This window comes from Pseudophryne corroboree, chromosome 5 (assembly GCF_028390025.1).
Source record: "Pseudophryne corroboree isolate aPseCor3 chromosome 5, aPseCor3.hap2, whole genome shotgun sequence".
Classification (NCBI taxonomy): Eukaryota; Metazoa; Chordata; class Amphibia; order Anura; family Myobatrachidae; genus Pseudophryne; species Pseudophryne corroboree.
The window spans coordinates 498,541,157-498,613,245 of NC_086448.1; the positions used below are offsets into that span (position 1 = coordinate 498,541,157).

General features: G+C 46.7%; 1 long non-coding RNA gene across 3 annotated transcripts; it reads left to right on the top strand.

Moving 5' to 3' along the window:
- Positions 1-534: 534 nt before the first annotated feature.
- LOC134929156 (uncharacterized) lies at positions 535-54,514 on the top strand. 3 transcript variants are annotated; one of them, XR_010178336.1, is made up of 3 exons: positions 535-580; positions 2,753-2,954; positions 53,528-54,514. It is a non-coding gene; the product is annotated as an uncharacterized LOC134929156 (long non-coding RNA). The 3 variants fall into 3 exon arrangements; XR_010178337.1 differs by having other exon boundaries at positions 2,753-2,949; XR_010178335.1 differs by lacking the exon at positions 53,528-54,514 and adding an exon at positions 9,859-10,364.
- Positions 54,515-72,089: the final 17,575 nt, after the last annotated feature.

Below are 72,089 nucleotides of genomic sequence, written 5' to 3' on the forward strand. Positions count from 1 at the left end.
GGATGTGATAATGCATATGTGCAAAGTGCAGCCTTCTTTACAGTGTAGATGCATTGCTTTATAGATACAGAGGTCTATTCATGAAGCAGTGAAAAGCGTGGAGAAGTGAGCCAGTAGAGAAGTTGCCCATGGCAACCAATCAGCATTGAAGTAACATTGAGAATTTACTATACAATTGTGCAGTGCAGCTGATTGGTTCCCTATGGGCAACTTCTCCACAGGCCAACTTCTCCACTCTTTTCACTTCTTCATGAATAGACCCCACAGTATTTAATGCCTTAAGTGAGACACCTAATCCCTGCATTTACCACTGTTTGATACCACTGCTGCATTACCTTCAGAGGTGTAACTAAATGGGGTCGAGCAGGGCACGTGTCGTGGTAAGCCCAGCATGGCCAGGGCATCGTAACTGCTCTGCCTACTCGCCTCCATCATTGTGCTGCTGCCGCCCTCCCGCCCACATTGTGCCGCTGATCTTTACCCATGGACGTGGTGCTCGGCGGCGTTTGAGCACATGCGCGCGCACACAGTGTGGGGGGTGCAGCTCCTCCCAGGCTGCTCTCGCGATGTGCTGTAAAAGGTGAGAGGCGCTCCTCATAACTTCTGGCCAGCGGCATGTCACTGACTCCGAGGTTGACTCTGTGTCCGAGGCTGTCAGGAGCTTTGTCGTCCTGGTGAGTGAGTGACATGCCACTGCTCTTTGGGATTCTCCCCATCATAGAGGTGGTAACAGCAGCAGGTTATAGCCCGTTACTAGGAGCGATGGCAGTGTCACCACTATATGCAGCGCATGCTCTACAGCAGCATCTATTATTTGCCTCCCCCAGCTGCCGGGGCTGACATGCTACTGCAGGAAAATGCTGCTGCTGCGGTCACCACTAGCTGCGGGGAGTGAGAGCTCTTTGTCATGTGCTGCTCCGGCCGGGACTCAGGTCCCATTGTGGCTATATTGTGCAATAGTGCTGCTGCTGGTCAAGGGCTCTGTCCCTGTGTTGCAGCTGCTGGCTGGGGGCTCTGTCCCTGTGGTGTGTATGCTGCTGCTTTGGGCCAGACTCTCCTCCAGCATCCCCTGTAGCCGTATGATGGAGGCCACACCCTGGCTGAGACCTAGGCTCGGTGCTGGGGAGATGCCTGCACTCTGGTACTCTTAATAGCGGTGAGTCAGGACAAAGTTTGACCAGGGGGAATGATGGTCCCCATTTGCTATGCAGGGGGGGGGGGGGCAGGGTATGATGGTACTGTCTGTCCATGGGGAGGGGGAGAATGTTGGTACTATGGGGGACATTTACTAAGCAGTGATAAACGTGGAGAAGTGAGCCAGTGGAGAAGTTGCCCATGGCAACCGATCAGCATTGACGTAACATTTATAATTTGCATACTATAACAGTATACAGAGCAGCTGATTGGTTGACATGTGCAACTTCTCCGCTTTTATCACTGCTTAGTACATGTCCCCCTAAGTCTGTCTATGGAGGAAAGGGGGGTTGCTAGGGGGGAAAGATGGTGCTACTATGTCTAATGGGGGGGGGGGTTGATGGTGTTGTCCTGTCTGTCTATGAAGGGGGAGGGGTTTGCTGGGGGAAATGTTGGTGCTGTGTCTGTCTTTCTATGGGGTGCATGGTGTGCCCATGCTGCTCATCAGCGCAGGACCTCGCACACAGTGCCCAACTGCTCACTGTTCCTAGCTCCTGCCTCCCAGATGTTAAGGGGGTGAGGAATGGGAGAGGTGCCATAGTGATAGGATTACAAGGGGGGAGGTGACACAAAAGAAGGGGTTAGAAGTGTGTGTGGGGGGGATGGGACACAGACACAGAGGCCCTCATTCCGAGTTGTTCGCTCGCTAGCTGCTTTTAGCAGCCGTGCAAACGCTAGGTCGCCTCCCACTGGGAGTGTATTTTAGCTTAGCAGACGTGCGAACGAAAGGATCGCAGCGCTGCTACAAAAAAGAATTGTGCAGTTTCTGAGTAGCTGCAGACCTACTCCTAGCTTGCGATCACTTCAGACTGTTCAGTTCCTGTTTTGACGTCACAAACACGCCCTGCGTTCTGCCATCCACTCCCCCGTTTCTTCAGCTACTCCTGCGTTTTTCCGAACACTCCCTGAAAACTGTCAGTTACCACCCAGAAACACCCACTTCAATCACTCTGCGGTCAGCCGTGCGACTGAAAAGTGTCGCTAGACCTTGTGTAAAACTGCATCAGCTTTTGTGAAAGTACGTTGTGCGTGCGCACCATACGCATGCGCAGAAGTGCCGATATTTTGCCGGATCGCTGCGAACGAAAGCAGCTAGCAATCAACTCGGAATGACCCCCAGAGTGCGATGACGTGCTGAATGACAATGCAGGGGGAGGTGATGGTGTGCTGAGTGACGACGCAGGGTGGGAGATGATGTGCTGAGAGAACGCGCGGGGGAAGGTGATGGTGTGCTGAGAAATGTCGCAGGAGTAGGTGATGGTGTGACCCGAGAGATGATGCAGGGGGAGGTGATGGTGTGCTGAGTGACGATGCAGGGTTGGAGATGATGTGCTGAGAGAGAATGCGTGGGGGAAGGTGATGGGGTGCTGAGAAACGTCGCAGGAGGAGGTGATGGTGTGGCTGAGAGATGATGCAGGGGGAGGTGATAGTGTGACATAGAGATGACACGAGGGGAAGATGATAGTGTGCCAGGGGGCAGGATGTAAGTCTTGTTGAACCGCTGATGTATGATGCTGACCTTGTTAATATTCCTACACAAACATTTATTTATTAACAGTTTCTTATATAGCGCTGCAAATTCCGTTGCGCTTTACAACTGGACACAATTAGGAGACAAAACCGGGTCAAAACAAACAGTCTTGCATTTTCCCGATGATGTGATCTCCTCCATGAATAGTAAATAACTGAAGATGCCATTTGCCTTAGAGGATACAGTTCTTCTGAGGTTAAATATTGTGAGAAACCAACATACAGGTAAGGTGAGTGTTGAATTGAAAAAAAAGTTCCCAGTGTGACGTGAAACAGGTGACGTGTCATGTTGGCAGGCCCCATTTTCAGTGACCATGAAGCTTCTGGTATGTGACCACGCCCATTTTTTGGTGCGTGCCTCAGTTTCTTAATAGGCTTTTCTCTGACGTCCTAGTGGATGCTGGGAACTCCGAAAGGACCATGGGGAATAGCGGCTCCGCAGGAGACTGGGCACAACTAAAGAAAGCTTTTAGGTCACCTGGTGTGCACTGGCTCCTCCCACTATGACCCTCCTCCAAGCCTCAGTTAGATTCTGTGCCCGGCCGAGGTTGGATGCACACTAGGGGCTCTCCTGAGCTTCTAAAAAGAAAGTATATAATTAGGTTTTTTATTTTACAGTGAGACCTGCTGGCAACAGGCTCACTGCAGCGAGGGACTAAGGGGAGAAGAAGCGAACCTACCTGCTTGCAGCTAGCTTGGGCTTCTTAGGCTACTGGACACCATTAGCTCCAGAGGGATCGACCGCATGGAACTGGCCTTGGTGTTCGGTCCCGGAGCCGCGCCGCCGTCCCCCTTACAGAGCCAGAAGCAAGAAGAGGTCCGGAAAATCGGCGGCAGAAGACATCAGTCTTCACCAAGGTAGCGCACAGCACTGCAGCTGTGCGCCATTGCTCCTCATACACACTTCACACTCCGGTCACTGAGGGTGCAGGGCGCTAGGGGGGGGGGCACACTGAGCAGCAATAAAAACACCTTGGCTGGCAAAAATACCACAATATATAGCCCCAGAGGCTATATATGTGATAATTACCCCTGCCAGAATCCATAAAAAAGCGTGAGAAAAGTAAGCGAAAAAGGGGCGGAGCTATCCCCTTCAGCACACTGGCGCCATTTCTCCCTCACAGCTCCGCTGGAAGGAAGCGCCCTGGCTCTCCCCTGCAGTCTACACTACAGAAAAGGGTAAAAAAGAGAGGGGGGGCACTAAATTTAGGCGCAGTATATATAACAGCAGCTATAGGGGACATAATTCAGTTAGTCCCTGCATTATATAGCGCTCTGGTGTGTGCTGGCATACTCTCACTCTGTCTCCCCAAAGGGCTTTTTGTGGGTCCTGTCCTCTGTTAGAGCATTCCCTGTGTGTGTGCGGTGTGTCGGTACGGCTGTGTCGACATGTTTGATGAGGATAATGATGTGGAGGCGGAGCAGATGTCTATAGAAGGGATGTCACCCCCTGCGGGGCAGACACCTGAGTGGATGGACTTATGGAAGGAATTGCGTGCACGTGTCGACTCCTTACACAAAAAATTTGACGACATGCCAAATGCGGGACAGCCGGCTTCTCAGCTCGTGCCTGTCCAGGCGTCTCAAAGGCCATTGGGGGCTCTAAAACGCCCGCTACCTCAGATGGCAGACGCGGATACTGACACCAGTGTCGACGACGATGAGTCTAGTCTAATGTCCACTAAGGCCATTCGTTGCATGATTGAAGCAATGAAAGAGGTGTTACAAATTTCTGATATAAACCCAGGTACCACTAAAAAGGGTATTATGTTTGGGGAGAAAAAACTACCCGTAGTTTTCCCCCCATCAGAAGAATTAAATGAAGTGTGTGAAGAAGCGTGGGCTTTCCCTGATAAAAGATTGGTAATCTCTAAGAAGTTACTAATGGCGTTCCCTTTCCCGCCAGAGGATAGGTCACGTTGGGAGACACCCCCTAGGGTGGATAAAGCGCTCACACGTTTGTCTAAAAAGGTGGCACTACCGTCTCCGGATACGGCCGCCCTCAAGGAACCTGCTGATAGAAAGCAGGAGGCGATCCTGAAGTCTGTATATACACACTCAGGCATTATACTTAGACCAGCTATTGCGTCAGCATGGATGTGCAGTGCTGCCGCTGCGTGGTCAGATTCCCTGTCAGAAAATATTGACACCCTAGACAGGGACACTATTCTGCTAACCATAGAGCATATAAAAGACTCAGTCTTATACATGAGAGATGCACAGAGGGAGATCTGCCGGCTGGCATCTAAAATAAGTGCATTGTCCATTTCTGCTAGGAGAGGCTTATGGACTCGCCAGTGGACAGGGGATGCAGATTCAAAAAGGCACATGGAAGTTTTGCCTTATAAGGGTGAGGAGTTATTTGGGGATGGTCTCTCGGACCTAGTTTCCACAGCAACTGCTGGGAAGTCAGCATTTTTACCCCATGTTCCCTCACAGCCTAAAAAGGCGCCGTTTTATCAGGTACAGTCCTTTCGGACTCAGAAAAACAGGCGTGGAAAAGGCGGGTCCTTTCTGTCCAGAGGTAGGGGAAAAAGGCTGCAACAAACAGCAGGTTCCCAGGAGCAACAGTCCTCCCCCGCTTCTTCCAAGTCCGCCGCATGATGGTGGGGCTCCACAAGCAAAGCCAGGTACGGTGGGGGGCCGCCTCAAAAATGTCAGCGATCAGTGGGCTCGCTCACAGGTGGATCCCTGGATCCTGCAAATAGTATCTCAAGGGTACAAACTGGAATTCGAGGCGTCTCCACCCCACCGGTTCCTAAAATCTGCCTTGCCGATTACTCCTTCAGACAGGGAGGCTGTGCTAGCGGCAATTCACAAGCTGTATTCCCAGCAGGTGATAATCAAGGTGCCCCTACTTCAACAAGGACGGGGTTACTATTCCACACTGTTTGTGGTACCGAAACCGGACGGTTCGGTGAGACCCATTTTAAATTTGAAATCCTTGAACACATACATAAAAAAATTCAAGTTCAAGATGGAATCGCTCAGGGCGGTTATTGCAAGCCTGAACGAGGGGGATTACATGGTATCCCTGGACATCAAGGATGCTTACCTGCATGTCCCCATTTACTATCCTCACCAGGAGTACCTCAGATTTGTGGTACAGGATTGCCATTACCAATTCCAGACGCTGCCGTTTGGACTCTCCACGGCACCGAGGGTGTTTACCAAGGTAATGGCGGAAATGATGATACTCCTTCGAAGAAAGGGAGTTTTAATTATCCCGTACTTGGACGATCTCCTAATAAAGGCGAGGTCCAAGGAGCAGTTGTTGGTGGGAGTAGCACTATCTCAGGAGGTGCTACACCAGCACGGTTGGATTCTGAATATTCCAAAATCACAGCTGGTTCCGACGACACGTCTACTGTTCCTGGGTATGATTCTGGATACAGTCCAGAAAAAAGTGTTTCTCCCGGAGGAGAAAGCCAAGGAGCTGTCATCTCTAGTCAGAGACCTCCTGAAACCAAAACAGGTATCGGTGCATCACTGCACGCAGGTCCTGGGAAAGATGGTGGCTTCTTACGAAGCAATTCCTTTCGGCAGGTTCCATGCCAGAATCTTTCAGTGGGACCTGTTGGACCAATGGTCCGGATCGCATCTTCAGATGCATCGCCTAATAACCCTGTCACCAAGAACCAGGGTGTCTCTGCTGTGGTGGCTGCAGAGTGCTCATCTTCTAGAGGGCCGCAGATTCGGCATACAGGACTGCGTCCTGGTGACCACGGATGCCAGCCTTCGAGGCTGGGGGGCAGTCACACAGGGAAGAAACTTCCAAGGACTATGGTCGAGTCAGGAGACTTCCCTACACATAAATATTCTGGAACTAAGGGCCATTTACAATGCCCTAAGTCAGGCAAAATCCCTGCTTCTACACCAGCCGGTACTGATCCAGTCAGACAACATCACGGCAGTCGCCCATGTAAATCGACAGGGAGGCACAAGAAGCAGGATGGCAATGGCAGAAGCCACAAGGATTCTCCGATGGGCGGAAAATCACGTACTAGCACTGTCAGCAGTGTTCATTCCGGGAGTGGACAACTGGGAAGCAGACTTTCTCAGCAGGCACGACCTCCACCCGGGAGAGTGGGGACTTCATCCAGAAGTCTTCACGCTGATTGTAAATCGATGGGAACGGCCACAGGTGGACATGATGGCGTCCCGCCTAAACAAAAAACTAGAGAGATATTGCGCCAGGTCAAGGGACCCTCAGGCGATAGCTGTGGACGCTCTAGTGACACCGTGGGTGTACCAGTCAGTTTATGTGTTCCCTCCTCTGCCTCTCATACCAAGGGTACTGAGAATAATAAGAAAACGAGGAGTAAGAACAATACTCGTGGTTCCGGATTGGCCAAGACCAGCGTGGTACCCGGAACTTCAAGAGATGATCTCAGAGGACCCATGGCCTCTGCCGCTCAGACAGGACCTGCTGCAGCAGGGGCCCTGTCTGTTCCAAGACTTACCGCGGCTGCGTTTGACGGCATGGCGGTTGAACGCCGGATCCTGAAGGAAAAGGGCATTCCGGAGGAAGTCATTCCTACGCTGATTAAAGCCAGGAAAGATGTAACTGCAAAGCATTATCACCGCATATGGCGGAAATATGTTGCTTGGTGTGAGGCCAAAAAGGCCCCAACAGAGGAATTTCAACTAGGTCGATTTTCTGCATTTCCTACAAGCAGGAGTGACTATGGGCCTGAAATTAGGCTCCATTAAGATACAGATCTCGGCTCTGTCGATTTTCTTCCAGAAAGAACTAGCTTCACTACCTGAAGTTCAGACGTTTGTGAAAGGAGTGCTGCATATTCAGCCCCCGTTTGTGCCTCCAGTGGCACCTTGGGATCTCAACGTGGTGTTGAGTTTCTTAAAATCACATTGGTTTGAGCCACTTAAAACCGTGGATCTAAAATATCTCACGTGGAAAGTGGTCATGTTATTGGCCTTGGCTTCAGCCAGGCGTGTGTCAGAATTGGCAGCTTTGTCATGTAAAAGCCCTTATCTGATTTTCTATATGGATAGGGCGGAATTGAGGACTCGTCCCCAGTTTCTCCCTAAGGTGGTATCAGTTTTTCACTTGAACCAACCTATTGTGGTGCCTGCGGCTACTAGGGACTTGGAGGATTCCAAGTTACTGGACGTAGTCAGGGCCTTGAAAATTTATGTTTCCAGGACGGCTAGAGTCAGGAAAACTGACTCGCTATTTATCCTGTATGCACCCAACAAACTGGGTGCTCCTGCTTCTAAGCAGACTATTGCTCGCTGGATTTGTAGCACAATTCAGCTGGCGCATTCTGCGGCTGGACTGCCGCATCCTAAATCAGTAAAAGCCCATTCCACAAGGAAGGTGGGCTCATCTTGGGCGGCTGCCCGAGGGGTCTCGGCTTTACAACTTTGCCGAGCTGCTACTTGGTCAGGGGCAAACACGTTTGCAAAATTCTACAAATTTGATACCCTGGCTGAGGAGGACCTGGAGTTCTCTCATTCGGTGCTGCAGAGTCATCCGCACTCTCCCGCCCGTTTGGGAGCTTTGGTATAATCCCCATGGTCCTTTCGGAGTTCCCAGCATCCACTAGGACGTCAGAGAAAATAAGATTTTACTCACCGGTAAATCTATTTCTCGTAGTCCGTAGTGGATGCTGGGCGCCCATCCCAAGTGCGGATTGTCTGCAATACTTGTTCATAGTTATTGTTAACTAAAGGGTTATTGTTGAGCCATCTGTTGAGAGGCTCAGTTGTTTTCATACTGTTAAACTGGGTATAGTATCACGAGTTATACGGTGTGATTGGTGTGGCTGGTAAGAGTCTTACCCGGGATTCAAAATCCTTCCTTATTATGTCAGCTCGTCCGGGCACAGTGTCCTAACTGAGGCTTGGAGGAGGGTCATAGTGGGAGGAGCCAGTGCACACCAGGTGACCTAAAAGCTTTCTTTAGTTGTGCCCAGTCTCCTGCGGAGCCGCTATTCCCCATGGTCCTTTCGGAGTTCCCAGCATCCACTATGGACTACGAGAAATAGATTTACCGGTGAGTAAAATCTTATTTTTTTTGGGGGGGGAGGTGGGGCATTCCCAATCTTGCCCTGGGCTCCAAAAACCCTAGTTACGCCTCTGATTGCCTCTAGTTACTGTTGTTAACCATTGGACTACCACTGCGTTCCTGCATTATTTTTGTACTGTTATTTACTAATAAACGTAACATTACTTTCACATCCACTGTGCTGCGCACCTATTGTGACCACAGTCCCAATAGGCTACTTGGTCTTTTGATAACTTTCCTGATCACTGCTATTGGATTTAATAACTTTCCTGTTCACTGCTATTGGTATAGGCATTACTAAGGAATTTGTGTGTCAAGATATCTTATTCACATTACATCACACGATGGTGTCCCTTATTCCTGTCACATCACATAGTAGTGTCCCTTATTCATGTTATGCCACACAGTAATGTCCCTTTAACTTATATTTATTTATTGCCAGTTACTTATATAGCACACACATATTCCGCAGTGCTTTACGGAGAATACTTGTCCATTCACATCAGTCCCTGCCCCAGTGGAGCTAACAATCTATATTCCCTATCACATGTACACACACACACATTCACACTACGGTTAATTTTGTTGGAAGCCAATTAACCTACCAGTATATTTTTTGGGATTGTGGGAGGAAACCGGAGAACCCGGAGGAAACCCACGCAAGTACGGGGAGAATATACAAACTCCGCACAGTTAGGGCCATGGTGGGAATTGAGCCCATGACCTTAGTGCTGTAAGGCAGTAATGCCTTTCATTACACCATCCGTACTGCCCTTATACACATTACGCCAAACAGTAGTGCCTTTTATACACATTACATCCCACAGTAGTGTCCCTTATTCATATTACACCACACCATATTGCTCCTTATTCACATTATACCACACAGTATTACTATTTATACATGTTATGCCACAAAGTAGTGCACCTTATACACCTAATGCCACACAGTAGTAGCGCCACTTATACACATAATGCCACACTGAGTTTACCTCTTGACTGGTTTACCTCATTCACCTTTGAAAAAGTCACGTGGAGTGTGATGAAACACGTTAGGACCCTCTTTCCTTTACACACTTCTCACCGCTTGCTCCCCCAAACAGCTGACTACCGCCATTGGTTCCCTGCCTGCATCACATTGGTCTCCTTAGCCGGCTTGGAGACCATGCACATCTGCAATGGGACGGCCGTTTGAGTGCAACAGCCACACCATCCTCTCCCCGCTAAACCATTAGAATGGGCACTGCAGGAATTCACAACCGAGGATGCTCGGTGTTACCAGCCCACGGGAGAAGGTAAAGTGACTACACACAATACGACACTGACAGACGGCTGCAGGGCATATTGCTACAAACTTGTGGCATAGAAACATTGTATCCACTCTGCATTGAGAGAGTTGAACTGTTCACATTACCATCATTTATACAGCAAGTACCATGGTTAAGCTACTATGATGTTTTATCTACAGCCTAATTAACAATATTGTTACAGCTGCGAGAGTCACAGCAATATATTCCATCGGCTTGAGCATTTCAGGACAGCAATTCCTGGTGGATTTTTTCCAACTCGGGTGGATACTGATGATATAATCTTATATACGGTGCTATAGTGTTGCAAATTTATATATTTCAATATTGTGGCTCTTTTTGATGCTACTTTTAAATGTATTATACCAATAACCTATTTTAGAAACGTCAGCTCTCCTCTCCTACAATTTTTTTTCTGTATTTTTTCACTCCCATGAGTGCAGCTGTTTTTTTCTTTTGCTTTCTAATCTTAAAGACACATTAAACACTCAGGTGCTATTAGGCAGTATTGTGTTTTTCTTGCTATACCTCATTCTCTTACCTCACTAACGACTCCTTCTCTGTGTCTGCCTCCGGCACCACCTCACACGCTTCCATCCTTCCTGTTGGTGTCCCTCAGGGTTCTGTCCAAGGCCCCCTTCTGTTCTCCCTGTACACCTCTTTCCTAGGTGTGCTCATTAACTCCTTTGGCCTTCAATACCACCTCTATGCTGATGACACACAACTCTACCTCTCATCTCCTGATCTGTCCCCCTCTGTCCTCTCTCAGGTTTCCAGCTGCCTCTTTGCCTTCTCCACCTGGATGTCTGAGCGCTCTCTGAAGCTCAACATGGACAAAACTGAACTCATTATCTTTCCCCCAGCCAGAGCAACACCCCCTACAAATATCTCTATCACTGTTGACAACACAATCATCTCCCCCGTTCCCCCAACTCCGCTGCCTGGGCATCACTCTTGACTCCTCCCTCACCTTTGCACCCCACATCCAAGCTCTGGCGCAATCCTGTCGGTTCCAGCTACGCAACATTGCTCGCATCAGGCCATTTCTCTCCCAGAGTGCAACTAAACTTATCATCCACTCACTGGTCACCTCATGACTCGACTACTGCAATGTTCGCCTCACTTGCTCCCATCTCGCTCCCCTCCAATGTGTCCTCAATGCCACAGCTAGGCTCATCTTCCTCTCCCGCCACTCCACATCTGCCACTCCCCTTTGACAAAATCTACACTGGCTCCCATCCCCCTACAGAATCCTCTTCAAAGTCCTCATCCTCACATACACGGCCATCTCTAATTCCACTGCTCCCTACATCTCCAACCTTATCTCCCTTCATACTCCCTCCTGCCCACTACGGTCGGCCAATGACCATTGCCTCTCCTCCACCCTGGTCACTGCTTGCCATGCACGAGTTCAAGATTTTGCCCGTGCTGCACCCCTTCAGTGGAACATGCTCCCCCGCTGCATTAGACTCTCCCCCACCTTGAAAAGCTTCAAACAGGCACTGAAAATCCACCTGTTCATCGAAGCGTACCCCTCCGATGCATAACATAGTCCTTTAGGCTGCTCCTCCATCCCCCTGCCCCATGCCTTCAACATATCTGCTTTGCTTACATACTGCCATCAGGCTTGCACCTCATGTCATCTGTCTGTCGCCTCTCCCCACTAGATTGTTAGCTCTTCCTAGCAGGCCCCTCTTTCCTCTTGTTGCCAAAGCACTCTTCTCGACACAGATCACTCGCAGCTCTCTCCTACTCGGTGACCATCTTTACCCACTTTTTCTCCTGCTGGTTAAGGATCATCTCTATCTATGGCTGCCAGCCCCAAGTGATTACTCCCTCGCTACTTACATCTAAGCTGTATTATGTTTTGAGGATTGTGGTGCTATTTGTTACCTGTACTCTATTTTTGTTATTTATTTACTGTAATGCTAAGTTTTGTCTCCCTGTACTGTCCTTTGGACATTATTTGTGGCGCCCTATAAATAAAATGTAATAATAAAATGCAACACAGTAATGTCCCTTACACATTATGCCTCACATTAGTAATGCCCTTATACACATAATGCCACAAAGTAACTGTCCCCCTCCAGGCCACACAGACCCTCACCTGAACTGTCCCCCAAGGCCACATTACAACTCACCTGATCTTCCCTGTCCAGACTATTCAGCCCCTCACCTGAACCAACCCCCCCCCTCTTTCCCACCTGAACTGTGAATTGTTTGTCAGAGCAGCGGCGAGAGCTAAACTGTTCCCCAGAAGCACGGCTGAAGCTCTGGACTGTAGCAAGAATTTGTCCATGGTGTGAGCTCTGACTATCCCACTAAGCCCACTCTTGGACCCCCTTTCATAGTGTGTGTTCTAGAAAAAACAGATATAGTCATCCTGGTATCCCACCACTGCACACACAGTGATCCCATAATATACTGTCAGCTCTGCCTCAATTACTAATTCCTGATTCCACCAGGTCCGATGCCCCGCAAACCACTGCCAGCCTCACCGTTGCTGCTGGCTGTCAAGTGGAGCCAGCCCTAGGATTGGAATGTATGCCTCTAGGCATTTGCATAGTTTGCCTATGCCTAGCGATGGCTCGGGATGTTTATAACAAAGATCAGTAAAAAGATTTAATAGAAAAGTTGCTGCTTTAGTGGCATAATGAGTTTACCAATTTCATTAACTAATTGTAATTAAACCACAGCAAATGAACACTGTAACAACATTTGTTGTAGAACTTTCTAATCTATAAGGTTTGTGCAAGAATATACAGAAAGACCAATTCTATGCCTGGTCTTGATCTGCAATTTACATAGGGCTCATGTCACATAAATGATTGTTAAACAGAAATTATGGTATTTGTTTTGATCTACTGTGATACCCTGCCCAAGCAAAGTATCATAATTAAAAAGGCTCCTTTGGGAAAGGAATTCTGGATTAACTTTGAAAGAGACCCCTGTATTATAATATGTTCTGCTGAACTGAGGGTATACTGGTGTTTTAATACTTGTTTATTATATATGCAAATTAAGATTATTTATAAATAGTAAAGGCCAATGTGTGACAGGTTATTGGGCACCTATCAGACTTTAAGGGGACGATTCATTTGTTTAATATATAAATGTTTTTTTTTTGATGCTGATCATTTTTCATGCTATCATAAACCATGGAGTTTAGTTGAGTAAAATGGCTAAACCCAACCAAAATGCTGGGTGCGACACAAAGTGCCATTTTGTCACCCAAATGGGTCAAATTTTCAAACATTTCTGCTCACCAGCACAGGGGGCTACGAGTTGATAAGTGTCTCACCACAGCTAATCGTGTCCAAACGGAGCAACAAATGAATTGCTCCATTGGGCACCATCTAGTGTTGGCCAGAGCCATGACGAGCGCTGTGCCACAACGCAAATGCACTGTGGGTGCAGGACCACCATCAACACCCACTGCACTGTGGGGTTCGTCTACCTGCTCTCTAGCTAAGCTGCATTGCCCGGCTACCTCTTCTCACATAAATAGCCAGGCAGCGCTGCAGCTATATTCACACTCCAGCTCTGCCCCTCCCGGCTCCCCCTTCTCCACTGCAGCAGTTTCTGGGAGAGATGATGGCTCTCCCAGCCCACCCACAGTGCCCCGAACCATGAAGAGCCACAGCGTTAGGGTAGGAGGGAGAAGAGGACAGGCACTGAGGCTGACAGGTTAGTCACTGAGATGGGGTCTAGCTGACAAAATGTGGGCTTTACCTGGCATAATGTGCATCAAGGGCTCTACCTGGCATAATGTGGGCTCTATCTGGCATAATGTGCATCAGAAGCTCTACCTGGCATAATGTAGGCTCTACCTGGCAAAATATATATCAGGGGCTCTATCTGGCATAATGGGGGCTTTACCTGGCACAATATGCATCAGGGGCTCTACCTAGCATGTGGGCTCTACCTGGCATAATATGTATCAGGGGCTGTAACTGTCATAATGTAGGCTCTACCTGGCATAATGTGTATCAGGGGCTGTACCTGATATAATATGGGCTCTACCTGGCATACTGTAATATGTATCAGGGGCTTTACTTTGGTGTAATGTGTATAAGAGTCTCTACTGTGGTGTAATGTGTATAAGGGGTACTACTGTGTGATGTAATATGATTAACGGACACTACTGTGCCATGTAATGTGAATTAGTGCTATTCTTGGCCACAGCCCTTCCCCATAAGGCTGCACACCTATATTTTTGTCCCCATTTTAAATATGCCTATGGTGGGAGAAGGGGCACCAATTCTTTTTCTGGCACAGGTCACCAAAATGTCTAGTTACAGTACTGGTGTTGGCCATGGGGAAAAACAATTTAATTCCCCCTTAAATATTTTGGGCAGCTGCAGGAGGAGTCAGCTTGAACAACTAGCTATAAAAAGGGCAGGAGAGAGCCGTTAAACAGCATTTATTTTCTACCAGAGGAACCTGAGTAGGAGGGACTGTGTCTGACAAAGCTCCTATCAGCAGGTGTTGCAGTGCTGTCCCAAAAAAGTGTGACAGCAGGACCAGAAGCAGTGTCAAGCTGTGGGTGGAGAGACTGTGAGAAAGATAAACCTTCCAGATAGGCTGTACACCAGTGCAGCATAACATAAAGCAGCAGTGGACACGGCAGGAAATTCATGGCACTGAGAACCATCTGTTGGATACAGACCAAAAGGAGTGAGCCAACAGGAGAACAGCAAGAGCTCTGAGGTAATCAAAAGATACACCCAATGTACCTCCACCAGCAAATGCACCGGTCTGACCCCAACTGTGCAGGCTGCATCTAGTATCTGAAAGGAATTGTGGCTGTTCAGCTGTTATGGTGCCCATACACTTATGAGATAATCGGTGCTATCCTTCGATTTCGACCACATCTGTGAGAGAAATCGAAGGATTGTATGCACATTTTAGTACCATGAGACGCGATGCGCGAGCATGCCAGTCGAATATCGCGTCTCAAGATATTATGTGCTGCACTTAATATTTGTCGCATCGCAGTGTGATCGCATGTGGTTTCAAACCCACATGAGATATATCGCACTACGATGTGCGATGGGCACCCACCGGGAGCGGCCAGAGGCCGCTCCCACTCAGCGGTGACATGCCCATCACGTGATTACCATGAGATCATGCGATAGATCGCATGGTAATCACTTTGGCAGTTCAGGTGCGATTTCATCGCACCTGAACTGCCGGTGCGATGCCCCATGATGTCGTGTCGTGGGGCATCGCACAAGTGTATGGCCAGCATAACTCCAGTAATAGTCTCACTGATACAGACTTAAGCTGGATACTCATGGTAAGATTTTGGCTAAGTTAAGATATCTTACACTATTTCCCTGAGCTCCTGAACAAACCAAATAGTGCATACACATGGTAAGATTTAGCATAAGTAGCACAATAGGATATAGCATAATATATGGATTCTACTTTAATTGCATAGTGGGCAGGGATTAAGGGGGTGGGGAGCACTTTAAGGTGGTATAAAGAAACAGCAGCCATCTTAAGTCAATGGATAACCACAATAACCAGCAAGCGAGCTAATAAAAGGGTCCACTGGTACCTGTAGTCCCACCTGTATGACCATGTATGTTTCTACATGTATGTTTGGGTATATGTAATCAAATTATATGTGTATATATATATATATATATATATATATATATATATATGTGTGTAATCAGCAAAAATACTTAAACATTATTCTTTTAATGCTGAGTGGCTATGATGCAAATAACAAACTACTGGTCAATCTGGAGCAAAAACACCAGAAAAAGTGCAGACCATTTTAGGAAACATGCATAAAAACGCATTTAAAAAAAATAATCACAAATTAACAAAGGGGCTAATTCAGACCTAATCGCTGCTGTGCGTATTTGCACAGTGAGCAATCAGGTCTAAACTGCGCATACAAAGGCACCACAATGCGCATGCGCAACGGGGAGCACCGGGCAGCGTTGGGATGGTCCGAAAAATCCGATCACACCAGCGATCGCAAGAAGATTGACAGGAAGAGGGTGTTTGTGGGTGGCAACTGACCGTTTCTAGGGAGTGTCCGGAAAAACACAGGAGGGACCCGGCGTTTTGTGGGAGGATTCGTGACGTCAGCTTCAGCTCCGATCACCGCAGTGGCTGAGTAAGTCCTGGGCTGTGCAGAGACTGCACAAACTGCTGTTTGTGCAGCTATCCTGCACATGCGATCGCACACCTGCACAGGGAATTCCATCTCCCCCTGTAGGCGGCGACTACCTGATCGCAGGGATTCAAAAAACGTACCCTAGCGATCAGGTCTGAATTACCCCCAAAATTGGAATCGCCCTGTAGAGTGGCCTGTGCACTCATCAATGCTGAGAGCAGGCAACTTGGAGCCAGAGGTGGATACGTGGCTGATGACGTACTGGCGCCCGATGCAGAATACAGGGGTGGTGGCATAGGAGGAGGAAATGGTAGATGGCTAGATGATGTGTGTAAAGGGTAATGGCTGGTGGGCGGGGCAATTGCAGTGGTGCAAATGGTGCTATGATATTGGGATCAGGCAATCAGCCTTCGAGCCCATGTATCAATGCATCATATACATAGTGCTTGAAACGCAGTTGCTGTGTTGGCTCCATTTTTCTTAATTTCCCTTCCGATATTTAAACCAAAAATTGTATAATCATCCAGGGGTTTTCTGTAGAACCTCCTCTGCGTGTTGCATAAATTGGTCTGCACGACTCTGTCCAGAGCTAAAAGATTGTCACTTGGAACCCATCCCACCGCTTCTTGTAAGGTTGCTGACAGCGCCGGCCCTAGGCATAGGCAAACTAGGCAATTGCCTAGGGCATTTGGTATGCCTAGGGGCACAAGCAGCTGCTGCTGATTCAAATAATATGCGGCATGCCTATATTCTGTGTAGCATTTCGTATGCAGATACAGCCACAGTCGCACACAGTATATAGGCATGCCGCATATCATTTTAATCAGCATAAGCTGCTTGTGCATCCTAGTCATATAGCAATGCAAATAAGATACATTTTCCTAAAAAATAGGCACCCGACGTTAGCAGAGCTGCCAGTTGACTCACGCCAGGAACTATATGTGTCATTATGTGTATAAGGGCATTAATAATGTGTAACATATGTGTAAGGGGCACTATGTGTGTCATTATGTGTATAAGGGCACTAATAATGTAAGGGACATTATGTGTGTCATTATGTGTATAAGGGCATTAACAATGTGTGGCATATGTTTAAGGGAAATTATGTGTATAAGGGCATTAATAAGGGTTGGCATAATGTGTAAGGTGCATTATGTTTATAAGGACATTAATAATGTGTGTCATATGTGTAAGGGGCATTATTGTGTGGTATTATGTGTATAAATGCATTACCAATGTGTGGCATTATGTGTATAAGGTGCTCTACTGTGTGGCGTAACGTATAGAAAGGGCACAACTGTGTGGTTTAATGTGAATAAAGAGCAATATGGTGTGATGTAATGTGAATAAGGAGCAATATGGTGTGTTGTAATGAGAATAAAGAGCAATATGGTGTGGTGTAATGTGAATAAGGAGCAATTCAGTATGATGTTATGTGAATGAGGGGCACTACTGTGAGGAGTAACGGATATAAGGTAAAGTGGTACTACTGTGTGATGTATTGTGAATAAGGGACAGTATCACATTATAAATTGTGAATAAAGTTGCACTACTGTGAGGCATAAGTTGAATTGGGGGTACTATTGTGTGGCCATGCCCCTTGCCACAAAAACACATACCTTTTTGGGCTGTGTGCTGAATGTGCACACTGTTCTTATTTAAATTACAGGGGGTAGGAAAACAAAAAAGGACTGCTATGGGTGGGGGTTGATGGTGCTGGGAATGGGTGCAGGGTCAGAGGCAGAACTAGCGGTGGTGCTAAGGGGCACCAGCCAAAAACTTGCCCAGGGCATCATATTGGTTAGGGCCAGCTCTGGTTGCTGACTTTCCAATTCTGTGTCTTCCAGCTCTGTGGGTTCAGTGATGGGAGGGTCTGGATCCACGGTCAACTGCAAATAAAATAAAAAGGCTGTACATGATAACAATAAAAAAATACAAAAAAAGAGGTTGTATTTATACTGTCTACTTACTACCTCCTGAGTCTCTGCTTCATCCTTTACCAAGCCACCTGCCAAGACTTCCATCACTGGACACCTTGACCGCGTCTGGGGTTCTTTCTCCACAAGAAACAGGAGTTGGCCATAATACCACAACGTGTGTTTTTGGACTTCATCCGCTCCAGATCCTGAATGTTTGGACATATATTTCTTGTGTTTTTCAAAAACACTGTACTATAATTCTGCAACTTCTTCTTCCCCAAAGCTATGTCTGCAGCACTTTTCAGCCCTTTGGCATAAAAAAAACATCCCTCCTGTTAGCATGGCATGCCCCCCACTTGCGGCATCTCTTTGTAGCCCCCCTTACAGCATACCTCTGTAGCAGTGGCGGAACAAGCAAGCGGTGGGCCCAGGTGCGACAAAATGCTTTGGGCCCCCCCCCATCCAAGTCCACCCCAGGGGCAGTGCGCGCCGTAGGCGCGCGCAAAAATACATAGTGGCGTGGCTTCGTGGGGAAGGGGTGTGGCCACAAAATAATACCAACACAGTAGTCTCCATTATTCAAATTACGCCGCACAGTAGCACCACTACACCAGGTAGAGACCCTTTTACACCTTACAGCGAACAGATTCCTCTTTTTACACATTACAGCAGGCAGCGTGCCCTTTTTACACATAACGGCAGACAGCGTGCCCTTTTTACACATAACGGCAGACAGCGTGCCCTTTTTACACATAACGGCAGACCGCGTGCCCTTTTTACACATAACGGCAGACCGCGTGCCCTTTTTGCACATTACGGCAGACAGCGTGCCCTTTTTGCACATTACGGCAGACAGCGTGCCCTTGTTGCACATTACGGCAGACAGCGTGCCCTTTTTACACATTGCGGCAGACAGCGTCCCCATTTTTACACATTGCGGCAGACAGCGTCCCCATTTTTACACATTACGGCAGGCAGATTCCCCATTTTTACACATAGCGGCAGGCAGTCCCCCATTTTTACACATTGCGGCAGGCTGATTCCCCCTTTTTACACATAGTGGCAGGCAGTCCCCCCTTTTTACACATTGCGGCAGGCAGTCCCCCCTTTTTACACATTGCGGCAGGCAGACCCCCTTTTTACACATTGCGGCAGGCTGTCCCCCCTTTTTACACATTGCGGCAGGCAGTCCCCCCTTTTTACACATTGCGGCAGGCAGTCCCCCCTTTTTACACATTGCGGCAGGCAGGCACAAGAAAGAAAGAAGGAAAGAAAAAGAGAAAAAGAAAAAAAGAAAGAAGGAAAGAAAAAGAGAAAAAGAAAGAAAGAAAGAAAGAGAAAGAAGAATTATACTTACCCTCATCGCCGGCTCAGGCTCCTCAGTGCAGCGTCAGACGATTCCCGGGCAGTAGAGGAGGTGGAGGAGGGAGCCGCAGCAGCGCTTTGTTACTGGTGGAGGCGCTGCTGCTGCTGCCCCTCTGCTTCCCTATAGGCTGTTCTCGGAAGACAGCCTATAGGGAAGCAGAGGGGCAGCAGCAGCAGCGCCTCCACCAGTAACAAAGCGCTGCTGCGGCTCCCTTCTCCGCCTCCCTCCTCCTTCCCCCGTCTGTACCGCTGCTCAGCTCTTCTCATCTCCGGGCGGCTGTGCGCTGCGGGCAGCGGTTGCCTGCAGCGCACAGCGGCATGTAATGAGTCAGTTTGACTCATTACATGCTTGGGCCCCTGGACAGAGGCGGGCCCCAGTGCAGTGCACTGCTTGCACTGCCGGTAGTTCCGCCTCTGCTCTGTAGCTACCCTGTAGGCATCCCTCCTGCATCCCCACTGTAGGCATTTCTTTGTAACCCCCCCTTGCAGCCCCCCTTTAGGCATCCCTTTGTATCCCCCCCTGTAGGCATCCCTCACAGCCCTAAAACTCTTCCTCTGCAGCTCCGTGTCCTCTTCAGCTCCACAGTATCTTGACAAAATGGTGTTTGGGGAGTGACCTGTGATGACGCAAATTGGATACAATATCGTATGTGACATACACATGGTACGATATGCACTAGATAGTGTACTATCTAGACAAAATTGAGCTGCAAGTTCATCCAATATAGCACATAGTATCTGACCCGCGGGAGAGCACACCACATTATGGGGGTCATTCCGAGTTGATCGCTAGCTGCCATTGTTTGCAGTGCAGCGATCAGGCTTAAAATCTGCATTTCTGCGCATGCGTATGCACCGTCATGCGCACGCGCAACGTACGGGTACAAAGTCCTTTGTGGTTTTGCCCAGGTTCTAGCGAAGCTTTCAGGCGTACGGCAGAACGCAGGAAGATTGATATGAAGTGGGTGTTTCTGGGTGGCAACCCAACCGACTGTTTTTAGGGAGTGCTTAGAAAAACGCAGGCATGTCGGGGAAAACGCAGGCGTGGCTAAGCAAACGCTGGGCGGGTGTGTGACATCAAAAGCCGCCCCTCCGTCGTTAGAATCAACGCACACGAAGAGTAACTCCAGGGCTGGTCTTGTTTTGCACAAAATTATTTTGCAGCCGCTCTGCTGCACAAGCATTCGCACTTCTGCAAAGCGAAAATACACTCCCCGGTGGGCAGCGACAATGCGTTTGCATGGCTGCTAAAAGTAACTAGCGAGCGATCAACTCGGAATGACCCCCTATGCAAGTGATAAATTTGCGTCCTCTCATCCGTATAAAAGAGACAGCACGCACTGCAAAAGGGGTGTGGCCACACAAGAAAGGGGCGTGGTCACAATGGTACCTACAATTCAAAATACGCCACACAGTATTACAATTTTATTCACATTACCCCAAACGTAGTGTCCCTGATTCATATTACGCCACATAACAGTGCCCCTTATTCACATTTAAAATCGATGACAGAGCCAGTTGTAGACCTTGAGGAGCTCAGGGTGACAGTATACTTAGGTGCCTGCCATGCTCAGAACAGGGACAGTGAACGCCAAAGCACGCGCCAAAAATATAGGGCCACAGAACAGTACCAATTCACATTATACCGCACAGTAGTGTCTGTTAGTCACCTTACACCGCATAGCAGCGTCCGTTAGTCACATTTCATTGTATAGTAGTACCCTTATACACATTACACCACACAGGCATGTCACTTATACATGTTACGTCAGAATAAAAGCCTCTTATACACATTACACCACAGTAGAGCACCTTATACAGGTAGACCTGCTTATACACATTGTGCCAGGTAAAGCCGCTTATACACATTATCCAGGTAGCGCAGCTTACAGACATTATGCCAGGTAGAGCCCATTATACACATTTTGCTAGGTAGAGCCCATTATACACATTATGTCAGGTACAGCCACATTATAGGGGTCATTGAGACCTCGCCGCAATAGGGGCCTGTAGCTCAGTTTGCCAGTGGCAGCAAACTGTGCATGCACAGCGGGCGTGAGGCCATACACATTGCGGTCGCTTCTCCGATGGATGTGTCCACAATGTCATTGACAGGCGACAGCATAGTGGGGTAAAGGCGTTGCGGTAAAAACGGGGGCGGGACGGGACATCACACAAAGCCGCTCCCCAAAAAATGGCTGCTGACCGCCTGACAGCACAGCCAGGCAGCATTGCCAGGGGTCAACCTTAGATCAGATGCGTCTGCAATCTAATTGCGGAGGCATCGGAAGGCGTCACCACACATGCTGGGCAGCCTTGTCTTGTGCTGGGCGGCCCTCAGAATGTGCAGAGATGAACGCAGATCTGAATAACCCCCTATGCCAGATATAGCCCTCATTCCCTCCACAGTGTGGCCCCAGTACCTGCAGGAGGTCCCGGCTCGGGCGCTGCTCCTCCTCTCCCTTCTCCACCTCCGGTTTCTCGCAGGCTCCGTTACTCCAGCAGCAGCGGCGGTAGGCTGTCGGCAGTGATGCCGAGAGGGGGGGGGGGGATCGGGTACTAATTACCTAGGCCTGGTACTAATGGAAGGGCCCAGCGGGGCCCTGGTCCGCTGCACTCCCACCCCTCTCCCTTCTTACTGGGCAGCAGCATAAAGGGGTCTATTTACTAAGCCTTGGATGGAGATAAAGGGGGTAATTCAGACCTGATCGCTCACTAGCAGTATTTTGCAGCGCTGCCATCAGATAGTCGCCACCTACAGGAGAGCGTATTTTAGCTGTGCAAGTGCGCGAACGCATGCGCAGCCGAGCGGTACAAAAAGATCTTTTGCAGTTTCTGAGTAGCCCAGGACTTACTTAGCCGCTGCGATCTCTTCAGCCTGTCCGGGACCGGAATTGACGTAAGACACCCGCCCTGCAAACGCTTGGACACGCTTGCGTTATTCCAACCACTCCCAGAAAACAGTCAGTTGACACCCACAAATGCCTTCTTTCTGTCAATCTCCTTGCGTTCGACTGTGCGAATGGATTCTTCATAAAACCCATCGCACAGCAACAATCCGCTTTGTACCCGAGCGATGCGCCTGCACATTGCAGTGCATATGCATGCGCAGTTCTGACCTGATCGCAACGCAGCAAAAATTCCTAGCGTGCGATCAGGTCTGAATTACCCCCAAAGTCGCTGGAGATAAAGTACCAGCCAATCAGCTCCTAACTGCTATGACACAGGCTGCCTTTGAAAAATGACAGGAGCCGATTGGCCGATACTTAATCTCTAGTGACTTTATTTCCATCAAAGGCTTAATAAATAGACCCCAAAGTCCCAAACAACCAGCTCCTGTAATTTTTCAAACGCAGCCTGTGATATGCGTCATTGGTACAGGGGGCGTTACGTGTGTAAGCATCACTGGTACAGGGGGTGTTATCTGTGTAAGCGTCACTGGTACAGGGGGCGTTACGTGTGTGTCACTGGTACAGGGGGTCATTACATGTGGAATAATCACTGATACGTGTAATCACTGATGCGTGTAAGCATAACTACTACAGAGGGAGTCTTGTATAAGTGTCACTGCTGCATGGGGCGTTACGTGTGTAAGCGTTACTACAGGGTTCATTGTGTGTATAAGCATCACTACTACAGGGAGCATTATGTGTATAAGCGTCATTGCTATAGGGGGCATTATGTGCGCTGTCCCATTGTAAAGTATGGGAGGGAGCAAATTTATAGTTTGCAGGGGGGCGCCGAACACCCTAGCACCAGCCCTGACTAGAAATATATTTTTTGTACTTTTTCCATAAGGGGGCGTGGCCACACCTCCCGTGATTAGGACATGCCCTCAAAATATTCCGGCAGCATGGGATGTAGGCGGCAGCAGCGCTGTGTGCGGGCTGTGGCCGCACACTGCATGCAGTCTCTCTGGGCAGGAGGGAGCCGCACTACACGCAGCCAGGCGCAGCGGCAGCCAGCAGCAGCAGCAGGGTAGTAGACCAGGAAGAGCGCCTCTTCAGCTTGACACCTCCCTGCTTTGCAAACCCTTGCTGAGCGGGTAGCCCCTGCTCTGCACACGGTGCGATATAGTGCACTAATATCGCACTCTTGCCAGATAGTGTGCGATATAATGCAAAAAATCACACCGTGTGTACCCAGCTTTATACCGATTTTACACCAAAGTCCCATGTCTGACCCAGTCAAACCTGGGACTTACCCCTTTCTCACTGTGGCGCAGACCTGGAATATTCCTGTGTCGGTGTCATTTACACTGCATGCGGATGCAGTCTCTTGAGGCCAGCGCTTGAAGATGATGTAATTTCCTAGCGCTGGAAATCCCTCATAGTTAGTGGAATGAGTTGCATGTACTCCATTAGGAAAGGCATCAATTGCTCCATACAACTAATCCTAAATTTCATCATGATTTTGACAGCTATCTAATCAGCCATAATAAATTAATTCTGTTCACCAATGAGGTTTACCTAAATTTATGACTCAAGAGACTTCTCACAGCAGGTAGAGTTTATACTGAAGTATAAATACTAATATGTATTAGGTAAGGCAAACAGAGCTATTTATGTTGAAGTTTTAGAGTATGTTACAACTGTATTAGTTATTTATTTCTGTAATCATATGCAAGATATTGTTATTGAAACAGATCCTTGCCATCAGGGCAGATGGGCAAATGCCAGAAGAGCCGATGTGCTGGTGGGCGGGCCAATGACACAGAGAGCCGGGAAGGCAGCGCAGCTTCCTACTCTCTGTTAGCCCCCCCCCCCCCACTACCGCCCGAAGTACCAGCTTCTAATACCGCTTTTCCACCTGAGTACCGGGTCCGATCCAGGATGTTTAACCCGGCTACAACCCGTGTCGACCCGCTGTTTCCACTGCACTTTGATACGGGTTATTCCTGGGTCGGCTCTGTTTCCACTTAACTCGGGTAAGCTCTGTAAAAGCTTATTAATATATAGTATAGTGTCTGTTTGTTTGGAAGCTGCTGCAATAAATATCTGTATGTGCCCAGCGTGACTTCAGAGTGTCTGTTTGTTTGCAAGCTACTTCAATGCCTGCATGTGCCCAGCAGAGTGTCTTTCTGCAAGCTGCTGCAATAGCTGTGCCCAGCGTGTCTCCCAGCGTGTCAACTCCGCGTTTAGAAGCTGCTGTGATGCCTGCATGTGCCCAGCGTGTCTCCCAGGGATGACTAATCTTCCTGTGCCCCAGAAGCACCAATCAGCGTCTTAGAGCGTTACTCAGGTCTGAAAGCACGGGTAATGACCGTTTCCACTGCACAATTACCCGGGTCATTACCGTGTTCAACCCAGGTAGCTATCCGGGTAGGATTCCAGGGTCACTCAACCCGTGTTGAGCCGTTTCCACTTACTAAAAACCTGTGTCAATGCGTGCCCCCGTGCAAAAACACGGGTAAATTTAGCTAGTGGAAAAGGGGTATTGGTTATATGGGGGTGTGCCGCGAGTCCACGCCCCCGTGGGTAGTATACACCGTAGTATGCACCGTACATGCCAGGACCGTTTCTTGGCCCCAGTCCGTACCTTCTTGCCATATAGATTACTAGAAATGTAATCTATAAAGTGAATACAAACAATTCTGCAAGACAGTTAGTGAAAGTTGTATATTTAGACAAGATGTGTATTCAGAGTTGGTAACATATTTTTAATAAATAAATACATACATAAATTAACATAAACAGCACTTGGAGTTGAGATGATTAAAATGGCTAAAAGGATACAATAAATAAAAAGTTTATTACAACATAAAATAAAAAGAAAACAATGTTACAATATCAGTAAAAATGTAACCTATTAACTAGCAATAGTAAACTATTATAACAGCAAATATATGCACTCAGTCTGTAATAGTCATAATATTAATAGTTTGTGTGCAGCAATGTATGTTTCCAAATAAATCAGTAAACCTCTAAAGCGGATCCACCTGTGCTATATGTGCTCTATGCTGCAATGCAAAGTCTTCAGAAAGGAGGAAGATCTTAACAGCTGTTGTCTGAAAGATAAACAAATATAATTTCTTCATATTTGAGTATAATAATATAAAATAGGTAATTTTCAGCACTTGTTACAATTAACTATAACAGTGAAATTGGTTTCCATAATAAACAAAGACAGATTTATTTAATGTAGTCTTTATAAAACTGATTCACTATTGTTCTGTGTAACATATTGAGGGGGCTACTGTGTTGCTGTTTTACTGGACAATCTGTGTCGCTTTGTAGAACGCACTACATGCCATCTGAATGTTACAATGAGGTCTAACAAGCTACTAACAAGAGGCTGCCACTAGCATCGCCTGAAGAATGTACTGGCACCTTCTACTGATCTGGAAACAGCTGGGACTAACAGTACAGTACACTGGAAATATCTGAAAAGCTGCCATGAATGTAAAGCAAGAACATATCAGCTGCACAAACAGAGCAGTCTGATGCTCCACATCACAGCAGTTACTTTGTTTTAGTTAACATGATTCCATGGAATTCATTTCCTACTTTTTTTGAAAACAGTCTGCATCTTCTTCCCAGCAGATATCTCCTCATCGTGTGAGGTGGCCATTTTGCTGACAATGCACTGTCACAATTACTAAGCTTCTGTGCGCTGCAATCACTTTTGTTTGTGCGGTGGAATAACATTAGTATGGGCTCGCTAAAGATTTACAAACTTAAAGAAACAGGACCCCCAGAGAGGATGTAGTTGTGTGACTGGTGGTAAGGAGACCAGCGGTCACAATACCGACGCCGGGATCCTGCCCCCTAAAAAACCCGATAGTCAGCATGCTGACTAACAGGGACCCCCAACCTCCGTGAAGCCACCCCCGGTCCACGAAGCCACGCCCATTTTTAAATCCACCGGGTGTAAAGGGGCAGAGCGGCGCTCTGCACATACACACACACCCAGAAAAATCATATCCATACTAAACATACAGTATAGGTAAATCCAGATCCATACTAAATATATAGGAAAAGCTGGATCAATACCAAGGGGCATATTTATCGTTCAATATATGTTTTCATGGGGGGTGGACGACCCACAAATATTAAGTATCCCCCAGATGTACCATGGAGGAATTGCAGTAGATGTACCTGATATCTGCTGCAGTCCCTCCATTTCCAACCACAAATGCAGCCCCCATAGACGCAGACTGAATTATGAGGATCTGAAATGAAAAGCATTCTGGAGCTTGGCTCCGATGAAGAGAGATCTTCCAGATCCCCCTCCATCAGTGGCGTCAGGGGGAGGTGGGGGAGAGGTGCGGCCCTCAGAATGGTTGACACCAAAGTGCTGTCTCCTCCACAGTCATAGGAGCCGGGTGCTGCAGTGTGACATTCTCCTACAGCACCCAGCTCTGTCGTAAGAGGAGCCGACACTACAGGTACTGGTCTCTGGGGGCATGCTGCCCCGGGAGTGATGTCACTGCCCCGGGAGTGATGCCCCTTTAATTTAGGCCACACACCCTTTTTAGCTGAGAGGGGGTGACAGAGTGCACACCAGGTGTCATCAGACCCAGTGACGCCTCTGCCCTCCATCAGCACCTGGTGATGAATATGACAGCCAACAGCCATACATGTGCACCGCAGGCGACCTGAACCAGGAAGCTGTGTGATATCTCTCAGTTTCCGGCTCTTTGCTGGGACGGGTTCTTATTGTAGCGCATACCCCTATGAGAGCTTAACTCTAAATTTCTCACATTGTGAATTATGTGGAAAATAGGTATCACATCAGCATTAGAAATGTGGATTTTGATAAATATGCCACTAAGGGGTACATTTATTAAGCAGTGATAAGAGCGGAGAAGTGAGCCAGTGGAGAAGTGCCCATGGCAACCAATCAGCACTGAAGTAACATCTATAATTTGCATACTATAAAATGATACAGAGCTGCTGATTGATTGATAGGGAAATTTCTCTGCTGGCTCACTTCTCCGCTCTTATCACTGCTTAGTAAATGTACCCCTAAGTATATTGAAAAAGCCATACCCTGTTGAAGATGGAGAGCACTACTGCACAGATTCCATATTTGCTTCTCCAGGACGGCTTCATTCCCTTTCCCAAGATGGCTGCTGAGGTAAGTAATGATCATGCTTGGTGCCATTCAGCTCCTTAGAATACTGATGATTGGCTGCAATCTACAGACATTTCAGAGTGCTTGCATCGCAACCTAACATCCACAATACACTCACCAGCTGGTGATCTGTATGATACCCTGCTGCACAAGAATCAGTCTGTATAACACTGAGTATGGATATGCCTATTTTACCATCAATAAATCTCTCCACCGGATTAGTAATTGGACTGTTCGTAGTCTTAAGGCATCCACTGGTGTGTACAGTAAGTCTGCCACATCATCAGCCAATCATAGATCCACCTACTGTTAGTATATTGAAGCAACAGAACCTGCAATAAATTCAGTTGAGCTGAGATAAACACAGATTTTCCTTTAAAAATTGGACCAATTCATTATACATCAGCTTTTCGAAAGTGTGATACACTTCACCCTCTACGCTGCTGTTGTGTTGACATTTTCTGTCTGTTTTTAGACTGAGCATGTGCTTTTTTATCAATGTCGCACGTTGTGCAAGTGCCTTTACCATATCCCACATATGGAACAAAATATAATATGAATAAACAGAGTTTTCTTAGTAACAGCAAAATCTTGAAAAATACTGCAGGGACCAATAGGAATAAATGAGGACTTTTTAAAAAAAAATTATTCAATTTTGCTTTCAATTTTATAGATGATTTTGAATTGGATAACCACAACCGAACACAAAATCACTAGTCAAAATTGAACAAAATTGTATTCAGTTTTGAAATCAATTCCAAAATCGGATCTTAATAAATGTGGGATTTGATGAGTGAAAAAGAATGTTGATTTGATTCTATTTCAGTTGATTTAAATCAAACTTATAATAAATATACCCCTCACTGTCTCTCAGCCTCAAACTGCTGTGGCTGCTAGGACTTAGTGTCTAGTGCTCTCCCCCGAATGGCTCCCCAATTACTGTCACAGTGCTCTCCACTCCGGTAAGTGGAACAAAGTGACAGACTGTGTTTACGGCTATGCCTGCCTCCTGAGTTCTCTCCTCCACAGATCAGCTGCTGTGGCAGGCTGTCAGAATCATAGAGACTGGCAGTAGAGGGCAGGTCAGCATCGGGAAGCACCAGGAGGTGTGTGTGGGTGGGCAGCGGTAGCCACAGGTCACAAATTGGTCAGTCACTCATTGACCTACAGCAGCTGTGGTGTTGCGGTGGGAGCCTCCCGTTGTATGTGGCCGCGTACTGTACGTAATGGACCAGTCCTGGCAGTCCCACCCTGATGGCGGCTCTATGAATCCTAGCAGACAGAAGTTGTAGGATGAATTAATTAAGCTCTTAATGAAATGAATCCCAAATGAAGACTGAGTGACTGCAGCACAGTACAGAGGCCAAAACCCTGAATCCTCATGCAGCTACGACAGCGGGTGCCATAGAACCAGTAGAAGGGGAACAGAGGAGGGTGTCATGGAGTAGGTAGGAGGGATGGAGGTTGAGCTGGCAGCCAAAGTCAGGGAGATGATTCCTCTGCTGTACAAGCTGCTGTGTAAATGACAGCTTGTGAACACATTCTGGTGCTATACACCATCTCAGGATGGCATACTGCCAATGTTCTGAAAAAATACTTTTATTTTTTAACTTGATGAATTACAAATAATTTCTACCTCCCCATACTCAATAATAGGGACTGTGGAAATTATCATGGGATAATTTTAACCAGGACATACAGTATCAGTGGTATCTCCTGTGTTACTTGTTTAATGAAATTCTGTGTAGATGTACTAAGCCTTGGAGAATGATAACGTGGAGAGAGGTAAAGTACCAACGAATCAGCTCCTAACTGTCCTTTTTCTACCACAGCCTGTAACATGGCAGTTAGGAGCTGATTGGTTGGTATTTTTCCTCCCTCCACATAAACACTCTCCAAGGCTTAGTACATCTGCCCCACAGGCTTGTAACATGGCAGTTAGCAGCTGATTGGATGGTACTTTATCTCTCTCCGTTTTATCACTCTCCAAATCTTAGTGCATCTCCCCACCATGAGTCTGTAACTAAAATTTTACATTTGATCATGATTTAAAAAAAAAAACCTGTTAAGTGATAATGAATAGGCCCCACAGTATGTATTTGCTCTTTCAATATACTGTACTTGGTATGGATGGTTAATAATGTGTGATGGCAGAGGAGTACCAAGGAGTGTCTAGATACCTTGACCGGGATTGTTTCCAAGATCAACTGTAAGGTCATCTCAACTCAGCTGCCAGTACAATGGAGATCAGCTCTCTCTGCAGATCATCTACTTGTGATCTCTGCAATCTCCTTCCAGGAATATGGAAACAAGTGTCCTGGCTATGTGTCCAGCTGTGAGTATGATACCAAACACATGTACTGATCATGCAGTTGCTCTAATCTGCAGATGACAACGGTGGCCATGCAGCACAAATTGGAAAGCCCTCAGCAATGCCAGAAGAGGAAGGAGGGTCCGTCCCAAAAAATGGCGAGGGACAGTTGATTTAGCTATCAGCTGCTGCAGAGGGCTGGGAACTAATGGACCAGTCACTCTCAGCCACATATTTATGCCATTGGAACCACTTGACCTTGAAGAGGATGCAGAAGTTAATAGTGTTGGCGGTCTCCTAAAACTCTTGCTGAATTTTGACCTTCTGGATTACTTACTTACTTACTTATGCTGCGAGGGGACTCACGGGTAATTGAATTGACCCTGTTGTGCTTAAGGAAATCATGGGGGTATAGATGTAGAAGGGCCAAAGAGGGAGATTGTTTGAAAGGGTTAGAGAAGACATTAGAGATCAGCGTACTGACCAAATAGTATTTTAATATATAAGTTGTTTAAACAACTGTTCCTTGCTATTTACATAGGAGCGCACTATACAAGAAACTAGTTTAACCTGTTTTCAGAAATGTTTTGTGGTATTAGGCCAACACATACATTAATAATATAATAGTAAAATTAAGACATTTAGTTGTCAATGTCTGTCATGTTACATTACCAGTTATATTAACAAAAAAGAATAAAAATAATTATGAAGTTGCTAATAATAATAATAATAATAATAATAAGTGCTTTTTGTATAATGGGTTTTCATGACAATGTTTACCCCCAAAAAATTATAGAAAACTCATGTTGTATATGTCTTTTACGTCATAATTACAGATCAACCAACAAGGCAGGAAGATGCAACACATTGTCAAGATGATGTGTCACCATAGATTCCAATCTGTATCCATTAACAAGACTGGCATCTTCATCTTCTGTGTGTATCCCAGAGCTTAAAGAGGAAGGAGTTGTAGGGAGAATAACAAGGAGATGAGGAACTAGTTCATGAAACAACAACACACATCTCTGCAGCAAGGATGTGTTTTGCTCACTATAGAAAATGACGGTCCTGTAAAACTGGAAACATGAACAAAAAAACAGGACAGAGGTGCAACTCTGGTGGCTGTTCTTGCACCCCGAATGTCTCACCAGATAAACCAGGACCACAAAGCCTTACGCTCGCTCTCAGCAGTCTCCACTGCTTCGTTCTAGGTGTCTGATTCAGGTCTTGACACCAGATGGCGCATAGTACTGATGTTTGGTACTTTGTGCATGCACCGGACCCGTACTGCGCATGTGCAGTATGGTTCTGTGATGTCAGATACAGATCGTCAGCAGACTGCTGTCATTTGAGGGTGCGGTAAGGAGCGGCAACGGCCTCCATTACCCTAAACGGAGGCATGTCACTGACGTTGGGGGGAATGATGAGGCCAGGATCTCCATCGATGACAGAGATTTCCTGGCATGTTGGTCAGAGCTGCTGCGGATGGATTGCGCTACCCCACGGGCCGAACAGCTGGCCGATGGTGTTGCAGGTGACCCTAGGACACAGTTCGGATCACGTATGCAAGCAGGGGGTGTGATGCCTCCTGTAACATATTAGTGTTATCGCTACTGCTTCCATGTAAGCAGCAGCGATAGCAACTCTAGCCACCTCTGAATGAGGCCCCAGATGCGCAGAACTATTCTAGCATTGGCTCTGGGGGTAAGAGATCTGAAAAAGAAAATAATCCTAAATATCTGCCTCCCCTCATATTTAATATCAAATAGATTTTTAACCTGAAATTTTGTTTCATCATAACATAATTCAAACACACTGTTTTTGTCTATGGATGAAAGCTTAAGATCAGGATCTTCTGGTGGCTCCAATGCAATCTCCTGCTCCTACTCCCTGCACAACCCATTCATGAGGGAAACATAATAAGAATAACACATGTTGCACACAATTGTTGGCTTATGTATAAGGGATCCATGTCAGTCAAGGCAGTGAAAACCGGTGGCAGATTTAGGGGTCAGGCCACCCTTAGGCACATTATTAACCACAACCCCCCTCCCCCTTCCCCCAATCCCCATCATGTCATTGCCCCCTTTACTTCGGGTGCCAGTCCAGATTCCTCGAGACCACGAAAGCAGCCTCAGCCTCACTCTAATACTAAGTCCTGGCCATAATTTGCTGCCGATTGTCCCACCCCAATCGTTTGCTAAATAAATCAGAATTTTTTTTTTGTAAAGATTAAAAAAAAAAAAAGAATCACCTGGCCCTTATCAGCCTGGAGTGCCGCCCCCCCAGCAAGTGCCGCCCTAAGGCATGTGCCTCACGTGCCTAGGACGGAATCCGACACTGGTGAAAACCATGTGTAAATAGCCCATATGTCCATTTAATGACTAATCTGGTGCAAACGTATGCAGATTGTTGCTCTGTAGATGGATGTGGAACAGGAGTGAAGTGCTATGGCCAGAGAAGTTGTGCCCAGTCTATGGCAAGTATATCAAATAATTTTATTTTTTTAAATGAGCCTATGTGTATTTCAAGGCTAACTTCAAACCTTGTAAGTCACTGCAGTGTGCTAATTTTACTATAGCACACGTGGAGGGTTATTCAGAGATGAACGCAGATCTGCCTTCATCTCTGTACATGCTGAGGGCCGCCCAGCACAGAGCAAGGCTGCCCAGCAAGGGAGATTGCAGGTGTAAGCAGAATGCAGTGGTCATGCCCCCCCCCTTCCCCCGCATAGGGCGTGCCTAGCTTCGCCTGTGGGCATATCTATTGCCACTAAGGGGTGTGTTCTTCAGTGGCAGGTGCTCACTCCAGTGACTATAGGCGCATTAATATGTTTTGGTAGATTTGTCTCACCCATAATGCATACCTCCCAACTTTGGTGCCTCCCAAAGAGGGACATTGGCGCGGCGTAGCCGCGCCCTGATGGGAAAAGGGGGCATGGCTTTGTGGGAGTGCCGCGACCATGAGCTACGCCCATGGTTTTCATCACTGAGGGGGCATGGCCAGCGCTCTGTGAGCTGCTGGCATGCCCCCTCTCCCTCTGTCTCTAGTGAATAGACGCTGTGCGGGACAGTTGGAAGGTATGCATAATGGCGGCCTCCATAGGGGACATAATAGCTTTAAAACATGGATTTTCAGGGAGATGCATTTTCAGTAAATCTAGCTTTTACAACAGACCTGCTAACAAATGACAAGCCTAAACAACTCCAAAGAACCCAAAAAATTAGCAGCACAGACAATGCATTGGTTAGCATTACTGCCTCACAGCACTGAGGTCATGGGTTTGATTCCCATCATGGCCCTGTGTGGAGTTTGTATATTCTTGTGCTTGTGTGGGTTTCCACAGGGTACTCCGGTTTCCTCCCACAATACAAATATATACTGGTAGTATATTTAATTAGGTTAATTGGTTCCCAATGATCGTCAGCACTGCAACACTGGGGGCTGGAAGGCAGAGGCCTCTGTGAGCAGCAGCGGAGGGAAGTTTCTCTTCCCTGCTGCTGCTATCACTCTCTATCTGACTGGTCGCATTCTGTGCTCCCAGGTCAGATAAAGCACTTGCAGGCATGGTCGCATTTGCTGCGACCATGCCAGGTAAGTGGTTAAAGCTGCAAAAGTACTAGATCTGCCTCGATGTGTGGCCATACCCCTATTGTGATTTAGGGTGTCATTCAGACCTGATCGCATGCTAGGTTTTTTTGCTGCGCTGCAAACAGGTCCAAACTGTGCATGCATATGCACCGCAATGTGCAGGCACGTTGTACTGGTGCAAAGCGGATCGTTGCTGAGCAATGGATTTAACGAAGAATCCATTCGCACAGCCGATCGCAAGGAGATTGACAGGAAGAGGGCGTTTGTGGGTGTCAACTGACCGTTTTCTGGGAGTGGTTGGAAAAACGCAAGCGTGTCCAAGCGTTTGCAGGGTGGGTGTCTGACGTGAATTCCGGGCCAGAACAGGCTGAAGTGATTGCAGCAGCTGAGTAAGTTCTGAGCTACTCAGAAACTGCACAAAACTTTTTTGTACCGCTCGGCTGCACATGCGATCGCACACTTGCACAGCTAAAATACACTCCCCCATAGGCGGCGACTATCTGATCGCAGCGCTACAAAAAATAGCTAGTGAGTGATCAGGTCTGAATGACCCCCATGGATGTGATGTAGTAATGTCCACATTGTGCCATAACCACAATTCCATATGACACTTCGCTCCCTGCTCTAGTTCCTGGTACTTCAAAGTTGGGATAAATGTTAATTCTTTATATAAAGCCAGACTGCTCAATATAATTAGTAATATAAAGCAAATGTAGCCCAATTATAGGTGCTTCTTATGTGTTTTAGTTTTTGCACTTAAGCGTTACACTAATCATTCTATAAGCAAATATATGCGCATGAATGTTGTCATACAAAATAAAAATAATGTTATTGCAAATAAAGAAATAGACAACAATAAACTTGAAACGAAAGTAGAGCTACTGCAATGGTTGCAACTAAATGTGCAAAACTATTGACAGGAGACGTGCTTGTCAAACATGGCTGAAGGTTGTTTGGCATCCAGCATAAAGAAGCCTGCTGCTCCTTGACATTTTATTTGAGAGTACCATTGCTACCTCCTCTGCTGGTGACACTGCTGCCCGCCATGACAGTGCCGGCTATATGAAAAAAACTCTTCTTTGAGCCACCGCTGCTCACAACCCAGCGGTGACCGTCATGACGTAGCCCCTGCAGGCCCCGCCCCCAGGATTCTGAGTTCACCCAAAATGCGGACTGCGCATGCGTGAGTCCGGAATGCCGGGAGTGGTGACTGCACGGGTGACGTAATGATGTGGACAGGCCACGACAACCGGCATTCCGAACTCGCGCATGCGCAGTCCTCATTTTTGGTGAGCTGTACGTTAAAACCGGGAGGACCCGGTGCTTTTGCGCGTCAGTGGAAGGGTCACCTACAAAATGGCAGCCTACCGCTAGATGCTAGAGGGTAGGCAACCCTGCATTAAACACGGCATACAGATCCCCTCCCCCACATTACCTTATACACAGCATACAGTACATAGCCCCCCTCCCCCATATTACACCCAGTACATTACATTAAACACAGCATAAAGACCCCCTCCCCCACATTACTTTAAACACAGCATACAGTACATAGCCCCCCTCCCCAATATTACACCCAGTACATTTGTGATACCCGGGCAAATAAAGGACAATGTTATTGGGTGAGTAGATGATCTTTTACCTGGTGATTATGTCCGCTTTACAGTATCTGTGTACCGGGATACCAACTTAAGATGGAGGTTTGTTCAGGATACTTCGGAGAGGTAAGGAATATATGTCTGCACAAGGGGGTTATTCAGGGAGCAGTCTCAACTCAACTTCGGTTTATTAAAGGCAGTGGGAAAATCAAACAACTTGAACAATAGTAATACTTTATAGTAAATTATCAAGTACAGATAATAAGCAGTTGGTCTTTACACCGTAGATTATGCCAAAACTGTCATAGACTGTTTAATTATTCAGGTGTTGCATATCCCATCGCCGTCCTTCTCAGCAGTTATGCATGCTTACCTGAATTGGTTATATTGACTTATTATACTATTCAAACCTTAACTCAAATATTCAAGCCGTTACCATCAAAATATCCATGCATAAGAAAAAATAAGATTTTACTTACCGATAAATCTATTTCTCATAGTCCGTAGTGGATGCTGGGGACTCCGTCAGGACCATGGGGAATAGCGGCTCCGCAGGAGACAGGGCACAAAAGCAAGCTTTTAGGATCACATGGTGTGTACTGGCTCCTCCCCCTATGACCCTTCTCCAAGCCTCAGTTAGGTACTGTGCCCGGACGAGCGTACACAATAAGGAAGGATCTTGAATCCCGGGTAAGACTCATACCAGCCACCCCAATCACACCGTACAACTTGTGATTTGAACCCAGTTAACAGTATGATAACAATGAAGTAGCCTCTAAAAAAGATGGCTCACAACAATAATAACCCGATTTTTTGTAACAATAACTATGTACAAGTAATGCAGACAATCCGCACTTGGGATGGGCGCCCAGCATCCACTACGGACTATGAGAAATAGATTTATCGGTAAGTAAAATCTTATTTTCTCTAACGTCCTAGTGGATGCTGGGGACTCCGTCAGGACCATGGGGATTATACCAAAGCTCCCAAACGGGCGGGAGAGTGCGGATGACTCTGCAGCACCGAATGAGAGAACTCCAGGTCCTCCTCAGCCAGGGTATCAAATTTGTAGAATTTTGCAAACGTGTTTGCCCCTGACCAAGTAGCTGCTCGGCAAAGTTGTAAAGCCGAGACCCCTCGGGCAGCCGCCCAAGATGAGCCCACCTTCCTTGTGGAATGGGCATTTACAGATTTTGGCTGTGGCAGGCCTGCCACAGAATGTGCAAGCTGAATTGTACTACAAATCCAACGAGCAATAGTCTGCTTAGAAGCAGGAGCACCCAGCTTTTTGGGTGCCTACAATATAAACAGCAAGTCAGACTTTCTGACTCCAGCCGTCCTGGAATTATATATATATATATATTTTCAGGGCCCTGACAACGTCTAGCAACTTGGAGTCCTCCAAGTCCCTAGTAGCCGCAGGCACCACAATAGGTTGTTTCAGGTGAAACGCTGACACCACCTTAGGAAGAAACTGGGGACGAGTCCGCAGTTCTGCCCTGTCCGAATGGAAAATCAAATATGGGCTTTTGTAAGACAAAGCCGCCAATTTTAACAATCGCCTGGCCCAGGCCAGGGCCAACAGCATGGTCACTTTCCATGTGAGATATTTCAAATCCACAGATTTGAATGGTTCAAACCAATATGATTTGAGGAATCCCAACACTACGTTGAGATCCCACGGTGCCACTGGAGGCACACAAGGGCTGTATATGCAATACTCCCTTGACAAACGTCTGGACTTCAGGAACTGAAGCCAATTCTTTCTGGAAGAAAATCTATAGGGCCGAAACTTGAACCTTAATGGACCCCAATTTGAGGCTCATAGACACTCCTGTTTGCAGGAAGTGCAGAAAACGACCTAGTTGAAATTTTTTCGTGGAGCCTTCCTGGCCTCACCCACGCAACATATTTTCACCACATGTGGTGATAACGTTGTGCGGTCACCTCCTTCCTGGCTTTGACCAGGGTAGGTATGACCTCTTCCGGAATGCCTTTTCCCTTAGGATCCGGCGTTCAAACCGCCATGCCGTCAAACGCAGTCGCGGTAAGTCTTGGAACAGACAAGGTCCCTGCTGGAGCAGGTCCTTTCTTAAAGGCCGATGCCACGGTTCCTCTTGGAACAGACATGGTACTTGCTGAAAGCAAATCCCTTCTTAGCTCCCGAGGCCATTAGTCCTCTGTGAGCATCTCTTGAAGTTCCGGTTACCAAGTCCCTCTTGGCCAATCCGGAGCCACGAGTATAGTTCTTACTCCTCTATGTATATAATTCTCAATACCTTGGTTATGAGAAGCAGAGGAGGGAACACATACACCGACTGTTACACCCACGGTGTTACCAGGACGTCCACAGCTATCGCCTGAAGGTCTCGTGACCTGGCGCAATACCTGTCCCATTTTTTGTTCGGGCGGGACGCCATCATGTCCACCTTTGGTCTTTCCCAACGGTTCACAATCATGCGGAAAACTTCCCGATGAAGTTCCCACTCTCCCGGGTGGAGGTCGTGCCTGCTGAGGAAGTCTGCTTCCCAGTCGTCCACTCCCGGAATGAACACTGCTGACAGTGCTATCACATGATTTTCCGCCTAGCGAAAAATCCTTGCAGTTTTGCCACTGCCCTCCTGCTTCTTGTGCCGCCCTTTCTGTTTACGTGGGCGACTGCCGTGATGTTATCCCACTGGATCAATACCGGCTGACCTTGAAGCAGAGGTCTTGCTAAGCTTAGAGCATTATAAATTTGCTCTTAGCTCCAGTATATTTATGTGGAGAGAATTCTCCAGACTTGATCACACTCCTTGTGTGACTGCTCCCCAGCCTCTCAGGCTGGCCTCCGTGGTCACCAGCATCCAATCCTGAATGCCGAATCTGCGGCCCTCTAGAAGATGAGCACTCTGTAATCACCACAGGAGAGACACCCTTGTCCTTGGATATAGGGTTATCCGCTGATGCATCTGAAGATGCGATCCGGACCATTTGTCCAGCAGATCCCACTGAAGAGTTCTTGCGTGAAATCTGCCGAATGGAAGCGCTTCGTAATAAGCCACCATTTTTACCAGGACTCTTGTGCAATGATGCACTGACACTTTTCCTGGTTTTAGGAGGATCCCGATTAGCTCGGATAACTCCCTGGCTTTCTCCTCTGGGAGAAACACCTTTTCCTGGACTGTGTCCAGAATCATCCCTAGGACCAGCAGACGTGTCGTCGGAACAACTGCGGTTTTGGAATATTTAGAATCCACCCGTGCTGTCGTAGAACTACTTGAGATAGTGCTACTCCGACCTCCAACTGTTCTCTGGACCTTGTTCTTATCAGGAGGTCGTCCATTTTCTTTGAAGACGAATCCTCCTTTCGGTCATTACCTTGGTAAGGACCCGGGGTGCCTTGGACAATCCAACGGCATCGTCTTGAAACTGATAGTGACAGTTCTGTACCACGAACCTGAGGTACCCTTGGTGAGAAAAGGCAAATTTTGGGACATGGAGGTAAGCATCCCTGATGTCCCGGGACACCATATAGTCCCCTTGTTCTTTGCTATCACTGCTCTGAGTGACTCCATCTGGATTTGAACCCTTGTAAGTGTTCAAATTTTCCAGATTTAGAATAGGTCTCACCTAGCCTTCAGTACCACCATATAGTGTGGAGTAATACCCCTTTCCTTGTTGTCGGAGGGGTAATTTTATTATCACCTGCTGGGAATACAGCTTGTGAATTGTTTTCAATACTGCCTCCCTGTCGGAGGGAGACATTGGTACAGCAGACTACAGGAACCTGCGAGGGGGGAAACCTCTCGACATTCCAATCTGTACCCCTTGGATACTACTTGTAGGATCCAGGGGTCCTGTACGGTCCCAGCGTCATGCTGAGAACTTGGTAGAAGCGGTGGAGGGCTTCTGTTCCTGGGAATGGGCTGCCTGCTGCAGTCTTCTTCCCTTTCCTCTATCCCTGGGCAGATATGACTCTTATAGGGACGAAAGGACTGAGGCTGAAAAGACGGTGTCTTTTTCTGCAGAGATGTGACTTAGGGTAAAAAACGGTGGATTTTCCAGCAGTTGCCCTGGCCACCAGGTCCCATGGACCGACCCCAAATAACTCCTCCCCTTTATACGGCAATACATCTTTGTGCCGTTTGGAATCTGCATCACCTGACCACTGTCGTGTCCATAAACATCTTCTTGCAGATATGGACATCGCATTTACTCTTGATGCCAGAGTGCAAATATCCCTCTGCGCATCTCGCATATATAGAAATGCATCCTTTAAATGCTCTATAGTCAATAAAATACTGTCCCTGTCAAAGGTATCAATATTTTTAGTCAGGGAATCCGACCAAGCCACCTCAGCTCTGCACATCCAGGCTGAGGCGATCGCTGGTCGCAGTATAACACCAGCATGTGTGTGTATACTTTTTAGGATATTTTTCAGCCTCCTATCAGCTGGCTCCTTAAGTACGGCCCTATCCGTAGATGGTACCGCCACTTGTTCTGATAAGCGTGTGAGCGCCTTATCCACCCTGAGGGGTGTTTCCCACCGCGCCTTAACTTCTGGCGGGAAAGGGTATACCGCCAATAATTTTCTATCGGGGGAAACCCACGCATCATCACATACTTCATTTAATTTATCTGATTCAGGAAAAACTACAGGTAGTTTTTTCACCTCACACATAATACCCTTTTTTGTGGTACTTGGAGTATCAGAAATATGTAACACCTCCTTCATTGCCCTTAACGTGTGGCCCTAAAAGAAAATACGTTTGTTTCTTCACCGTCGACACTGAAATCAGTGTCCGTGTCTGGGTCTGTGTCGACCGACTGAGGTAAATGGGCATTTTACAGCCCCTGACGGTGTTTGAGACGCCTGGACTGTTCGCCGGCCCTCTCATGTCGTCAACCGGCTTGCAGCGTGTTGACATTGTCACGTAATTCCATAAATAAGCCATCCATTCCGGTGTCGACTCCCTAGAGAGTGACATCACCATTACAGGCAATTTGCTCCGCCTCCTCACCAATATTTTCCTCATACATGTCGACACACACGTACCGACATACAGCACACACATAGGGAATGCTCTGATAGAGGACAGGACCCACTAGCCCTTTGGGGAGACAGAGGGAGAGTTTGCCAGCACACACCAAAACGCTATAATTATCCAGGGACAACCTTTATATAAGTGTTCCTCCCTTATAGCATTTTAATATATATACATATCGCCAAATCAGTGCCCCCCCTCTCTGTTTTAACCCTGTTTCTGTAGTGCAGTGCAGGGGAGAGCATGGGAGCCTTCCCACCAGCCTTTCTGTGAGGGAAAATGGCGCTGTGTGCTGAGGAGAATAGGCCCCGCCCCCTTTTCGGCGGGCTTCTTCTCCGGAGTTTTAGATATCTGGCAGGGGTTAAATACATCCATATAGCCTCAAGGGCTATATGTGATGTATTTTTCGCCATACAGGTATTATACATTGCTGCCCAGGGCGCCCCCCCCCAGCGCCCTGCACCCTCCGTGACCGCTGTGTGAAGTGTGCTGACAACAATGGCGCACAGCTGCAGTGCTGTGCGCTACCTGATGAAGACTGAGAGTCTTCTGCCGCCTGGTTCCGGACCTCTTCATCTTCAGCATCTGCAAGGGGGGTCGGCGGCGCGGCTCCGGGACGAACCCCAGGGCGAGCCCTGTGTTCCGACTCCCTCTGGAGCTATGTCCAGTAGCCTAAGAATCCAATCCATCCTGCACGCAGGTGAGTTGAAAATCTCTCCCCTAAGTCCCTCGATGCAGTGAGCCTGTTGCCAGCAGGACTCACTGAAAATAAAGAACCTAAAAACTTTTTCTAAGCAACTCTTTAAGAGAGCCACCTAGATTGCACCCTTCTCGGCCGGGCACAAAAACCTAACTGAGGCTTGGAGGAGGGTCATAGGGGGAGGAGCCAGTACACACCATGTGATCCTAAAAGCTTGCTTTTGTGCCCTGTCTCCTGCGGAGCCGCTATTCCCCATGGTCCTGACGGAGTCCCCAGCATCCACTAGGACGTTAGAGAAACAGTTTGTTACCAGTTACAATTATCTGATTACCCTTATTGAATATCCCATGTATTCAGAAGCAAGTATTAGTACAACTTATGTTCTTCCGCCTGTGCACAGGTCTGTAACCCCCTTTAGAGTGTGTCCACAAGTGGATATATATGCATATATATATTTAGTCTTTCTTAGACATGTCCCTGTAGTGTAAATAAAGGCCTGTCCTCTCTGTGGCCACACTGATCCACTGCCTTTCCCATTCACTCTGGGCAGTTCTGTAACCTGGCTGTCAGTTCATCTGATGTACAATGTCACTGGTCTGTAAGGCCTGGCAGATAAGCATCGGTGGCACTAGCACTGTGTGTGCTGTCCTTTCTACTAAGTCTTAGGTCATTTAATGTAAGTAGTGGCAGCTGCAATGTTTGTAGACAGTGTGTGAGCAGGGACCCTGTTTACTTGTACAGAATCCTCCCTGAGGATGGAGTTACCTCTCAGTGCTGTCTCTGGCTGCTGAGTCCACAGCACTGTCTCTGCATGGATTTCTCCCTCTTAGGGCTTTCTCTGTAGCTGCTACTTCCTCTGTTCTTATATGAGCAGTGAGCTGTTACTGAAGAAACCTCACTGATCTCACTCCCTCTCCTCCAGAGGAGTCCCTTGCTGCTGCTGCTGGGACTTGCACAATGATACTAGTGCTGACAGGACACTCTGGAACTGACACACAGGAACTCAGCCTCTGCAACTCACTGCCATTCTCACTCAGGATCCCACTGCTTGATCTGCTGTGCTCTCTGCTGTCCCTGCTTACAGCACTCCTCAGTCCTCACACCAATCTCTCCATCACTCCACCTTCCCTCTGGGCTCTCTCTAGGGATTGGCCAATCAGATGAGAGGTGTGGGCTGTGTCCTCCATCACACCATCCACTGTTGCTAGGCTCCAAGAAAAAGGGGGGAAAGGGTAAAACTGCAGGTTATGTCTCTGTTTATATGCAGCCCAGAGTATACAGCTGTCCTTTTTGGCAAAAAGTCTGGGCTACACAGATTCTCACAGGGTCCTACGTGGATCACCTGGTACAATAAGGCAAGTTACATGTCAGTTGAAGGGAGCATGAGTCCTGTAAATTCTGTGGGATACCACATTCAACCCCGCTTGAATGATGCGTGTCCTCACGCATTTGTCTCTCCACATAGTCATTTTTTCACAACATTGACGATTTACCGACATGAAATACATTGGGTTGCAGGTTCTGAAACAATTACGTTTTAAACCTCAATGCATTTAGTAACTGTAGAGCAAACAAGATTGAAAATCACATTAGTATAATCATTACAGATCAGACATGAGAAGGGTCTATAACTAATGGGCAAAAATCCCTGTGCGCCTCTTCCCTGGCTTTCTCGATGCCTGCTGCCACAGTGAGATAAATTCTTCACCACTCATTGAGGTGTACTCATAGCCAGGACGATGCAACTCTGGAAAGAGCCATTTCACGGCCTCTTTAGCTTTCCCCTGGGTTTTTGCAGGATGGTGAGGTTTAGGGATGAGCATAACTGAATCTTATGCATTGGGTTTAGAGGATTCTAAGTCTTCCTCTGTGGCCTTGTGGGTTACTACTTCTGCTTCCCGGTCCTGATCAGTAGCGTTTGAATGAGCCGAATTGAGGTAGGCCATATTGGAATTGGTGACATCCATCATTGTAGGTCCACACCGAAACGGCCGAACAGTTTCTTGCAGGTTCTGTTGCGTATATCCACTTGTTTTCTCAAGGTTAGCTGTTCTTCCCAATAATGCACTCTGCGATTCGGCATTAGGATCCTGTTGACTGCATACAGATGGCCTCTGGTTTACACTTTCTGTCACGTTTTCTGTGGAATATATTCCATCTTCATGGCATCGGTAGTGACGTGGATGACCTCCACGGTGTGGATGGCAGCAATAATGCCTGCAATCTGCTGCATACCTGCTGCCCTTCACTGGAGCACCTCCTGGACCGGTGATATTGACTGCCCGTATACCTTTCTCTCCACTGATTATGAAAAATTCCACCATCTCTCCATCTCCAAGGCTGCGGTAGTATTTTCTGGGGTTGTTCCTCTGTATGGCCGTATAATGAACGAATATATCTTGCTTGGTGTCATCACGATTGATGAATCCATACCCACGTCGCACATGAAACCAGATTACCTTTCCTGAAATTTTCCTTGTGCGGACTGGAGTGTTGGTATTTAATATGTTGGTTAACTCATCTGCATTTATATGGCATTGCCTGCCATAGTGTGGACATCCTTCTTCAGAGATTGGTCTTAATCTTGTTGTGTCCCCCGAGGCTCGGTCTCCGTCCTCGGGGCATTGGAGTTTAAATGCTCTGTGCAGCGGCATTCTCGTTCAATGTGGCTAGCTTGTCGACACCTTCTGCAGATTGGTCGACCTTGAGAGTCAAATTGATCGACTGATCTCCTTCCGTCCCCCCGAGGAGGGTCCCACTAATCGCTCGATGACCTCTTTCGCTCCATCCTCCACCTAGGCTCAACAGGGCCAGAGTTTTGCTGCTTCATCATGTTCCGCATCTCCCTTCGCATCTCTGCCATCTCTACCATCAGATCCTCCAGTTGTTTCTTCAGGGAGTATAATGAGTCAGTGGATGGGGCCTGAACAACTTGTAGCGCCTCTCTGCTTTTTGGTGCCTTCTCAGCACTGGAACCCGTAGCACCACGTGGACATGAGTGTTCATGAAATTGTGGCATCTCTGGGAACTCCACGTTTCGGTCTGTGCTAGTGCCAATCACTTTGATTGCAGCTTCCTTGAAGTCCAGAAACGAACAGTCTGCTTTCTGCAACCTTAGCAGCCGTAACTGCGCTTGCACATTTTCTCCCATGGATCCCTCAATGAATTGAGTGATTAGGGCCTCCTCCGTATTTCGGTCTTCCTCTGCATCGACAGCCTGTATGGTCCGTAAAGCTTCCTGCAGGTTTAGAGCATAGTTACGGAGAGTTTCTCCTGGTAGTTGCTTACAGGCATAAAATTTCATCTTCAGTTCGGATAGTGTTTGCGTTTCAAATGTAGTGGCCAGCCTCTTCAACACTTGGTCTACGTCCTTCCTCTTATCCAACGGCCACGAGATAACTTCTCTGAGGGCTGATCCTTTAAGTTGGGCGATTAATATCTCCATCTGCTGTTGGTCACTTAGAGGGTATAGCCGAAACATAGATTTCATTTTATTTTTAAATTCCGTTAGTGTCTTTCCTTTTGAACTGTGGGCATCCCCACTGTATGCTGGGAGCCATGGTGCCCCAAAGTAGTATGGAAGAGTAATTGGGTTAGTTTGCACCATTGTCATGGCTGTCTGTTCTGATCCGCTGTGTTCACTGATGGATGCCCTCTCCAAGGTATGTTGCTCCCTTGACATCTCCTCTTGCTTTGGGCCTCCTTACCTTGAGCTCCAAATCCTGTTCGTGACGCCAAATGTGATACCCGGGCAAATAAAGGACAATGTTATTGGGTGAGTAGATGATCTTTTACCTGGTGATTATGTCCGCTTTACAGTATCTGTGTACCGGGATACCAACTTAAGATGGAGGTTCGTTCAGGATACTTCGGAGAGGTAAGGAATATATGTCTGCACAAGGGGGTTATTCAGGGAACAGTCTCAACTCAACTTCGGTTTATTAAAGGCAGTGGGAAAATCAAACAACTTGAACAATAGTAATACTTTATAGTAAATTATCAAGTACAGATAATAAGCAGTTGGTCTTTACACCGTAGATTATGCCAAAACTGTCATAGACTGTTTAATTATTCAGGTGTTGCATATCCCATCGCCGTCCTTCTCAGCAGTTATGCATGCTTACCTGAATTGGTTATATTGACTTATTATACTATTCAAACCTTAACTCAAATATTCAAGCCGTTACCATCAAAATATGCATGCATAAGAAAAACAGTTTGTTACCAGTTACAATTATCTGATTACTCTTATTGAATATCCCATGTATTCAGAAGCAAGTATTAGTACAACTTATGTTCTTCCGCCTGTGCACAGGTCTGTAACCCCCTTTAGAGTGTGTCCACAAGTGGATATATATGCATATATATATTTAGTCTTTCTTAGACATGTCCCTGTAGTGTAAATAAAGGCCTGTCCTCTCTGTGGCCACACTGATCCACTGCCTTTCCCATTCACTCTGGGCAGTTCTGTTCAGGCCTCCTTTGCACTGTAACCTGGCTGTCAGTTCATCTGATGTACAATGTCACTGGTCTGTAAGGCCTGGCAGATAAGCATCGGTGGCACTAGCACTGTGTGTGCTGTCCTTTCTACTAAGTCTTAGGTCATTTAATGTAAGTAGTGGCAGCTGCAATGTTTGTAGACAGTGTGTGAGCAGGGACCCTGTTTACTTGTACAGAATCCTCCCTGAGGATGGAGTTACCTCTCAGTGCTGTCTCTGGCTGCTGAGTCCACAGCACTGTCTCTGCATGGATTTCTCCCTCTTAGGGCTTTCTTTGTAGCTGCTACTTCCTCTGTTCTTATATGGGCAGTGAGCTGTTACTGAAGAAACCTCACTGATCTCACTCCCTCTCCTCCAGAGGAGTCCCTTGCTGTTGCTGCTGGGACTTGCACAATGATACTAGTGCTGACAGGACACTCTGGAACTGACACACAGGAACTCAGCCTCTGCAACTCACTGCCATTCTCACTCAGGATCCCACTGCTTGATCTGCTGTGCTCTCTGCTGTCCCTGCTTACAGCACTCCTCAGTCCTCACACCAATCTCTCCATTACTCCACCTTCCCTCTGGGCTCTCTCTAGGGATTGGCCAATCAGATGAGAGGTGTGGGCTGTGTCCTCCATCACACCATCCACTGTTGCTAGGCTCCAAGAAAAAGGGGGGAAAGGGTAAAACTGCAGGTTATGTCTCTGTTTATATGCAGCCCAGAGTATACAGCTGTCCTTTTTGGCAAAAAAGTCTGGGCTACACAGATTCTCACAGGGTCCTACGTGGATCACCTGGTACAATAAGGCAAGTTACATGTCAGTTGAAGGGAGCATGAGTCCTGTAAATTCTGTGGGATACCACATTCAACCCCGCTTGAATGATGCGTGTCCTCACGCATTTGTCTCTCCACATAGTCATTTTTTCACAACATTGACAATTTACCGACATGAAATACATTGGGTTGCAGGTTCTGAAACAATTACGTTTTAAACCTCAATGCATTTAGTAACTGTAAAGCAAACAAGATTGAAAATCACATTAGTATAATCATTACAGATCAGACATGAGAAGGGTCTATAACTAATGGGCAAAAATCCCTGTGCGCCTCTTCCCTGGCTTTCTCGATGCCTGCTGCCACAGTGAGATAAATTCTTCACCACTCATTGAGGTGTACTCATAGTCAGGACGATGCAACTCTGGAAAGAGCCATTTCACGGCCTCTTTAGCTTTCCCCTGGGTTTTTGCAGGATGGTGAGATTTAGGGATGAGCATAACTGAATCTGATGCATTGGGTTTAGAGGATTCTAAGTCTTCCTCTGTGCCTTGTGGGTTACTACTTCTGCTTCCCGGTCCTGATCAGTAGCGTTTGAATGAGCCGAATTGAGGTAGGCCATATTGGAATTGGTGTCATCCATCATTGTAGGTCCACACCGAAACGGCCGAACAGTTTCTTGCAGGTTCTGTTGCGTATATCCACTTGTTTTCTCAAGGTTAGTTGTTCTTCCCAATAATGCACTCTGCGATTCGGCATTAGGATCCTGTTGACTGCATACAGATGGCCTCTGGTTTACACTTTCTGTCACGTTTTCTGTGGAATATATTCCATCTTCATGGCATCGGTAGTGACGTGGATGACCTCCATGGTGTGGATGGCAGCAATAATACCTGCAATCTGCTGCATACCTGCTGCCCTTCACTGGAGCACCTCCTGGACCGGTGATATTGACTGCCCGTATACCTTTCTCTCCACTGATTATGAAAAATTCCACCATCTCTCCATCTCCAAGGCTGCGGTAGTATTTTCTGGGGTTGTTCCTCTGTATGGCCGTATAATGAACGAATATATCTTGCTTGGTGTCATCACGATTGATGAATCCATACCCACGTCGCACATGAAACCAGATTACCTTTCTTGAAATTTTCCTTGTGCGGACTGGAGTGTTGGTAATTAATATGTTGGTTAACTCATCTGCATTTATATGGCATTGCCTGCCATAGTGTGGCCATACTTCTTCAGAGATTGGTCTTAATCTTGTTGTGTCCCCCGAGGCTCAGTCTCCGTCCTCGGGGCATTGGAGTTTAAATGCTCTGTGCAGCGGCATTCTCGTTCAATGTGGCTAGCTTGTCGACACCTTCTGCAGATTGGTCGACCTTGAGAGTCAAATTGATCGACTGATCTCCTTCCGTCCCCCCGAGGAGGGTCCCACTAATCGCTCGATGACCTCTTTCGCTCCATCCTCCACCTAGGCTCAACAGGGCCAGAGTTTTGCTGCTTCATCATGTTCCGCATCTCCCTTCGCATCTCTGCCATCTCTATCATCAGATCCTCCAGTTGTTTCTTCAGGGAGTATAATGAGTCAGTGGATGGGGCCTGAACACCTTGTAGCGCCTCTTTGCTTTTTGGTGCCTTCTCAGCACTGGAACCCGTAGCACCACGTGGACATGAGTGTTCATGAAATCCTGGCATCTCTGGGAACTCCACGTTTCGGTCTGTGCTAGTGCCAATCACTTTGATTGCAGCTTCTTTGAAGTCCAGAAACGAACAGTCTGCTTTCTGCAACCTTAGCAGCCGTAACTGCGCTTGCACATTTTCTCCCATGGATCCCTCAATGAATTGAGTGATTAGGGCCTCCTCCGTATTTCGGTCTTCCTCTGCATCGACAGCCTGTATGGTCCGTAAAGCTTCCTGCAGGTTTAGAGCATAGTTACGGAGAGTTTCTCCTGGTAGTTGCTTACAGGCATAAAATTTCATCTTCAGTTCGGATAGTGTTTGCGTTTCAAATGTAGTGGCCAGCCTCTTCAACACTTGGTCTACGTCCTTCCTCTTATCCAACGGCCACGAGATAACGTCTCTGAGGGCTGATCCTTTAAGTTGGGCGATTAATATCTCCATCTGCTGTTGGTCACTTAGAGGGTATAGCCGAAACATAGATTTCATTTTATTTTTAAATTCCGTTAGTGTGTTTCCTTTTGAACTGTGGGCATCCCCACTGTATGCTGGGAGCCATGGTGCCCCAAAGTAGTATGGAAGAGTAATTGGGTTAGTTTGCACCATTGTCATGGCTGTCTGTTCTGATCCGCTGTGTTCACTGATGGATGCCCTCTCCAAGGTATGTTGCTCCCTTGACATCTCCTCTTGCTTTGGGCCTCCTTACCTTGAGCTCCAAATCCTGTTCGTGACGCCAAATGTGATACCCGGGCAAATAAAGGACAATGTTATTGGGTGAGTAGATGATCTTTTACCTGGTGATTATGTCCGCTTTACAGTATCTATGTACCGGGATACCAACTTAAGATGGAGGTTCGTTCAGGATACTTCGGAGAGGTAAGGAATATATGTCTGCACAAGGGGGTTATTCAGGGAGCAGTCTCAACTCAACTTCGGTTTATTAAAGGCAGTGGGAAAATCAAACAACTTGAAAAATAGTAATGCTTTATAGTAAATTATCAAGTACAGATAATAAGCAGTTGGTCTTTACACCGTAGATTATGCCAAAACTGTCATAGACTGTTTAATTATTCAGGTGTTGCATATCCCATCGCCGTCCTTCTCAGCAGTTATGCATGCTTACCTGAATTGGTTATATTGACTTATTATACTATTCAAACCTTAACTCAAATATTCAAGCCGTTACCATCAAAATATGCATGCATAAGAAAAACAGTTTGTTACCAGTTACAATTATCTGATTACCCTTATTGAATATCCCATGTATTCAGAAGCAAATATTAGTACAACTTATGTTCTTCCGCCTGTGCACAGGTCTGTAGCCCCCTTTAGAGTGTGTCCACAAGTGGATATATATGCATATATATATTTAGTCTTTCTTAGACATGTCCCTGTAGTGTAAATAAAGGCCTGTCCTCTCTGTGGCCACACTGATCCACTGCCTTTCCCATTCACTCTGGGCAGTTCTGTTCAGGACTCCTTTGCACTGTAACCTGGCTGTCAGTTCATCTGATGTACAATGTCACTGGTCTGTAAGGCCTGGCAGATAAGCATCGGTGGCACTAGCACTGTGTGTGCTGTCCTTTCTACTAAGTCTTAGGTCATTTAATGTAAGTAGTGGCAGCTGCAATGTTTGTAGACAGTGTGTGAGCAGGGACCCTGTTTACTTGTACAGAATCCTCCCTGAGGATGGAGTTACCTCTCAGTGCTGTCTCTGGCTGCTGAGTCCACAGCACTGTCTCTGCATGGATTTCTCCCTCTTAGGGCTTTCTTTGTAGCTGCTACTTCCTCTGTTCTTATATGGGCAGTGAGCTGTTACTGAAGAAACCTCACTGATCTCACTCCCTCTCCTCCAGAGGAGTCCCTTGCTGTTGCTGCTGGGACTTGCACAATGATACTAGTGCTGACAGGACACTCTGGAACTGACACACAGGAACTCAGCCTCTGCAACTCACTGCCATTCTCACTCAGGATCCCACTGCTTGATCTGCTGTGCTCTCTGCTGTCCCTGCTTACAGCACTCCTCAGTCCTCACACCAATCTCTCCATCACTCCACCTTCCCTCTGGGCTCTCTCTAGGGATTGGCCAATCAGATGAGAGGTGTGGGCTGTGTCCTCCATCACACCATCCACTGTTGCTAGGCTCCAAGAAAAAGGGGGGAAAGGGTAAAACTGCAGGTTATGTCTCTGTTTATATGCAGCCCAGAGTATACAGCTGTCCTTTTTGGCAAAAAGTCTGGGCTACACAGATTCTCACAGGGTCCTACGTGGATCACCTGGTACAATAAGGCAAGTTACATGTCAGTTGAAGGGAGCATGAGTCCTGTAAATTCTGTGGGATACCACACATTACATTAAACACAGCATACACAGAACCCCTCCCCCATATTACTTTATACACAGAATACACTACACTACACAGCCCACCCCCCCATATTACACCCAGTACCACATTGAACTGCATCATACACACAGCCTCCATTCCCCCTTGTTACCCCTAGCACTCACCTGTGTATGTTGCTCCTTCTACTAAAGGCTGGGAGCTGACCCCCAACAGTGTGGGAGGCAGCACAGTGCACTTACCGCCAGTGAGAGGTGAGGAGCAGGAGAAGGAAGCTAAGGCTGCTGCTGCTGCTGGGCTGATCCACGCTACAGCCCTGAGTGTGGTGGGAGGAGCTAGTCACAGGGAAGCAGAAGCAGAGCCCTGCTGCAGTGTGCAGGACAGCAACCGCTACACACAACCCTGCGGTGGACGGCCTGAAAGTCTCCCATGCTGGCCATGCCCCCGACCTCTCCGGACTCACGCATGCGCGCGGTACATATATTCAGGCAAAGAGGGCTGACAGGGTTTCCGGGCCAGCAGGAGGCTCATCTAAAAACCGTGAGCCTCCCGCTGAATGCGGAAGGGTAGGCAAGCCTTCTCCAGGGGTGTCGTGGACACCCCAAGAGGGAGAATAGTTGTCGGTATACCAGCTGTCTGGATTCCGGCACCGGTATGTTCATATGCTGAGTGCCGGGATCCCGACAGCTTGTAGATCGAGTGCCACCCCACAGTATTAGGTATACAGGGGAGCGGTCCCAGGGTGCACAACGTTAATGAGAGGTGCGACCCTGCGGAGACAAGTACTGCATACAAAGACAAGGTTGCAGGTGCACAATTCAAACACTACCAATTTATTAATAATAATCATTGCAATAAAATTTTGCATTTTGAGCGAGACTCTTCGCATAGTAATGGCCATAAATAACGGAATTGTTTGAATTGTGCACCTGCAACCTTGTCTTTGTATGCAGTGCTGAAAGGTCTCCGCAGGGTTGCACCTCTCATTACCTGGTGTGTACCCCAGAACCCCTCCCCTGTATAAAAGTTAGTTAGTTATTTGCTGACTGCTGAAAGTGTGCAGAGCATTTCCTTACTGAGGCTATCTTTGCCAAACAACAAGGAGTGAAATGTTGAACAATAAAAACAGTCTTTAGTTTTGTTTCTGAAGAAATAGCGGCATCCGTTGGCATAGACAGTAGAATGAATGAAGAGGGTAGTAGCTTTGTTTCAGTTTCGTTTCACAGTAAGAGACTTTTGATCTGATAGAAACAGTGTTCCCTCCTCCCAGCAGTTGTTCTTACTTTACATGGAACAGAAACAGAAATATGTTTCTGGCACTCCTCTGCTCTGGAAACACGACTAGTTATACAAACATCTTGTTCATATGTTTACCAATTGTAAATGATTTTCATGGGCCTACTAAAAAGCGCAATGTCTATTTTTTACAGTTGTATTCATATATAAGGGTGGGTACACACCAGGACGACATTGTGCAAAAAGCCCAGATTTCAACGCGATTTAGATGCAATCTAATGGAAAAAGTGCAGAATTGTACCTATTTTGCAGACGATTCCGATCCGATGCGCGTACCCGCCACTCATATGTCGAATTGGAGATCTAGACCTGCTGCAGTCAAGATTCGTCAATCCGACCTCCTATTGGGTGCCGATCGTGTCATTTGAGTGACATTTCCTGTACACTCCCACCTGCCGCCATCTTCTCCAGCATCGTGCGGTGTACCAGCAGTGCAGACACACATTCTCTCCTCTGATTTTGGATACCCATCTGATTTCAGCCTGTGGTATGTGTACTCCTGGCCACCAATGCTCTTCTATGCCCTTGGTGTCCATCAATACCTACGTATGCCCACTGATTGTATAATATATGGCCACACTGCTCACCGATGCTTTTATGTGCCTACTGATTGGTTTATATATGCCCACACTGGCCACCAATGTTTGTGTGCCACTGATTGCTTTATTGCCCACGCTTGCCACCAATGCCTTTGTATGCCCACTGATTGGTTTATATATGCCCACACTGCCCACTAATGCTTTTATGTGCCCACTGATTGCTTTATAAATGGCCATACTGCCCACAAATGCTTTTATGTGCCCACTAATTGATATGTATATGTGCCCCTGTCCCCCTACAAAAACACATTTATAAATAAAGACATTTCTTATAAAGTTTTCTGTAAAGTATACCAAGGAATATCTATGGCACACGAAATCAAAAGAGTATATAAATAAAGTCAAAAGGGCCAAAGTGCGTGAAGAGTTGGGGGCTTTCAGTAGGTCCTACTGTCCTAAGGCCACTGCGGATTGGGCCCGCAGGAAAATCCAGAACCTACATATGGTTTTCCTAAAGGAGCACAAGAAAATGGATATCTCCCAGAGATCTGGTGCTGGAGCCTAAGAGAGGTGTACCAGACCTCCCTCTGGTACTATAACCTGCTCACCTTTACTCTTAGCCAGGAGATGCAGAGGTTTGGCATCGTGGTGATTGCCGAGAAGGAGGTTGACAAAGTGGCAAATGTGGATGAAAGTTCGCAGCCACTTTCCGTAAGTAGAGACACAGTATTTAAATGTCCTTGTGCAATGTTCAAGTTTGTAGTGACAGGAGTACAGGTATAAACCACTCTACTTTACCTAATGGACTCCTCCTGCCAATCGACAGCATCCACTCCATTGAAATAGGCCATGTACTGTTCCCTGACTTGTTTGGACTGAGCAGTCCCCATGTACTAAAGTGAAGGTGCTTCCATTTATGACATTGGCACTACCTCCTTTGGAAGGTCTAGGTCTTCTTGCAGATCTGTGCCTGTAGGCCTTTGCTGCTTGGCTTTGCGGTGGAGCAAATTGTTCAGGACACTGCATGCACTGACAACCCAGTTAATTTTGTCCACCCTCAGGTTGATGGCAGTGTGGAAGATGCGGAATCTGTTGCTTAGGATTCCAAAAGCACTCCCCACAATATGGCGTGCCCTGGATAGCCTGTAGTTAAATATCCACTTTTCTTTGCTAAGGCCCCTTTGCGGATATGGTTTAATGACGTGCTCGTGCAGGGCGAATGCCTCGTCCGCAATGAACACAAAATTTAGGACATACTTTGTTTCCTGGACAGTCGGCAAGTAAAAGGTGTTGGAGGTGAGTCTCTCGTAGAACGGTGTATTCTTGAAAGTGCCACCATCCAAAGCACGACCATTCCTGCCGACATCAAGAAAGATGAACTCTTAGTTTGCATTAACCACTGCCATCAGAATGATACTGAAGTACCCTTTATAGTTATAGTAGTATGAACCACTGTTGAAAGGTTGGGTTATGTGGACATGTTTGCCGTCAATGGCTTCACCGCAATTTGGGAAATTCCAACGCTCTTCAAATTCATCCCCAATTGCTTTCCACTCTTCTACGCTTGTAGGGAACTAGTAAAAAAAAAAAGAAAGGTTATTAATAAATGTTTCTGTTTTTTGACCCGCAGACTCTCATTGCAGAGCCAGAGCAAGAGACAACTGGGGCCCCAGCCCACCTGCCAAAACCCCAACCCCGCCACAACCCCTCTCAAAGAAACAGCAGCGCAAGGGAAAACAAGCAGCAGAAGACGATTTGCTGTCACAAGCTGAGCTGGCACTGAGGAGGCCCCACCTGACCACCAGGATAAATTCGGTACCTATCTGGCTTATGGGCCGTGCCAGATGGATGCAGAAAAACAACTGGAGTTCGAACGAATAGCAAGTGAACTGTTATTCCAAGGGTGGAAAGGGCGGCTTACGTTGCACACAAAACTAGTGGGCCTTGCACACACCGAGGTTGTACCTGTAGTGACAGTGGAGCAAACTCCACCATCCTCCTGTCCGAGGACCTCCTCACCCCTTGATCCAATGCCCTCCTTACCACCCCCCTCCTCATACCTCGCTCCACCAACCTGCTTAACAGTCCCTTCCTCATATCCACCAGCAACCTGTCCAGAATCCTCCTCGCAACCTGCTCCCCCAGCATCCTCCTTGCAACCTGCTCCCCCACCCAGCTACAGGCACCTGTATACGTCCTTACTTGGGGATTATCAGGAGTCTCCTCTGTTTGAAAATATTTAATAAAGTGTTCCCCAGTTTTATCATCCACGTAGGTATGGAGGGGTATGATATACGCTGTTTTTGGCGCAGACAGTCCAAGGTCCATGCACACGTGCTGCATTGTGCAGATTAGTGGGGATGGGGCCATTGCCTTTTCACTATGCACCACATGTGCATGAACCTTTGCATATCTGCGCCAGAAACACCGTCTATCATACCGGTCCATACCTATTGCGAAAGGTAAAATTGGATTATACTAAATTTTAACAATGTTTTATATATGTTTGTACAGTTTCTGTCTTTTATAAAGAAAGAAAGAAAGAAAGAAAGAAAGAAAGAAAGAAAGAAAGAAAAAAATTCCTAGTGTGTTAAACAATCAAACCAAAAAAACCACACAGATTCATTAGTTTTAATAAAACAGTTTTTGTATTTACAACAAGTGTGTGGTGTATTTTTCCTTACCTTGCAATACTGGTACTGCAGGGGTGTAGTATGAATTGCCAGTGCTTGGGATCCCGGTGCCAAGCATACCTGCGCCGGGATCCCAACCGCCGGAATGCCGGCAGCGGTGCAAGTGCAAAAGAGCCCCTTGCTGGCGCGTTATGCATGCCATGCTATTTATTCTCACTCCAGGGGTGTTGTGGACATACCGACAGCCGGTACATCAAGTACCACCCGTACTGCAGCACCTTCACAATAGCTCTGCAGGTGCCCGGGATGATGAGGTCCAAAGCTTGCGGGTAGATGAGGGATCCAAACTTCAGGTCAGCCAGAGACCTTCCTGTATCCAGGAACCTCAGGGTCGCCACCAGCCTGTCCTCAGCAGGGATGGCCATGCGGTACTTCGTATCTTGCCTCTCAATGTAGGGGGTCACCAGACGCAACAATTCCTAGAAGGTCCCTCCTCAGCAACCACTGCTTTATCCAGCACGACCTCAGGATGGCAGGGTGAGGCAGTGGGAGAGAGGTTGAGGAAATGGGTGACAGGGAGACAGAGGGTGATGGGGATGGAAAAGAGAGACAGAGACAGATTAAGGGGGTGCCTTGAGGGTAAGTATCCTGGACCCCCTACTTAAAAGGGATCCCTACCTAAAAGGGCCCCCCGTCACCTGTTGTAGATCGGATCTCTCTTACAGATCCGATCTGCGGTGTTGCGCTCCCGAGTCCTGGCTCCCCACTGGCGTGTCAAACGTCAGCGCCGTAGCATAGCTGTACAAGCGGGATCAATTGCTGTCCAGCTTAGCAGCCTGCAGCTCAGTCATTGGCGCACCGCAGAGAAGGAGGAGGGATCCTTGGCGACGAGTGGAGCCCCGGGGGCTGTGCCTATGTTTTATTACTTGGAGCTGCATAACAAAAAAGTAAGGCTGGGTGCATTTTTATTTTATTTTATTCTGGGTCACATGTATAAATATATATATATATATATATATATATATATATATACATACAGTGGGGATCGAAAGTTTGGGCACCCCAGGCAAAAATTCATTTTAATGTGCAAAAAGAAGCCAAGGAAAGATGGAAAAATCTCCAAAAGGCATCAAATTACAGATTAGACATTCTTATAACATGTCAAAAAAAAAGTTTGATTTTATTTCCATCATTTACACTTTCAAAAGAACAGAAAACAAAAAATGGCGTCTGCAAAAGTTTGGGCACCCTGCAGAGTTAATACCTTGTACTGTCCCCTTTGGCAAGTATCACAGCTTGTAAACGCTTTTTGTAGCCAGCCAAGAGTCTTTCAATTCTTGTTTGAGGTATCTTCGCCCATTCTTCCTTACAAAAGTCTTCCAGTTCTTTGAAATTCCTGGGCTGTCTGTGACACACTGCTCTTTTAAGGTCTATCCATAGATTTCCAATTATATTGAGGTCAGGAGATTGTGAAGGCCATGGCAAAACCTTCAGTTTACGCCTCTTGATGTAATCCACCGTGGATTTTGAGGTGTGTTTAGGATCATTATCCATTTGTAGAAGCCAGCCTCTCTTTTACTTCAGCTTTTTCACAGATGGCATCAAGTTAGCATCCAAAATTTGCTGGAATCTTATTGAATCCATTTTTCCTTCTACTCGTGAAATGTTCCCTGTGCCACTGGCTGCAATACAACCCCAAAGCATGATTGATCCACCCCCATGCGTAACAGTTGGACAGAGGTTCTTTTCATAAAATTTTGTGCCCTTCCTTCTCCAAATGTACCTTTGCTCATTCCGGCAAAAAAGTTCTATTTTAACCTCATCAGTCCACAGAACTTTATTCCAAAATGCATCAGGCTTGTCTATATGTTCATTTGCAAACTTCAAACGCTGATTTTTGTGGTGAGGACGTAGAAGAGGTTTTCTTCTGATGACTCTTCCATGAAGACCATATTTGTACAAGTATCTCTTTATAGTGGAATAGTGTACCACAACTCCAGTGTCTGCCAGATCTTCCTGGAGGGATCGTGCAGTCAAACGTGGATTTTGACTTGCTTTTCTCACAATCCTGCGAGCTGTTCTGTCTGATATTTTTCTTGGTCTTCAAGATCTTGCTTTAACTTCCACTGTTCCTGATGACTGCCATTTCTTAATTACATTCCGAACAGAGGATGTGGGCATCTGATAACGCTTTGCTATCTTCATATAGCCTTCTCCTGCTTTGTGAGCGTCAACTATTCTCAGTTTCAGTGTTCTACACAACTGCTTAGTGGAACCCATGGTGCTGATTGTTGGAGCAAGGTCAGATGAGCCTGGGCTTTTAAAAACTTTGAGATTGACATCACCTGGTCTTTCCAGACGATGATTGAGAACAATCCATGACACTGCCAGGTCTCAGCTGTCCAAAGGGGGCAGTACAAGGTATTAACTCTGCAGGGTGCCCAAACTTTTGGAGACGCCATTTTTTGTTTTATGTTCCTTTGATAGTGTAAATGATGGAAATAAAATCAAACTTTTTTTGACATGTTATAAGAATGTCTAATCTGTAATTTGATGCCTTTTGGAGATTTTTCCATCTTTCCTTGGCTTCTTTTTGCACATTAAAATAAATTTTTGCCTGGGGTGCCCAAACTTTCGATCCCCACTGTACATATATATATATATATATATATATTAGTGATGAGCGGGTTCGATTTCTCGGAAACCGAACCCCCCCGATCTTCAGCCTTTTTACACGGGTCCGAGCCATGCTCGGATTCTCCCGTGTGGCTCGGGTAAACCGAGAGTGCCCGAACGTCATCATCCCGCTGTCGGATTCTCGCGAGACTCGGATTCTATATAAGCAGCCGCGCGTCGCCGCCATTTTCACACGTGCATTGAGATTGATAGGGAGAGGACGTGGCTGGCGTCCTCTCCGTTATAGTAGAAAAGACACGGAGTGACTTAGTTATAATTGTGGGGAGGATTGGGGACGGGGAGCAGCTGTTAGGGAGTACAGTGCAGGGTTTTGATTATAATAGTAGTGACCACCAGTTTAATCCGTTGGTTCTCTGCCTGAAAAAAACGCTCCACAATATCTGTGCTCAGTGTGCTGCACTGCTCCATGATATATCTGTGCTGAGTGCACTGCTCACACTGCCTAATTGTGGGGACTGGGGAGCAGTTATAGCAGGAGTACAGTGCACAGTTTTGCTGACAGTGACCACCAGTCCAGTATACGTTTGTCTGCCTGAAAAACACTCCTGTGGTGGCTTTTTTTTTCTTCATACTAGTTTAGCAGTCTGCTGACAGTGTCCACCAGGTCCGTTATTATTATACAGTATATATATATATATATATATATATATAGCAGTACGGTAGGCCACGGCTGTACCTACCTCTGTGTCGTCAGTGCACTTGTCGTCCAAAAGTAATATAATACTATACTATCCATCCATCTACATTGTATACCTGTGGTGGCTTTTTTTTCCTTCATACTAGTTTAGCAGTCTGCTGACAGTGTCCACCAGGTCCGTTATTATTATACAGTATATATATATATATAGCAGTACGGTAGGCCACGGATGTACCTACCTCTGTGTCGTCAGTGCACTCGTCGTCCATAAGTAATATAATACTATACTATCCATCCATCTACATTGTATACCTGTGGTGGCTTTTTTTTTCTTCATACTAGTTTATCAGTCTGCTGACAGTGTCCACCAGGTCCGTTATTATTATACAGTATATTATATATATATATATATAGCAGTACGGGAGGCCACGGCTGTACCTACCTCTGTGTCGTCAGTGCACTCGTCGTCCATAAGTAATATAATACTATACTATCCATCCATCTACATTGTATACCTGTGGTGGCTTTTTTTTTCTTCATACTAGTTTAGCAGTCTGCTGACAGTGTCCACCAGGTCCGTTGTTATTATACAGTATATATATATATATATATATATATATAGCAGTACGGTAGGCCACGGCTGTACCTACCTCTGTGTCGTCAGTGCACTCATCGTCCATAAGTAATATAATAATACTATACTATCCATCCATCTACATTGTATACCTGTGGTGGCTTTTTTTTTCTTCATACTAGTTTAGCAGTCTGATGACAGTGTCCACCAGGTCCTTTATTATTATACAGTATATATATATATATATAGCAGTACGGTAGGCCACGGCTGTACCTACCTCTGTGTCGTCAGTGCACTCGTCGTCCATAAGTAATATAATAATACTATACTATCCATCCATCTACATTGTATATCTGTGGTGGCTTTTTCTTTCTTCATACTAGTTTACCAGTCTGCTGACAGTGTCCACCAGGTCCGTTATTATTATACAGTATATTATATATAGCAGTACGGTAGGCGACGGCTGTACCTACCTTTGTGTCGTCAGTGCACTCGTCGTCCATAAGTAATATAATACTATACTATCCATCCATCTACATTGTATACCTGTGGTGGCTTTTTTTTTCTTCATACTAGTTTAGCAGTCTGCTGACAGTGTCCACCAGGTCCGTTATTATTATACAGTATATTATATATATATATATATATAGCAGTACGGCAGGCCTCGGCTGTACCTACCTTTGAGTCCTCAGTGCACTCGTCGTCCATAAGTAATATAATACTATACTATCCATCCATCTACATTGTATACCTGTGGTGCCTTTTTTTTTCTTCATACTAGTTTAGCAGTCTGCTGACAGTGTCCACCAGGTCCGTTATTATTATACAGTATATATATATATATATAGCAGTACGGTAGGCCACTACTGTACCTACCTCTGTGTCGTCAGTGCACTCGTCGTCCATAAGTAATATAATAATACTATACTATCCATCCATCTACATTGTATACCTGTGGTGGCTTTTTTTTTCTTCATACTAGTTTAGCAGTCTGCTGACAGTGTCCACCAGGTCCGTTATTATTATACAGTATATTATATATATATATATATATATATATATATAGCAGTACGGTAGGCCACGGCTGTACCTACCTCTGTGTCGTCAGTGCACTTGTCGTCCAAAAGTAATATAATACTATACTATCCATCCATCTACATTGTATACCTGTGGTGGCTTTTTTTTCCTTCATACTAGTTTAGCAGTCTGCTGACAGTGTCCACCAGGTCCGTTATTATTATACAGTATATATATATATATAGCAGTACGGTAGGCCACGGATGTACCTACCTCTGTGTCGTCAGTGCACTCGTCGTCCATAAGTAATATAATACTATACTATCCATCCATCTACATTGTATACCTGTGGTGGCTTTTTTTTTCTTCATACTAGTTTATCAGTCTGCTGACAGTGTCCACCAGGTCCGTTATTATTATACAGTATATTATATATATATATATATAGCAGTACGGGAGGCCACGGCTGTACCTACCTCTGTGTCGTCAGTGCACTCGTCGTCCATAAGTAATATAATACTATACTATCCATCCATCTACATTGTATACCTGTGGTGGCTTTTTTTTTCTTCATACTAGTTTAGCAGTCTGCTGACAGTGTCCACCAGGTCCGTTGTTATTATACAGTATATATATATATATATATATATATATAGCAGTACGGTAGGCCACGGCTGTACCTACCTCTGTGTCGTCAGTACACTCATCGTCCATAAGTAATATAATAATACTATACTATCCATCCATCTACATTGTATACCTGTGGTGGCTTTTTTTTTCTTCATACTAGTTTAGCAGTCTGATGACAGTGTCCACCAGGTCCTTTATTATTATACAGTATATATATATATATATAGCAGTACGGTAGGCCACGGCTGTACCTACCTCTGTGTCGTCAGTGCACTCGTCGTCCATAAGTAATATAATAATACTATACTATCCATCCATCTACATTGTATATCTGTGGTGGCTTTTTCTTTCTTCATACTAGTTTACCAGTCTGCTGACAGTGTCCACCAGGTCCGTTATTATTATACAGTATATTATATATAGCAGTACGGTAGGCGACGGCTGTACCTACCTTTGTGTCGTCAGTGCACTCGTCGTCCATAAGTAATATAATACTATACTATCCATCCATCTACATTGTATACCTGTGGTGGCTTTTTTTTTCTTCATACTAGTTTAGCAGTCTGCTGACAGTGTCCACCAGGTCCGTTATTATTATACAGTATATTATATATATATATATATATAGCAGTACGGCAGGCCTCGGCTGTACCTACCTTTGAGTCCTCAGTGCACTCGTCGTCCATAAGTAATATAATACTATACTATCCATCCATCTACATTGTATACCTGTGGTGCCTTTTTTTTTCTTCATACTAGTTTAGCAGTCTGCTGACAGTGTCCACCAGGTCCGTTATTATTATACAGTATATATATATATATATAGCAGTACGGTAGGCCACTACTGTACCTACCTCTGTGTCGTCAGTGCACTCGTCGTCCATAAGTAATATAATAATACTATACTATCCATCCATCTACATTGTATACCTGTGGTGGCTTTTTTTTTCTTCATACTAGTTTAGCAGTCTGCTGACAGTGTCCACCAGGTCCGTTATTATTATACAGTATATTATATATATATATATATATATATATATATATAGCAGTACGGTAGGCCACGGCTGTACCTACCTCTGTGTCGTCAGTGCACTCGTCCTCCATAAGTAATATAATACTATACTATCCATCCATCTACATTGTATACCTGTGGTGGCTTTTTTTTTCTTCATACTGGTTTAGCAGTCTGCTGACAGTGTCCACCAGGTCCGTTATTATTATACAGTATATTATATATATATATAGCAGTACGGTAGACCACGGCTGTACCTACCTCTGTGTCGTCAGTGCACTCGTCGTCCATAAGTAATATAATACTATACTATCCATCCATCTACATTGTATACCTGTGGTGGCTTTTTTTTCTTCATACTAGTTTAGCAGTCTGCTGACAGTGTCCACCAGGTCCGTTATTATTATACAGTATATTATATATATATATATATAGCAGTACGGGAGGCCACGGCTGTACCTACCTCTGTGTCGTCACTCGTCCTCCATAAGTAATATAATACTATACTATCCATCCATCTACATTGTATACCTGTGGTGGCTTTTAGTTGTGCGCATTAAAATATGGAGAACAAAAATGTGGAGGTTAAAAAAATAGGGAAAGATCAAGATCCACTTCCACCTCGTGCTGAAGCTGCTGCCACTAGTCATGGCCGAGACGATGAAATGCCATCAACGTCGTCTGCCAAGGCCGACGCCCAATGTCATAGTACAGAGCATGTAAAATCCAAAACACAAAAGATCAGTAAAAAAATGACCCAAAAATCAAAATTAAAAGCGTCTGAGGAGAAGCGTAAACTTGCCAATATGCCATTTACGACACGGAGTGGCAAGGAACGGCTGAGGCCCTGGCCTATGTTCATGGCTAGTGGTTCAGCTTCACATGAGGATGGAAGCACTCAGCCTCTCGCTAGAAAAATGAAAAGACTTAAGCTGGCAAAAGCACAGCAAAGAACTGTGCGTTCTTCAAAATCACAAATCCCCAAGGAGAGTCCAATTGTGTCGTTGCGATGCCTGACCTTCCCAACACTGGACGGGAAGAGCTTGCGCCTTCCACCATTTGCACGCCCCCTGCAAGTGCTGGAAGGAGCACCCGCAGTCCAGTTCCTGATAGTCAAATTGAAGATGTCAGTGTTGAAGTACACCAGGATGAGGATATGGCTGTTGCTGGCGTTGGGGAGGAAATTGACAAGGAGGATTCTGATGGTGAGGTGGTTTGTTTAAGTCAGGCACCCGGGGAGACACCTGTTGTCCGTGGGAGGAATATGGCCATTGACATGCCTGGTCAAAATACAAAAAAAAATCAGCTCTACGGTGTGGAATTATTTCAACACAAATGCGGACAACAGGTGTCAAGCTGTGTGTTGCCTTTGTCAAGCGTTAATAAGTAGGGGTAAGGACGTTAACCACCTCGGAACATCCTCCCTTATACGTCACCTGCAGCGCATTCATCATAAGCCAGTGACAAGTTCAAAAACTTTGGGCGACAGCGGAAGCAGTCCACTGACCAGTAAATCCCTTCCTCTTGTAACCAAGCTCACGCAAACCACACCACCAACTCCCTCAGTGTCAATTTCCTCCTTACCCAGGAAAGCCAATAGTCCTGCAGGCCATGTCACTGGCAAGTCTGACGAGTCCTCTCCTGCCTGGGATTCCTCCGATGCATCCTTAAGTGTAACGCCTACTGCTGCTGGCGCTGCTGTTGTTGCTGCTGGGAGTCGATGGTCATCCCAGAGGGGAAGTCGGAAGACCACTTGTACTACTTCCAGTAAGCAATTGTCTGTCCAACAGTCCTTTGCGAGGAAGATGAAATATCACAGCAGTCATTCTGCTGCAAAGCGGATAACTGAGGCATTGGCAGCCTGGGCGGTGAGAAACGTGGTTCCGGTATCCATTGTTACTTAAGAGCCAACTATAGACTTGATTGAGGTACTGTGTCCCCAGTACCAAATACCATCTAGGTTCCATTTCTCTAGGCAGGCGATACCGAAAATGTACACAGACCTCAGAAAAAGAGTCACCAGTGTCCTAAAAAATGCAGTTGTACCCAATGTCCACTTAACCACGGACATGTGGACAAGTGGAGCAGGGCAGACTCAGGACTACATGACTGTGACAGCCCACTGGGTAGATGTATTGCCTCCCGCTGCAAGAACAGCAGCGGCGGCACCAGTAGCAGCATCTCGCAAACGCCAACTCGTTCCTAGGCAGGCTACGCTTTGTATCACCGCTTTCCAGAATACGCACACAGCTGAAAACCTCTTACGGCAACTGAGGAAGATCATCGCAGAATGGCTTACCCCAATTGGACTCTCCTGGGGATTTGTGGCATCGGACAACGCCAGCAATATTGTGCGTGCATTACATCTGGGCAAATTCCAGCACGTCCCATGTTTTGCACATACCTTGAATTTGGTGGTGCAGAATTATTTAAAAAACGACAGGGGCGTGCAAGAGATGCTGTCGGCGGCCAGAAGAATTGCGGGCCACTTTCGGCGTACAGGCACCGCGTACAGAAGACTGGAGCACCACCAAAAACATCTGAACCTGCCCTGCCATCATGTGAAGCAAGAGGTGGTAACGAGGTGGAATTCAACCCTCTATATGCTTCAAAGGATGGAGGAGCAGCAAAAGGCCATTCAAGCCTATACATCTGCCCACGATATAGGCATAGGAGGTGGAATGCACCTGTCTCAAGCGCAGTGGAGAATGATTTCAACGTTGTGCAAGGTTCTGCAACCTTTTGAACTTGCCACACGTGAAGTCCGTTCAGACACTGCCAGCCTGAGTCAGGTTATTCTCCTCATCAGGCTTTTGCAGAATAAGCTGGAGACATTGAAGGAGGAGCTAAAACAGAGCGATTCCGCTAGGCATGTGGCACTTGTGGATGGAGCCCTTCATTGTCTTAACCAGGATTCACGGGTGGTCAATCTGTTGAAATCAGAGCACTACATTTTGGCCACCGTGCTCGATCCTAGATTTAAAACCTACGTTGTATCTCTCTTTCCGGCAGACACAAGTCTGCAGGGGTTCAAAGACCTGCTGGTGAGAAAATTGTCAAGTCAAGCGGAACGTGACCCGTCAACAGCTCCTCCTTCACATTCTGGGGGTGCGAGGAAAAGGCTAAGAATTCCGAGCCCACCCGCTGGCGGTGATGCAGGGCAGTCTGGAGCGAGTGCTGACATCTGGTCCGGACTGAAGGACCTGCCAACGATTACTGACATGTCGTCTACTGTCACTGCATATGATTCTGTCACCATTGGAAGAATGGTGGAGGATTATATGAGTGACCGCATCCAAGTAGGCACGTCAGACAGTCCGTACGTATACTGGCAGGAAAAAGAGGCAATTTGGAGGCCCTTGCAGAAACTGGCTTTATTCTACCTAAGTTGCCCTCCCTCCAGTGTGTACTCCGAAAGAGTGTTTAGTGCAGCCGCTCACCTTGTCAGCAATCGGCGTACGAGGTTACTTCCAGAAAATCTGGAGAAGATGGTGTTCATTAAAATGAATTATAATCAATTCCTCCGTGGAGACATTCACCAGCAGCAATTGCCTCCAGAAAGTGCACGGGGACCTGAGATGGTGGATTCCAGTGGGGACGAATTAATAATCTGTGAGGAGGGGACTGCACACAGTGAAAGGGGTGATGAATCGGACGATGATGATGAGGTGGACATCTTGCCTCTGTAGAGCCAGTTTGTGCAAGGAGAGATTGATTGCTTCTTTTTTGGTGGGGGCCCAAACCAACCAGTCATTTCAGTCACAGTCATGTGGCAGACCCTGTCGCTGAAATGATGGGTTCGTTAAAGTGTGCATGTCCTGTTTATACAACATATGGGTGGGTGGGAGGGCCAAAGGACAATTCCATCTTGCACCTCTTTTTTCTTTCATTTTTCTTTGCGTCATGTGCTGTTTGGGGAGTATTTTTTTGAAGGGCCATCCTGTGTGACACTGCAGTGCCACTCCTAGATGAGCCAGGTGTTTGTGTCGGCCACTTGGGTCGCTTATCTTAGTCACACAGCTACCTCATTGCGCCTCTTTTTTTCTTTGCGTCATGTGCTGTTTGGGGAGTATTTTTTTGAAGGGCCATCCAGCGTGACACTGCAGTGCCACTCCTAGATGGGCCAGGTGTTTGTGTCGGCCACTTGGGTCGCTTATCTTTGTCACACAGCTACCTCATTGCGCCTCTTTTTTTCTTTGCGTCATGTGCTGTTTGGGGAGTATTTTTTGGAAGGGCCATCCTGCGTGACACTGCAGTGCCACTCCTAGATGGGCCAGGTGTTTGTGTCGGCAACTTGGGTCGCTTATCTTAGTCACACAGCTACCTCATTGCGCATTTTTTTTTTCTTTGCGTCATGTGCTGTTTGGGGAGTATTTTTTTGAAGGGCCATCCTGCGTGACATTGCAGTGCCACTCCTAGATGGGCCAAGTGTTTGTGTCGGCCACTTGGGTCGCTTATCTTAGTCACACAGCTACCTCATTGCGCATCTTTTTTTCTTTGCGTCATGTGCTGTTTGGGGAGTATTTTTTTGAAGGGCCATCCTGCGTGTCACTGCAGTGCCACTCCTAGATGGGCCAGGTGTTTGTGTCGGCCACTTGGGTTGCTTATCTAGTCACACAGCTACCTCATTGCGCCTCTTTTTTTCTTTGCGTCATGTGCTGTTTGGGGAGTATTTTTTGGAAGGGCCATCCTGCGTGACACTGCAGTGCCACTCCTAGATGGGCCAGGTGTTTGTGTCGGCCACTTGGGTCGCTTATCTTAGTCATCCAGCGACCTTGGTGCAAATTTTAGGACTAAAAATAAAATTGTGAGGTGTGAGGTGTTGAGAATAGACTGGAAATGAGTGTAAATTATGGTTATTGAGGTTAATAATACTAGGGATCAAAATGACCCCCAAATTCTATGATTTAAGCTGTTTTTTAGGGTTTTTTGAAAAAAACACCCGAATCCAAAACACACCCGAATCCGACAAAAAAAATTCGGTGAGGTTTTGCCAAAATGCGTTCGAACCCAAAACACGGCCGCGGAACCGAAACCAAAACCAAAACCCGAAAAATTTCCGGTGCACATCACTAATATATATCTATATCTATATCTATATCTATATCTATATCATGGTTTCTGAGGTTGAAAAAGAAAATTTGTCCATTGAGTTCAACCTGTTAGTGACTATAAATATATATAATTATTCATGCAGGCAGCACTCCCATATCCATTGCACATAACGATCTGGCGCCCTGCTAGGTCACGTGATCCAATATAGCAGAATGGTCATGCGGCACTCGGACAAATTTCACAGAGACAGAGCTTACTTCAACATTTCGAGATTTATCATCTCGTCATCAGGAAAGACACATATACACAACAATACTGACCTTATATACCCAATCTCCACATGTGTAACTCCCACTGCTGGAACCACTAGATGGCGGCCATAATGGACATCATCAAATGGGTGTAGTATGGCTGACCGGCGGTCTCCTGACCGCCGGTCAGCTTACCGACGCCGGGATCCCGGCGGGGAGAGGCAAGTGCAGCAAGCCCCTTGCGGGCTCGCTACGCTCGCCATGCTGCGGGCTCGGTGGCGACCTACGGTCGCCACGGGTTCTATTCCCACTCTATGGGTGTCGTGGACACCCACGAGTGGAAATAGTCCCTGTTGGTCGGCATGCCGACCATCGGGATAGTGGGTGTCGGGAGGCTGGAGGAGGTCATGTGACCGTCGGTCTCCCGACCGTCGGTCACATGAATACCACCCCATCAAATGGTATACGTAGCCAGGTAACTAGACTAAACAAATCAGTGATGATACCCACTACAAACAATGTAACAAATACAAATATACATACATGACACATAATATCTATTATTGTAACAAATTCTGTCTATTATGCAACAGTTTCTCTCCCATCTACAGAAATACATGCTGCATCTCATAATTATTCGTGCCATGTAAATTACAGAAAGATTACATAACAGAGGCTAAATCAGAAAGTAGAATATACCTCTTTAATCATTCTGTCCCCTTAGCACCTGAACTCACTGTAGTGTCGAGCACTTCTAAAGGACAAACATGATGATATGTGATAATACACGGTTACAAAACCATTCAGTTTATAAAGAAAATCCTCTACAGATAGAATAATGAAGAAAAACAGTTAGAAAAAAAAACAGGATTTTATACACTTACCGGTAAATACTTTTCTCGTAGTCCGTAGAGGATGCTGGGGCTCCATTTAGTACCATGGGGTATAGATGGGTCCACTAGGAGCCACTGGCACTTTAAGAGTTTAATAGTGTGGGCTTGCCCCTCCCTCTATGCCCCTCCTACCAGACTCAGTCTAGAAACTGTGCCCGAGGAGACGGACATACTTCGAGAGAAGGAAATACACAGATAGTGGTGAGATTCACACCAGCTCACACATAACAAAAGGAAAACCAAGCTAACAAACTTGAAACAATTCAGCAACGACTGAACCAATAATACTTAACCAAGTAACAAGCAGGAATACGAAGCACTAGGCGGGCGCCCAGCATCCTCTACGGACTACAAGAAAAGGATTTACCGGTAGGTATATAAAATCCTGTTTTCTCTTACGTCCTAGAGGATGCTGGGGTTCCATTTAGTACCATGGGGATGTACCAAAGCTCCCAGTACGGGAGGGAGAGTGCTGACGGTCCTGCAGAACTGATAGACCAAACTGTAGGTCCACAGAGGCCAAAGTATCGAACTTGTAGAACAAAGCAAATGTGTTTGACCCTGACCAAGTATCTGCTCTGCAAAGCTGCAAAGCTGAGACACCCCAGGCAGCCGCCCAGGAAAAACTCACTTTACAAGTAAAGTGAGCCTGTACAGAACTTGGAACCGGCAATCCTGCCATAGAATAAGCATGCTGGATAGTAAGCCTGATCCAGCGAGTAATCATCTGCTTAGAAGCAGGACACCCAATTTTGTTGGGATCATAAAGGACAAATAGTTCATCCGACTTTCAGTGACAAGCAGTTCTCTTCACATCAATTTTTAAAGCCCTCACAACATCCAAGGACTTTGAAGTAGTAGAGGTGTCAGTAGACACTGGCACCACATTAGATTGGTTGATATGAAAAGCCGACACAATCTTTGGAAGAAATTGCTGATGCGTTCTGAGCACAGCTCTATCCTCATGGAAAATCAAGTGGGGGCTCTCGGGCGACAATGCCACCAATTCTGACACACGTCTTGCAGAAGCCAATGCCAACAGTGTGACCGCCTTCCAAGTAAGAAACTTTACGTCCACCTCTTGTAAAGGTTTAAGCCAATCCGATTGCAGGAACTGCAGCTCCACATTAAGATCCCAAGGTGCCATAGGAGGCACAAAGGGTGGTTGGATGTGCAGAACCCCTTTCAAGAATGTCTGAATCTCAGGGAGAACAGCCAATTGTTTCTGGAATAAAATGGACAAGGCCGAAATCTGGACCTTGATGGAGCCCAAGCGTAGGCCCAGATCCACACCTGCTTGCAGAAAGAGGAGAAAACGTCCTAGTTGAAACTCCATCGCAGGAAACTTGGATTCACAACAAGACAAATACTTTTTCCAAATCCAATGGTAATGTTTAGACGTTACTCCCTTTCTAGCTTGGATCAGAGTAGGAATGACTTTTGTTCGGAATGCCCTTCCGAGCTAAGATCTGGCGTTCAACCTCCATGCCGTCAAATGTAGCCATGGTAAGTCTTGATAGGCGAACGGCCCCTGTTGTCCTCGTGAAGAGGAAGAGGCCTCAGATCCTCCAGCAGTAACTCCAGAAGATCTGCTTACCAAGCCCTTCTTGGCCAGTCCGGAGCAATGAGGATCTCTTGAAGTCTTGTTCTTTTTTATTAGTTTGAGAATCCTTGGGATGAGTGGAAGTGGAGGGAACACATACACTGACTAGAACACCCACGGAGTTAACAGGGCATCCACCGCCACTGCTTGTGGGTCTATTGACCTGGAATAGTACCTCTGAAGCTTCTTGGTGAGGCGAGAGGCCATCATGTCTATCTGAGGTACACCCCATCGGCTTGTTACCTCTGCGAATACCTCCAAGTGGAGGCCCCATTCTCCTGGATGTCTCTGACCATGTTCTGGAGATCCTGGGCTTTTTCCAATGGGAGAAAAACCCTCTTTTGTTCCGTGTCCAGAATCATGCCTAGGAATGAAAGCCGAGTCGTTGGAACCAATTGTGACTTTGGCAGATTGAGAATCCAACCATGCTGTTGCAGCACTTTCAGGGAGAGCGACACGCTCTTCAGCAATTGGTCTCTCGATCTCGCCTTTATCGGGAGATCGTCCAAGTATGGGATAATTGTGACTCCCTGCCTGCGCAGGAGCACCATCATCTCCACCAATACCTTGGTGAAAATCCTCGGGCCCAATGGGTAGCCCAAACGGCAACGTCTGAAACTGGTAATGACAGTCCTGTACAGCGAATCTCAGGTACTCCTAATGAGGGGGATATATGGGGACATGAAGGTATGCATCCTTTATGTCTAGTGACACCATCAAATCCCCCCCCTTTCCAGGCTGGATATTACAGCTCGGAGCGATTCCATCTTGAATTTGAACATTTTCAAGTACAGGTTTAGGGATTTTAGAGTTAAAATGGGTCTGACCGAACCATCCGGCTTCGGGACCACAAACAGGGTTGAATAATACCCTTTTCCCTGTTGGACCAGGGGAACCTTGACCACCACTTGCTGTTGACACAGCTTTTGAATGGCAGCTAACACTACTTCCCTCTCCGGGGGTGAAGCTGACAAGGCCGACTTGAAAAATCGGCGAGGGGGCACCTCTTCGAATTCCAGCTTGTAGCCTTGGGAAACAATTTCCATCGCCCAAGGATCCATGTCTGAAAGAATCCAGATCTGGCTGAAAAGTTGAAGGCGTGCCCCCACTGGTGCAGACTCCCTTAGGGGAGCCCCAGCGCCATGCGGTGGATTTTATAGAAGCCGGGGAGGACTTCTGCTCCTGGGAACTAGCCGAAGCAGGTGTTCTCTTTCCTCTACCCTTACTTCTGGCAAGGAAGGAGGAGCCCCGACCTCTTCTGGACTTATGCGACCGAAAGGACTGCATCTGATACTGTGGAGTTTTCTTTTGCTGTGGGGGAACAAAAGGTAAAAAGGTAGATTTACCCGTGGTAGCTGTGGCAACAAGGTCCGCGAGCCCCTCCCCAAACAACACTTCACCATTGTAAGGTAAAACCTCCATATGCTTGAGTCTGCATCACCCGTCCATTGGCGGGTCCATAGAGCTCGTCTCGCAGAAATAGCCATGGCATTGGCTCTGGAACCCAGCAGCCCAACGTCTCTTTGCGCGTCCCTCATATATACGACTGCGTCTTTAATGTGGGCTAAGGTTAATAAAATGGTATCCCTGTCTAGGGTATCAAGGTCAGCTGACAAGGTATCTGTCCATGCTGCTACTGCGCTACATACCCATGCCGATGCTATTGCCGGTCTGAACAAAGCACCTGTATGCGCATAAATAGACTTTAAAGTAGTCTCCTGTCTGCGATCAGCAGGATCCTTGAGAGCTGCCGTGTCCGGAGACGGTAGCGCCACCTTCTTGGACAGGCGTGTTAAAGGCTTGTCCACCCTCGGAGAGGATTCCCAACGTACCCTGTCCTGTGCAGGGAAGGGATACGCCATCAGAACCCTTTTGGGAATCTGCCATTTTTTATCTGGAGTTTCCCAAGCTTTTTCAAATAACTCGTTAAGTTCATGAGGTGGGGGAAAGGTTACCTCAGGTTTCTTTTCCTTATACATGCGCACCCTCTTGTCAGGGACAGAGGGGTCATCTGTGATATGCAAAACATCTTTTATTGCAATAATCATACACTGAATACTTTTGCCACCCTTGGGTGCAATTTTGCATCATCGTAGTCGACACTGGAATCAGAATCCGTGACGGTATCAGTGTCTACTATTTGGGATAGGGGACGTTTTTGAGACCCAGAAGGGCCCTGTGACCCAGTCCAATCCGTGGATTGACTCCCTGCTTTCTCCCTGGACTCTGCTTTGTCCAGTCTCTTATGTAATGAGGCCACACTTGCATTTAACATATGCCACATGTCCATCCAATCATGAGTCAGCGTTTTGCCGACGGAGACACACCACTCATCTGCTCCACCTCCTCCTTGGACGAGCCTTCCGCTTCAGACATGCCGACACGCACGTAACGACACCTCCACACACACAGGGATATATCTATAAGTGGACAATTCCCCAACAAGGCCCTTTGGAGAGACAGAGAGAGAGTATGCCAGTGCACACCCATACTAAAAGTTCTTTATAGTGCCCATGTATCCTGCGGAGCCCGTCTATACCCCATGGTCCTTACGGAGTCCCCAGCATCCACTAGGACGTAAGAGAAAATCCTGTCTTCACCGGCAGCTCACTCACCTCCCTGCTGCCCAGACACCTTCACCCCGAACTGCCCCGCCGAGGTCCAAACCAGTACAGGGCCTGTCCTAAACTGGCTGCCCCTGCTGAATCTGTCCAAGGCTCCGACCCATCCCAGCCCGAAGCTCCACCCCCTCTTCCGATATGGCACTGGCAGCACATCACTGTTTATTTTACCCTGCCTGTCTGCTGTGGAGCAGCACATCAAGTAACAGTACAGTAGAAAAGCAAGGTAGGTGGTGGGCAATACTTATATTGTGTAAGAGGACAGGGAGCATAAGTAATATAATTATATTATAAAAGGAGGGGATGGGAAACTCAAGTTCTATAAATATATTAGTGGGGGTTAGTGGGCATAAGTTACATAAACATAAGAAGGAACAGGGCCAAAAGTTCAATATAAAGGGGGTCAGGAGTCACAACTTAAATATAAAAGGGGATGTGGGTACAATGTAAATAAATATATATAATGGAGCAGGTGACAACATAATTCAATATGTAAGGGGGCATATGGCATAAATTAATAAAATAACATTCATATAAATTATTATTTAAGATGAGATAGTGGCATAAAT